General features: G+C 43.6%; 5 protein-coding genes and 2 non-coding genes across 9 annotated transcripts; 5 read left to right on the top strand and 2 right to left on the bottom strand.

The window, feature by feature from the left end:
- The first annotated feature begins 13680 nt into the window (after nucleotides 1-13680).
- Nucleotides 13681-18680, top strand: EXO84B (exocyst complex component 84B). Its single transcript, XM_078574467.1, has 7 exons — nucleotides 13681-14137; nucleotides 15051-15148; nucleotides 15292-16342; nucleotides 17039-17542; nucleotides 17610-17798; nucleotides 18060-18223; nucleotides 18296-18680. The coding sequence occupies exons 1-7, from the start codon at nucleotides 13946-13948 to the stop codon at nucleotides 18444-18446; spliced, it is 2349 nt and encodes a 782-aa protein (XP_078430593.1). The 5' UTR covers nucleotides 13681-13945; the 3' UTR covers nucleotides 18447-18680.
- A 122-nt stretch (nucleotides 18681-18802) lies between these two features.
- On the top strand, nucleotides 18803-23228 carry EX1 (UvrB/UvrC domain protein (DUF3506)). The gene is made up of 12 exons (XM_078574468.1): nucleotides 18803-19284; nucleotides 19454-19570; nucleotides 19657-19722; nucleotides 19886-19992; nucleotides 20700-20781; nucleotides 20859-21572; nucleotides 22043-22166; nucleotides 22270-22442; nucleotides 22520-22594; nucleotides 22655-22747; nucleotides 22815-22925; nucleotides 23006-23228. The coding sequence occupies exons 1-11, from the start codon at nucleotides 18835-18837 to the stop codon at nucleotides 22905-22907; spliced, it is 2094 nt and encodes a 697-aa protein (XP_078430594.1). The 5' UTR covers nucleotides 18803-18834; the 3' UTR covers nucleotides 22908-22925; nucleotides 23006-23228.
- A 730-nt stretch (nucleotides 23229-23958) lies between these two features.
- On the top strand, nucleotides 23959-25513 carry LOC144702433 (uncharacterized). Of its 3 annotated transcripts, none has more exons than XM_078574471.1 (3): nucleotides 23959-24148; nucleotides 24850-25263; nucleotides 25355-25513. In XM_078574471.1, the coding sequence occupies exons 2-3, from the start codon at nucleotides 24903-24905 to the stop codon at nucleotides 25402-25404; spliced, it is 411 nt and encodes a 136-aa protein (XP_078430597.1). In that variant the 5' UTR covers nucleotides 23959-24148; nucleotides 24850-24902; the 3' UTR covers nucleotides 25405-25513. The 3 variants fall into 3 exon arrangements, with proteins under 3 accessions (XP_078430597.1, XP_078430596.1, XP_078430598.1); XM_078574472.1 differs by having other exon boundaries at nucleotides 23964-24111; XM_078574470.1 differs by having other exon boundaries at nucleotides 23959-25263.
- Nucleotides 25514-25538: 25 nt separating this feature from the next.
- On the bottom strand, nucleotides 25539-27555 carry NIC1 (nicotinamidase 1). Its single transcript, XM_078574469.1, has 5 exons — nucleotides 27282-27555; nucleotides 27023-27206; nucleotides 26044-26177; nucleotides 25797-25949; nucleotides 25539-25690 (listed from the first exon to the last, which is right to left on the bottom strand). Exons 1-5 carry the CDS (start codon nucleotides 27441-27443, stop codon nucleotides 25610-25612), a joined length of 714 nt encoding a protein of 237 aa, XP_078430595.1. The 5' UTR covers nucleotides 27444-27555; the 3' UTR covers nucleotides 25539-25609.
- Nucleotides 27556-36473: 8918 nt separating this feature from the next.
- TRNAF-GAA (transfer RNA phenylalanine (anticodon GAA)) lies at nucleotides 36474-36547 on the top strand. The gene has a single exon. It is a non-coding gene; the product is annotated as a tRNA-Phe (tRNA).
- Nucleotides 36548-42398: 5851 nt separating this feature from the next.
- On the top strand, nucleotides 42399-45952 carry LOC144702434 (8-hydroxygeraniol dehydrogenase-like). Its single transcript, XM_078574473.1, has 5 exons — nucleotides 42399-42606; nucleotides 43139-43252; nucleotides 44787-45300; nucleotides 45376-45529; nucleotides 45603-45952. The coding sequence occupies exons 1-5, from the start codon at nucleotides 42479-42481 to the stop codon at nucleotides 45803-45805; spliced, it is 1113 nt and encodes a 370-aa protein (XP_078430599.1). The 5' UTR covers nucleotides 42399-42478; the 3' UTR covers nucleotides 45806-45952.
- A 4885-nt stretch (nucleotides 45953-50837) lies between these two features.
- Nucleotides 50838-50943, bottom strand: LOC144702846 (small nucleolar RNA R71). Its single transcript, XR_013581419.1, has one exon. It is a non-coding gene; the product is annotated as a small nucleolar RNA R71 (small nucleolar RNA).
- Nucleotides 50944-70558: the final 19615 nt, after the last annotated feature.

The following is a 70558-nucleotide window of genomic DNA, read 5'->3' on the forward strand; positions in this document are numbered from 1 at the left end:
TGAATCCAAAAGAGGATCCACATTTGGGTTTTCAAAGAGGACATTACGTGGAGAATCGCAGCATTTCTCGGCAAGGATTCACCTACATCGTCCTTAACGACGTGGGCACCCCTTAAGTGGGTGGATAGCCAGGATACATCCATGTCATCCTTAACGCGAAAGAGAGAGAGAGAGAGAGAGAGAGAGAGAGAGAGAGTCACTTAACATATAAGTGTGAGCAATCGTTGTTCAATTGTCGGGATCACCCGCGAAGAGAGAGAAAGGCAGACATCATTAGCTTTGTGATCCTTTTTTGCCCTTCATTTGTGTGTGTATCGCTACACATGCACAACATATGCGACTATCAACTGCCATTTGATTGCCTCCGCAATGTTTGAGTTGTGCGCTGCACCCGCCTCACAGACCGTTCACCACACCGCAATCTAATCTTCGCATCGTCCTCTCGTTGCACGTAACGTAGCCCGACCACTTAAGTGATCAGGTGTACACGGTCCATCCGATCCAATGGCTGCCACTAATTGCATCACAATCACCGCTCATGATTTTGCCACATCACTTGTAACCGTAAAGAAGGGACATTAGTCCCACATGGATAAAATGTAAAGAGTTTTTGTATATAAAATGTACAAACATTAAGCTCGCTTAAAAATGATCTCAAGCAGGCATTAATGTGCCACACGTGGATGCGACCTGAGCGCCCCTAGGCTCACAAACGCACTTCGTGTGGCAGAATTCATCCACCCAATTCTTCTATCCTCGAAGACCATTGAATTCAATCATCCTGCATTTTAAATATAAAAAAACATTCATGCATTCAATTTTGGTGCCGAAATAGGCACCCCGGTCTTGAAATTACGGCCCCCGCTTGACGTGCAACAACCATTAACCCTGAAATCTCTTAACTTGGCTCTTGCAATCATCAAACTCCAAACAAAATGGTTAATTCACTAAGGTTTGACCTTAAGAAAGGCCAAAACTGTAAATCTCAACATATTTATGCTAAATTTACGAAAAAGAGCAAATAGGTGATGAAATGGAATGAATGCTGAAATGATGAAAATGCAAGATAACATGCATTAAACTTGTATGAATTAGTTCATATTGGTTATAAATGACATTTGTGCATGTCATGATAGTACGCTATCAGTATGCATGTTGTAAAATTATATTAAAATCATTGGTACTTGATGAAAATCATATTTATGTAGCACGCGCCAATGCACCACGATGTCACACTCATCTTATTATTATTAATATTTTTAATATACCCTTTATTCTTATTTTCTTGTTTTTTTCCTTTAGGGATATGTGTTGTGGCAGAAGCTGTTGTTAGAGGACAACATGAGATAATCATGTCCAACCATTGCATTTAATGGAGAGAGAGAGAGAAAAAATCCTAAAAGCTTTGGTTTAAATCAAACATCTAAGAATCATCCAAGTTTATGGCTTCATATCTAAAACGCAAAAGACTGATCGAGCTGAAATTTTGAAGCCAGCTTTTTTTTCCATCATCTATCCATTTATATGGTTGGATCTATAAATTGAGCCCCGAAAATTTGTAAAATATCTTTGGTTTTAACTCACATTCTTCTAGAGAGGTTGATAGAAAGAGAGTGAAGTTTATAAAGATCCATCAAGGTTTTGTTGGTGTTTTGAGTGCTATGAGAAGGTCAACAAAGAAATGGAGAGGCTAATCTCCAGAAAAGCATATAATAAAATCACCAAAGGGATGTAATAAAATTAACGTCCTTTGAGAAGGTCAACAAATAATAAAATCACCGTGATCCCAGAAAAACATAGGGATGTAAGGTTAGTTTCCTTCCTTACATCGTAACTCTCCATTATACCCTAAAGTTAGAACATCTCATCGCCTCCATTCCAATCCATTATCACTCATCATCACCATCACACATCATCACGACGCCCATCAATCTATCACCCATAAAGCACAGAACCCTAGATCCCTAATTCCCTCACCTTTCCTTCTTACTCATCTTCTATAAGCATCATCAACCTTTACATCTCTGCCTATCTTACGCCCGCATTTCATTCATCCTACATACTTATTCTCCTATTAACTGTCAAGTCTTCATTAATTGACTAGGACCATCCCCGTCATCTCTCTAGCTTAATCACGCCACTATCTCCTACCCTATCCATACTCATTCTCATCCTACCCAAATTTGTGTTCCCTACAATGACAACTCCATACTCGCCCACTATCTAGAATGATACTCATGTATCATTTCACAAATTTTATTGATAAAACTCAAAATCAGTACCACCTAATTTAAATTGTAAGTTTGAGTTTATCAAAACTCCTAACCACCATTCTATATGAGAGGATTCATTCTCACCACTAGATAGATTTTCTTCATGGAGTAAATGTCTTACAAATTTATTGACTTAAATGAAAGCCCACAAAGATAATATTTTGAGTTTATTTGTGTGACTCTTGGTTAGTGGATACACACTAACCTAGTGATATCAGATTTATGCACCATCACCTTTGGTTGATGATGGCTCAATTACTAATATGCAACACAAGGCTCCCTTAGGAGACGCAGGGCTTCCCATTAGAGCCGTTGGATGATGATACACTGATCAATCTTGGGAGAAATATTGATTTCTTCACTTGGACCCATCACTCTAAATTATTGTTTTTTCACTTTTTCACTATAATGTTAGAGTGTTTTCAGCAAATATTTGATGTTAAACAAAACTATAAGTGTACTCCTTACCTACACATCACTCTAACCTACTTTGATGGAAATATATGTAGCTGAGAAGCCATTCACACATTTCATATCTCATTCAATGTTTATTGACATAATAAATTCATTATACTGCACGTGTAATCCTTAGAATACATTCAAAGTAATACAAGTGTAATGCTTATCCAAGTGAATTATAGAGATCACTACTCTTTAAAAATGTACCCAAAATATTCATATTTAACAAATGCTTGAGAAGGATATTTAAATATCTCAAAAGAATATCGCTATCTATTGTATTCTACACACTAAGCCTAAACCAGTGCATGATTTTTCTTCTTAAACAAACATACTTTCCATCCTTAGTATGATCTACACACAAAGGCTAAACAAATCCATGTGTGCAAGGGATTCATAGAAATAAACCTACATTCTTTGGGATGTCTAGAACATTGTATGAATGCATTAGAGATCATGAGATGAGCCAAGCAATGGCTGAGCAAAACCCATCTTCTAGTGCATGTTATTTACGAAGATCACATCACACATGTGAGTCACTATTGGCATGAGGCTCATGTAATGGCACACACAACACATGGGCTTCCTCAAGCTCAATGTCAATGGTGAAGCCTGTTGGGTTCTGTGCTTTGGTTCGTCCATGGAAAAAATGATTCCATGGATGTGGAAGCGTGTTGATGATTCATAATAGATCTTTAAAATCAAACACGGAATGTACCTTTTGGGGAACTCGTTCCACCCTTGACTTTGCCGCTCTGAGGTCATTCTGAAGTCGTTCACACGTTCGGCGTCTAGAAATATCCAAGCGAACACTCGGCTCTTGGATCTCCATGTCTTCTTCTTCAACTCTTCTTGAAAATCTAAAAGATCTTGTCACCATGAAGGCACTCTCCTTGGATGAGTGAAGTAGAAGATGGAGAAAGGGAGGTGCTCTCAAATCTGGCTGGCCTAGGTGCTTGAAATGAGAGCCCTTTCCCTCTTTATATTTCACTTTATGTTTTTCTCAAAAATCATAAAGATAAATTATATCTACCACTGCTCTTATGACCTTATGCTTGTGACCCTCTAGGCCCATGTATTGTTCTAGTTAATAACTTTAGTGGCCCAATAATCATTATTGACCAACCTTATTAATTAATTATATCAACATATAGATTAATTAAATAAGGATCGATTTAACCCAATCGATAGGCTAAGTTTCCAGTTCGTGGGGTGCCAAGCTACACCTCGTGCTCTAGAAGATACCAAGTAGTGTTGAACTCTCTCCTGGAACCTTTACTGACATTGATTATCGTATATGTATAATCCATCATCTACGCGAGATTCTCAAATCACTTAGGATATGGTTTATCGTCAAACCCTAATCCATCATTCGATTAGTATTGATGCATAATGGGGATCATTGGATAATGCCTTCTCCAATATCCTCACTACCCTGGCTAGGGATTTTTCTGCATCTTCCTTGAGTCAATCTCCTCTTATACGAAGGGTGGATGATCCCATCTTGACCACTCAATCATCTACGTAAGCTTCTTACTACATCCAAGCTATGACTTGTTTGAATCCCATGATTAGAGGCTCATAGATCATTGTTAAAATGTAGTTATCTGTTCAAGATATGTCCTTGGTGTTTCAGGTTAGTGGATCACTTATACAACCATGACATGAATCATCTTGATTGACGTTTAGGTATAATACCATTCAGGTATTTGTACGGATAAATTCAGTGAACTCTTTCTCCAAAGAGCACCCACTATTGATCCTCAGTGTTGCCGCACTAATAGCCACAAGATCAACTATACTTACATACAAGTAGGATTAGCTAGTGTTATTCTATCTGGATAATTCGATGTCTGTCTCAACTATACATCGAATAAGAATATTTAGAATATATGTTTCAAGACTAGTGATCAATATATTATGATCCATCATAATTCACTATGTCATTATATGTACTCATGGACTTCATTATAAACATCATTGCGAAATCATAATGAATGTAAATATTTTATTCAATTGACTTAAATTAACATGGTGGTGTGATTGGCTTAACGGCCACATAATATCCATCAAGGACAACATACACGACTATGATATGAATAAGCATCATCAATGTTTAGGTATAATACCTTGAAGGGATTCATATAGATCACTATGGCGAACTATTTCTCCAAAGAGTAACCATTATTTGTCATTACTATGTCCACACTAATGGCCACATAATCATCCATACTTATCATTAAAGTAGGATTAGATAGCCATTATATCCAGATAGTTGGATGTCCGTCTCAAGTATCCAACTAATACAAATATTTATAATACACACTTGAGGAAGATTGATTAGTGTATTCTGAAATCATCATATTTCACTAAGTCATTACATACATTCATGGATTTTATTATAAACATCATGCAAGAATAATAACAAATAAATATTCATTTTAATGCACTTAAATAGATAATTGATGTGTGTTTGGCTTGACGACCACATAATATCCATCTATCAATACCATGGAAATCCAGCAGACGTAGATCTGAGATGATGTTTCTACCTCCATCACAAGGTGATGGATCTCATGAGCGTAAATCAACACCATGGAAATCTCAGAACACACAGGTATGGCTGTTGCAATGCATATTTCTTTCTCGTCTGTAGGAAGAAATGGACAAAAACCAAATAATCCATGAATTGTATGAAGAGTACATGCAAATATGTAATTAAAAGAGTATGAGAAGAAGGGGATTAGAAAGTTCTAGTGGGCTAGGTAGAGAATAATGGCTGAACATAATATGCATGAAAGAAAGGGCCAGATGTGTAGACATGGTCGTTTGGTTCGTTCTGTGTGAATGTGTGCGAATTGCGCGTTCTGTTCGGTTATCCGAAAATAAAAAAATTGAATTCGCACAAAACTTCACACAGACCCGTGTGCGATTCGGATTTTGTGAATTGTGCGAATTTTTTTAAAAAGTTTTTTGAAAAACCACTCATTGTTCTCTCTCTCTTTCAGACTCTCAGTCTCTCATTGGCCCGCCGCTAGTTGCGACCTTGACTCGTAGGCAGTTAGAGGAGAGATGGATGTTCTCTTAGACTCCATCAACATGAGAGAGTTGTTGCCAGTGGTAGGACCGAGCTTGGAGCTTGGCAGGGCCAAGCTTGGAGCTTGGCAATGGCAATGGCGATCACCAGGAAGCGACTCCTCTCTTAGCGCCAGATCTCCACCTCATCAATGACCGTCCCGGCGCTCGATCTCAGCAGATCAAAGATCGAGTCCATGACTACCTAATCTCCAACCGCGCTGAGCTTTCTTTGATCTTCTCACAATGCAGCGATGTAGCTTCATGCTCGGAGTGCGTAGCCGAGGTCATCGCCGGTGCGATGAACAGTCTCTCTTATGATTGCGATGTCGATGTCCAGAACCGTGAGATTGCCAATGAGTTCGCCTTGAAAAAGTGGGAAATCGAGGAGAAGAGGATCGCGTTGATCACCATGAAGGAGATTACGGTAATTTGGGACAAGTTGGAAGCTGCGAAGGTGGATTGTAGGGTGTGAAGGTTTACGCAGGCGGCAGAAATTCTGCAGGAATTGAAGGCCGTCTTGTTGATTATGGATGAAGATGTGGGCGGTGGGAGGGAATCGGGGGAAGATCACACGGTTTACCATGTTTTGAGGAGGGAATGGTTTGTGTTCTAAGGAGGGAATGGATCCGCGACTACCTAGTTTATCTTTGAGGAAATACTATGTAGCAGCATGAACTTTCACATTTGTCAGCCAGGCAGCATAAACTGTTTGTCATGTTCAAAAATAGCACGTACCAACAAGAAGACGCCAAGTGGCGTCTTCTTATTTTTTTTGCCAGCGATGGTCAAGTTGCTGACAGGGATTCCACCGTGGTAGCCAGGTGGACTCCACGGTGGCATCCACACCTCAGGCCGCCGCTGCCGCCACCGTCGCCGCCGCGCCGCCGCCCGTCGTCGGGGGCCGCCGCCGCCCGTTGCCGGGGGCCGCCGCCACCACCCGTCTCCAGCCGCCGCCGCCGCCCGCTATCTCTCTCTCTCTATCTCTCTCTATCTATCCATCTCTCTCTATCTCTCTCTGTATCTATCCATCTCTCTCTATCTCTCTCTGTATCTATCCATCTCTCTCTATCTCTCTCTCTATCTCTCTCTCCTCACAGATATAAATAGCATGTGAACATCCCATCAAACCCTAATTGCGCCATTTTTCTCTCCCCTCAACGGCGCATGATCCTTCTCTCTCATGAAAAATCAATTTTCTCTCTCTCGTTAATGCCGCATCATCTTCTCTCTCGTGAAAAATCAATTTTCTCTCTCTCGTCAATGCCGCATCATCTTCTCTCTCGTGAAAAATCAATTTTCTCTCTCTCGTCAATGCCGCATCATCTTCTCTCTCGTGAAAAAATGATTTTCTCTCTCTTGTCAACGCTGCATCATCTTCTCTCTCGTGAAAAATTGATTTTCTCTCTCTTGTCAACGCTGCATCATCTTTCCTAGTCTCTCTTTCACATACACTCTCCACTCTCACTTGTCTCTCACTCACTTTCAACTCTCTCTCCTCTCTTACGCACTCTCTCTTCTCGCACACACTCTCTCTCCTCTCTCACTCTCGCTTCTCTCTCACACACTCTGTTTGCTCACTCCTCTCTCTCTCTCTCTCTGTATCTCTCTCTCCATGTTATGTGTGACATGTACCATCCATCTCTCTCTCTCTTACCCTCTACCGTTATTGATATCGATATTCCCCACTATCAATATTCGATATCGATATCGATATTCCCGGAAATCAATTTTTGGATATTGATATCGATATAACTTGATATCGATATTCCATATTTCAATATCCTGAAATATATAGGATATCCAATATTCCCCTGTACAACTTATAACGCACGAAACCAAACACGGGTGGCATACTAATATACAGCCAAATATCAACACTGCATGTCCTACACTTGCGACACATGTTTAGGTCCTTGCTAGCTCTTTATCTTGAGATGAGGTGAATAGATCTATGTGGGTCCTCTGGGGCATCAGTCGTGCGGCATAGGTTATTTCGGTTTTGGTACCTATAAAATATGGTGACCGATTAATATCCGAGTACTGACCAACAAATTACATAGTAGTTAATTAAAATGAAGAAACAATCAAACCTGGAACTTGGTCATGCTCTTCAACAATTTGCTGAATCCTCCTGAAGAAGACTGTGATCCCTGTATGATTTATCAAGATGTGCTTAATATTTTATGTTTAATGAAAATCGAGGCTATAAAGGAAGTTCAACAAAAAACTCAATCCATACTTCGCATGCAGGTTGTAGCCTTGTATTGTCGCATGTCTTTTTATTATGGCCGCCTTGGTTGCAGAGAGAGCAGTCCATTTGCACGCCTTTCTTGGTTAATCTTAGACCACTAGGACCTGCCTTACTAACGTCAGTTTGTCTTCTACGCTTCGGCCTTCCCAGTTGTTTCTTCGCCAATGGGGGGAAGAGGTAGCTTCCCTCATTTTCCCCCCACAGGTTTTTCCCATTCATCCGCGAGATACCATAACTATAAGCTAGCTGGTATGAATCCCTCTTCAACCATTCGTTGATGTAATTAGCAGGGTCCGCCCGGATAAAGTGAATGCAGGCAATAGAATGCGGGCATGGAATGCCCATGATATCTGCAAGTACAATGTTGGGCACGCAGGTCAACCACGAATCCTTCTCCGTGTGTGCTAACCTCAAATTTAAGATGGCCTGGATGGATAACACTGCATGTCCTACACTTGAGTCTATTATCTTCGAGTACCCGTCTTATCCGAGGGCATAAGGAATTAGCACTCTCGGAGAATAACTCCCTCTTCTTAACTATACGCTCCATGATTGCCGTTCTAATGTATTCCAACATGTCGATGATAGGTTTAGACCTACTCCGCAAGATGAAGCTATTGAAACACTCAGACATATTGTTATCAATAACCTCACATTTCGGCTTGTCAGAAATAAAAGCCCTACAAAACTTTTGTACGCCTACCTCTACAAGATCTTGCACGGCTTCTGCTTTCAATGTCTTCATTTGTCCGGTGACCCTCTAGAATCCTTCACGGGTTGTGCACTTCACTGCTTTCCAAAATAGGTTCCTCAAGATGTCAGTGGAATGTCCCTTCTTGTTCCAATTTTCATAAATATGTCTTGCGCAATTCCTATGCTCTGCATTCGGTAACAAACCTGCCACTACATTCTCGATACCCTGCGAAATGTCAAAACGTATCAAGGTTTTAGTGCACAACATTGGTTCCACCTTAACCAAGTAGGTCTTAAAATAAGTAGAATACGGCAAACGAGTCAATTAAATACCTTTTGCTGATCGCTTATAATCGTCCAACCGTAGCCATCAATAATTCTTAAATCAGTCATCAACAGGCTGATAAACCAAGTCCAAGAAGCTTGATTTTCCCCTTCTACCACCGCCCAAGCAATAGGGAACATCTGGTTATTCCCATCCCTCCCCACGGCGCTCAACAACTGCCCCTTCAATTCGGTTTTCAAAAAACAACCATCCAACCCAATCACTGGTCTATAGCCCTCAAGGAACCCCCTTGCTCGAGATTCGAAGCAAATATAGAGTCTGCTAAACCTAGGCAAAGAATTATGAATGTCATGCTCCACCTCCAACTCGAAAGTATTGTTCCTATTCACTTTCTATAACTCGGCCACATACCAGGGTAGCATGTGATAATGCTCATTCAAAGAACCTTGAAGCATCTTGCGCGCCCAAGACCTTGCATTATAACATGTGCCCCGCGGAACTATGATTCCATACTTTTCATGCAATTCTCGCACCATATCTACTACCTTATAATTCATATCCCTTCGAATAGTATCTAAGAAGTGTTTTGCGACCCAACGATAATCGTCTTGTATGTTCGTGGGAGCCCTATTGCACCTATGTTCATCATTTACTGCCTTTATGACAAAGGCCTCCCTCATAGGACCCCAACTAGCATATATCCTCCATGGACAATGTTCCTGGCATACAACTTCCACTATATTCTCTGTAGACCTTTTAAACCTAACATTGAATCCATTGCATATGGCATAGTTCTTCACGGCTGCTTTAAATTGTGAACCTGATTCAAATGTCATGCCCAATTGATCATTCTAATATTATCGATGGGCCACCCAGGATCATATCTTCTACCGCTGTGAGTGGTCAAAATAATTTCACACTCGTCATCACCATATAACTCTTCTTGACGTTCTTCTCTTCTACTTCTCTGCCCGTCACCAAATTCTTCATTCCATTCTTCGCTTGAATATCCATCGGCGTCACTTGAGCACACATCGCTTGAATCCGAACCAAAAAAAAAACTTCGGTCATCAGCCCTATTTGACAAACGGATACAAAAGAATAATTTAATTAATTATACAGAGGAAATTTAGTATCTTATATTCTCATTTGCTTTGGCTGAATATCTTATACCTGCACGACACAGGAGGATTCTTATGGCCTGCACTAAAATATCCATATCGATGTCCAAATATGGAAATCTAAAATGTCGATATCGATATCCAAATATGGAAATCTGAAAAATGGACATCGTGAAATGTCGATATCCATGTCCAAATATCCAAATCTAAATAACCGATATCGATATCCAAATATGGATATCGTGGAATATTGATATCGATGTTCAAATGTGGAAAACCAAAATATCGATATCAATATCCAAATGTCCAAATATGGATATCGGGAATATCGATATCGATATTCGCATATTGATATGGATGTCCCAATATCAATATCGATATCCAAATATGGATATTGAAGTATCGACATTGGACACCCTCTTCGGCCCCCGTACTGAGACCCTCTCCGGCCGCCGCCGACGCTCAAACATCATAAAAAAAGGCCGCTATACCTGCCTGCAAGCGGATGGAACAGAAACTCGCGGCGTTGAGGAGAGAGGGAGGGAGAAAGAGGCCGCTATACCTGCCTGCAAGTGGATGAAAACACCTCTCGATCTTCAATAGAGCGAGAGGTGAGAGAGAAATTGATCTTCAATAGAGGGAAGACGATCTTGCATTGACAAGAGAGAGAAAATTGATTTTTCACGAGAGATAAGATGATGCAGCGTTGACGAGAGAGAGAAAATCGATTTTTCACGAGAGAGAAGATGATGCGGCGTTGACCAGAGAGAGAAAATCGATTTTTCATGAGAGAGAAGGATGATGCGGCATTGAGGGGAGAGAAAAATGGCACAATTAGGGTTTGATGGGATGCTCACATGCTATTTATATCTGCAAGGAGAGAGAGATAGAGAGGAGAGAGATAGAGAGAGATGGATAGATATAGAGAGAGATAGAGAGAGATGGATAGATAGAGAGATAGAGAGAGAGAGAGATAGAGGGCGGCGGCGGCGGTGAGCCCCGGTGACGGGCGGCGAGCCTCGGTGACGGGCGGCGGCGGTGGCGGCGGCCGGAGACTGGCGGCGGCGACGGCCCCCGGCGACGGGTGGCGGCCATCGTGGAGTCCACCTGGCTACCACGGTGGAATCCACGTCAGCAAGTTGATCATCGCTGGCAAAAAAATAAGTGGCGTCTTCTTGTTGGTGCATGCTATGTTTTGAACATGACAAAAAGTTTATGTTGTCTGGCTGACAAATGTGAAAGTTCATGCTGCTACATAGTATTTCATCTTTATCTTTTCCTTTCTGCGGGTAGATTCTCTTCGTCATAATAAGATTATTCCCAATTTCAGTTGCAAGCCTCTCTGGTGACACTAGTTGGGAATGCTGTCTGATTCAAAGTAGAAGATGATGTTTTAGAAGTTAGATTGTGGGTGGAAGCAAGTAAATTGGTGCGCGTTGAGCTTCAAAGAGTGCCGAGGGAGATGGACGTGAGTACTGATTTTTGCGGAGCGTCAACTTCATTTTGGTCTGGGGTGATTTTAGTTAGCTTTGTCTTATTAGTTCAAACTGGGTTTTTTTCTCAGTATTAATTGACGAGTCTGCTCTAACCATTCTTTTGACCTATCTTCCCTTCAATATTCATAGGTACAATTTCTTATTATGGGCACATTTTATTGCTTTCTGATTGAGTCCTTACCAACTGATTAATTACTAGGGATTCTGATTTTTATTTGCTATTTTTACCTGCGGACAATCGGCAGTCTTCATTATGGATTGGCTAAGGTAGCAGACTTAATGATCAAGAATGTTGGTAGCCCGATTATATGTGAGAAATCTATGACTCTCCACACGGAAGAACTTTCTTCAGATTTTGTAGAAAGGGTGTAGCCATTCTTAAGTTGATTCCATCTGATGAATCTCAGGTGCAGTTTGACGAAGCCTCTCTGTGCTAGGTTTTTTTATTTTTGTTCTCATGAAAAAAGATTTTGAACTCCTGAGTTGTTTTGATCTTGAAATTACATCATGTATATGTTTCAAAAAAGAGATTTTGGTCTCAAAAAAGCAGAAGAGAATGAAATAAATATTTTCCCTGTTCCACGATAGATGAGAGAATGATGAATTTCCTGGAAAATTTTAACCTGTGTAAGAAGAGTTTAGACGTCTTCTTTTCTCTATCAAATAATATAAATTAACCATGGAAAAAAAAAATTTTGGCTCCTTAAAAATGGTGTTTAACTTTATTTTTGATGTCCTTAATGGTAATCATTTCATGTCAACTGTAATACTGGTCCATGGTGCACGCAAACTCTTTGAAACTCTTCACATGTTGTTGGCTGTAACTTTCCAGGAATCTGTTGACACACATTCTTTGAAACTCATCCACATAACAATTCAACTAAGGAATAGGCAATCCAGCATAGAATAACACACATTCCTTGGCTTCACAATTATGTTCACGGCTACAAAGTGCTGAGTAGAAGGATAACACGGATACCTCGACATCGTACTCATCAGGATACCCAACAGTTGAGACTTGATAACAGGATTCATAAACATGAAGTCATGAACATATGTGAACAATAACATTATTACGTAGACGTTACATGCCCATTAAAAACTTGTTATTAGGATCATTTGAATTACCAATATTGTTTATTCAATGTTAATGTTACTCGACATCCAATCTTACTAAAAAATAAATACTATAAACATTTTTACCAGAGAATTAATATTAATGATGCAAATTCAGTGCAATTTTTTACTACATGTGCGAATTTTGTTCACTTTGTGCGATTTTTGTTCGGGTTGAGCGAATTGTTCTATTTGTGCAAATTGTTCTATTTGTGTGAATTTTGTTCAGTTTGTGCGAATTGTTCTAATTTTGCAAATTTTGCTCGGTTTGTGCGAATTGTTCAAACATCTGTTCTAATTTTTGCGCAAAAAAGGAACAGAACAACGAACAGACCCCTGTGCAGTTCGTTTTTGCAAATTTTTTGTTCGTTTTAAACGAACAGAACAGAACGACCATATCAACAGATGTGCAAATTAGGGTTTGAGGCGTGGGCTGTGCTTACACACCATATAAACCTCTAATATTCTCATCTATAAAATACCTCCATGGTCGTGGACAGGAAATGGGTGGACAAGTATGAAAAACTCAAAAAATGTAAAAAGTATTAATTTTTATATTAAAGTAATTTTGTTTAATTCGATATGAAGAACCAATAGGGTAATCGCAAAGATTCTGGCACCCAAATTGAGAGAGCAATATTGATCCGGATGCCAATTTGGGATATCACTTTCTAAATACAATATATCAGATAGCGAATTTAAGAAACCTATACATGTATTTACCGGTCCAGTATCTAATACCGATATCAGATTCCAGTATTTTACGCACTATTCCCGTATTTTAGGCGCAGGATGAATATTTTAGGAAAGTTCGTGTATTTTAAATTATGTTTTTTTCTAGAACATTGTGTACGAGAAAATGAAATTTGGGCTAAGATGTAAGAAAACGCCGTTCTTATTAGACTTGCATTTGAGGAGAAAACGTCCAACTTTTGACCATCCAAGAGATCAATCGCGGTGTTGCGAGTCCCCTTACGAGGTCGTGTCTTTCTCCGCCTCGATCTCCGATCGGCTGGCTGAGCGATGCGAATCCGCCGGCGCAGCTAGAGAGGAACGCCGATAAAGAGAAGGGCAAGATCCAGATTGCGAGATTGAGGGATTGAGAGATTGAGAGAGGTCTGATTTGAAGGAGGGGCTCTTTGTCGTGGGATTTGGTCGCGGGGAGGGAAGAAATGGCTACGGCAAAGTCTTCCCGGTCTAGGGTGGGGCATTCTGGGATTCTTCAATCAAATGGTATGCCGGGGGGTGCTGTCGCTTCTACTGATACGACGGTGCAGCTGACCGATATGCTTCAGATCTTCAAGTCGGAAAGCTTCGACCCCGATGGATATGTGCAGTCCAAATGCCAGACGATGAGCGAGAAAGTAATTGGTTTTTCATATTGATTCTTGATTTTATCCCTGCGAACCCGAATTTTAATCGTTCGGTTGGGAGGGGGGGCTTCTCATTTGGTGTTTTTGTTGGGTTTTACAAAAACAGTTTAATTGTTTTCGCATCTGACTTCCCTCAATTCAAAGTTTCTAATTTGGTATTTTCATGGGACCTGGTTGCTGAATTGAAAGCAAATCTTGAACACACGCTTTTTGGCGATGAATTAAAATTTTCCTTATGGTGATTAATCCATTTGGGTCCTCGTAAGAGGCTACTTTCTCGTAGGTAGCGCATTTTTTAATGAAATTATATGATAACAATGATTCAGGTTATCAAATTCTAGGATAAGTTATACTGAAAAAATCAACATACTCTTGATCTCCAAACATATTCTTTTAAAGGTGAACGATAAATACTCAAGAATGTCCCTGTTAGACTGATGACTGGCTGATCATCACTTCTTAAAGAAACATTATATTACAGATCAATGTCCTGTTGAATAAAGGGTTGCATGAGCAGTGGCTAAATATGGGTAATCAGGGCGCTTCAGGGGGCGACCTTTGCTGTGACCATCCTAAACATATTGCCGATTTCACTAGTCTTTCAGTTTTGAAAAGAAATGAAATCGTTAAACTTTCATCCCTTTGATGGAATCTATGCGAGTAGTTTTTTTGTCCGACGATTTTTGAGTTATTCCGTTAAATTATGGCGTTTCTGCCATGGAAAGGCATCAGAAGATTGCAATAGTCCGCCCTCCATTGGTTGGAAATATGCGTCTGAGGGAACATCTTCCCCACTGACTGAAACTCATCTCTGTTTCCCCGCTTTAATGGATGGTTTTTTTTTTATTCACCCGAAACAAAATGTCCCATCAAATTTTGGATTTGAGGTTTTTTTTCTTTTCAGGAAATTAGGCACCTATGCTCGCATCTTCAGGATTTGAAGAGGGCTTCTGCCGAAGAGATGCGTAAAAGTGTTTATGCAAACTATGCTGCATTCATTAGGTTAAAGGACTGACGACATTGCAAAATGCTCTTTTCACTTACAGTGATAAAACTGTGTTTCTTTTTTAAACCCTTTCTTTTATAACATTCAGCATTGAAGTCCAATTCCTGTATTTTTCCTTCTGTTGTCTTGTTAACATTAGGACGTCGAAAGAAATATCAGACTTGGAGGGCGAGCTACTTTCCATCAGAAATCTACTTTCCACTCAGGCTGCTCTTATTCATGGCTTAGCAGAAGGAGTTCATGTAGAGTCTTTGTCTTCTGCGGATTCCAATGAAGACGAAGTATCTCATGTTGAAGACAAAGAGCCATCAGACATAGAGAGATGGGCCTTGGAATTTCCTGATATATTGGACGTTTTACTGGCTGAGAGGAGGGTCGATGAAGCTTTGGCCGCCTTTGATGAAGGAGAGAAGATAGTCTCAGCTGCCAAGGAGAAGGAATCCCTGAACCAAAGTGAGCTATCCTCATTGCAGGCAGCCATCGCCGACCGTCGTCGGAGATTGGCTGATCAGCTGGCTGATGCTGCTTCCCAGTCTTCCACACGAGGCGTTGAGCTTCGTGCCGCAGCTTCTGCCCTGAAAAGGCTTGGAGATGCTGCTCGTGCGCACCACTTGATTCTCACCGCTCATGGCCAGAGACTCCATCACAACTTGCAAACGATCCACCCGGCAAGCACTTCATACGGTGGAGCATACACAGCTGTGCTTTCGCAGCAGGTCTTCTCTGCAATTGCCCAAGCAGTGAATGATTCTCAGGAAGTGTTTGGAAGCGAGGGGCAGGCCCATGCATCGGAATTGGTTATATGGGCCACGAAGAAAACAGAAACTCTTGCCCATCTGGTGAAGAGGCATGCATTGGCTTCATCTGCTGCTGCTGGAGGGTTACGAGCTGCAGCAGAGTGCGTACAGATTGCTATGGGCCATTGCTCGCTGTTGGAATCTCAGGGTTTATTGCTTTCATCGGTTCTTGTGAAGGCATTTAGACCTAGTATTGAGCAAGCTTTGGACACTAACCTTAAACGCATAGAGGAGAGAACGGCTGCCCTGGTGGCCGCTGATGATTGGACCCTGGCCTATACACCGCTCATCGGACGCTCATCAGGCCGAGCGCCAGCCACCACTTCAGCTATTGGAAACGCCTTGCAACCAAAGCTGTCGAGTAGCGCCCAGCGTTTCCATTCAATGGTCCAGGTGAGTTCCAATGAATGTTGTTTTTCATGCTCAATGTAAAGAGTTAGAATACGGTTCTTGATATCTTAAATCTGCCCAAAATTTGCATCGAACTTGATTGGGGTGGACTTTCGGATTCACTGATACACAAACGCCGTCTAGAAACCCCCTATTTACAATCCCAAAAACCTTCCAAAGCCTCTTATCTAGTCATCATCTGTCCGACTATCTTGTAGTTGTTGTTGATATTTTCTGAAATCGAACTGAATTTGGCTTGAACACTTCTCTGGGTTTTCTATTCCCATTAGGTTTTGGTGTCAAATATGATGATGACAGTAGACTATATGCCATCAGCTTTGTCATCCTGTTTCAAAGAGCCGCCATTGTCACCATCATCCATCTGTCGATGCTGAATTACCATCGATATTGTCATCTGGTTCCCACAAGCCATCACGTAATCCCAAAGTTTCCAAGCTACGACATATTATTTACAATCCCACTGCTGCCATTTCCATCATCATCCAGTTTCCAAAGGCCATCATGGTCATCATAAATTTTAATCTATCTGTTGAATTTTTCACTGTAATTCCTTCGAGGCGCACAGGGATGATGATATTGATGACAAGATTTACAGATGATGATGACAAATTTGTCATCGCCTGTCAACCACAAATCGCATCCATCATCAGCGCTGTTGATCCATCTAAGTTATTTCAGGATTTCTTCGAGGATGTGGGCCCACTTCTGAGCATGCAATTAGGGGGGTCGACCTTGGACGGCATTCTACGGGTATTCAACTCCTACACTAATCTGCTGATCAAAGCCTTACCCGGGTCGTTGGAGGAGGAGGCCAATTTGGAAGGCGCTGCCAACAAAATCGTGAAGACCGCGGAGACTGAACCGCAGCAGCTCGCCCTATTGGCCAATGCATCCTTCTTGGCTGATGAGCTCCTGCCTCGTGGCGCCATGAAACTCTACCAGAGCGGTCAAGTTGATCCCCCGAGTCGAGCTACCGATCGGAAGGGTCGATTCGCAGAACAGAGAGAGTGGAAAGAAAAGCTTCAGCGCGAGGTTGAGCGCCTGCGGACAATCTTCTGCCGCCAGCACGCGCTTGACTTAATCTTCACCGAGGAAGGAGACTCCCTGCTCAGCGCTGACATGTATCTTAACATGGACGGGTCTGTTGACGAGTCAACCCTGACCCCGTCTCCGATATTTCAGGTGAGTTTTTTAATCATGCTTTTGATTATCTCTCTCTCGCTCTCCGTCTCACCGTTTCTCTTTCTAGGATCTGTTTGCCAAGCTGCACAGGATGGCTGGGATTGCATCAGAAATGTTCATCGGACGCGAGAGATTCGCCATGCAGCTGTTGACCAAGTTGACCGAGACTGTCATCCTCTGGCTGTCGAATGATCAGAGCTTCTGGGATGATATAGAAGAGGGACACAAGCCGCTGGGCCCTATCGGCCTTGTGCAGGTGAGAACCAGAACCCACGTCTCCATCCATGAATTTCTTGATTTAACTATGGAACAAAAATGAGGTTGCGCTTGTAAACTCACCCCTCAGAGAACTTTATGAAACAAAGAAGGTTTTCTATACAAAGTGAATAAAAGTAGGCAAATTGAGCACTCTCCGCTTTTGATTATGATTGAAGGGGAAGATTATTTACCAAAGATATTCAGATCATTTTCTAACTCCTGTTCATGGGTTCATCTCTGTTTTCTTTGATTCTTCCAGTTTTACCTGGACATGAAGTTTGTAGCCCAGTTTGCTACTCAAAATCGTTTATCTAACCGCCGGATTCAAAATCGGTTATCGTCTCGGCTGCTGAATCAAGTAATCGGCGAGGTCATCGAGAGAGCCATCGTCACCTTCTCTGCCACTGGCATTGACCCCAACACGTAAACTTCCTCTATCATCACCATCATCATCATCATCATCATCGTCATCATCTACTATGTGTGTTGTTGCAGTGTTCTTTACGAGGACACATGGTTCGAGAGCGTAGCAAACGAGACAATCCAGTCAATAAGAGGAGCTTCCGGGGAGAGAGAGATAAACAGCCCCACAGCCTCCGTCTCCGCGCAGTCCATCTCCTCCGTCAGATCCCTCGGGAGCACTTAATATCAATCAATCATTCATTCATCTCTCTTTCTTTCTCTCTCTTATCTATCGATGTATTTCTCTCTCTTCCAGCCAAGTATTGTATTATAGTAGCCTGGGCTTGTCCTATTTATTTTTTTCCTCGCCGTCTGGTTTGGGTGATGTACATACAGCCCTGTACAACAGCTCGTCCCTGTACAACAGCCCAGTTCATATCTCTCTCTCTTCACATAATATTATCTCTGTTTATCTCTCTCTCTCTTTTTCTGCCGGTGATCAGTGTCGCAAATCGTCATCGTCATCGTCATCGGTGACGGCTAACACGTCTCTCTCTCTCTCGACCGATCTCGATGTATATAAAGGAGGGCAGGCGGTCGGAGGTTGGGGAAGATCGTCATCGCTCTTCCTGATGAGTTCGGTCGGAGCTCGGCCGCCGCCGGGGATGGCGCCGCCGTCCAGGCGGCGCTCGCAGAACTCTAGATTTTTCAGCGGCGGCGCCGCCGCCGCGGCGGTGGGGCGCTCGCCGAAGCCTGCGATCAGTCGCCGGCGGATCGATAGCTTCCCCTGCCGATGTCGCCGCGGCGGAGACGATTCGCTCCCCGGGGAAGGTCGTAAGTGGGACTCTGTGCTCAAGAACGTCGTGCGAACGGCGGCGAAGCGGTGGGATGAGTACGTGAAATCCGTGGTCGATCCTCTGGTCAGGGGCTCCGCCGGCGGATCTCTCGAGGAAAAATCGCCGCTGGGATGGAAGCAGGGGGCTCTGGACTGCGCGGGTTTCGGGGCGGAGTGGGATTGGGAGAGGTGGCAGCGCCACTTCCAAGAGATGGAAGAGCAGGCCGGCGTCGTCTCCATCCTCAAGGTCAGCCTCTAATTCTTTGAATTGATCGGAATTTGCGAGCTGCATTTTCTTCTAGTTTTTCTTCTGATTGATCGAATGGGGATATCGGAATCGCGATCGTTTCTGACAAATCTGCGTGCATGAGGAAATTTCTTGGAGTTTCTATTGACGTGAGAACTTTCTCGCGCAGTCGAATTTACTTGAAGCTGTTGGCAAAGAGGACTATGAGGATGCTGCGAAACTGAAGATTGCGATTGCTGCGGCTACGGAAAATGATGCCGTTGGGAGAGCTATAGCTCTCCTTCAGGTGCACTTTTGCCTTGTGCATTTACTAGGTTTTTGCCGTTGGCTTGAACCCTTGTTCAGTCAAGCTTTTTCCATTTTATTCCGCAGAAAGCTCTGGAAGAAGAGAGATACCAGGATGCAGCCTTCATTCGTGATCATGCTGGTACAGGATTGGTCAGTATATTTTAGTTCATATTTTTCGTCGAAATTGGATTTTCTAGGTTGAAATCATTCTTGTTTTCTAATTATGGGCTTCCTTAACCCTTAAGGTTATGGAACTGTATTCGATGCTTCTTTTTAAAAAATTTCATATTTTTAATGTTGGTGCTTTTAATAGATCGGTTGGTGGGCTGGAACGTCGGATGATCCAGCGGATCCGTATGGTCGAATCATTCGTATCACTGCAGACCACGGGAAATATGTTGCCAGAAGTTTCAGTTCCAGGTTGAATTCTTGTTCTTATCTTTGATTTTAATTGTATTAAATTTATTAATTACAAATTCAGGTTATGAATGCTCCAGTTTTAATACTACTGATGCTTTTCTCCTGGCTGTTTAATTTCTTTAAAAAAAAAGTGTTTATAATTTGAGCGCTTACCACTGAGCTGAAAACCATAGAGGATAGTATGGGCGCTACTTAAATTCTCCCAATGTTAATATCCGACACTCCCTCACAACACCTGCTGCTTCCTATACACGGCCCAGATATACAATGTATTTTTTTTTGGATTTGAACCTGGAACCTCAGCGCTTATACCATGTTGGAAATTGGGAGAGAGTTCAACGGCCGTAGAGTGGCTTGAGGGCTGCACAGTCTAGGAAACAACCACCTTTTAAGCACCGTAGATTGCAGAGGGAAGACGAAGGGAGTCCAAACGCAAGAAAAAGGAAATCCAATGTTGAACTTGGCCAAAAAACCCTTTATTCTAGGTTACATCTTATTGGATCCTCCAGTAAATTGACAGACCCATACCCAATGCGATTTTCAACTGTGAAGGGAGGAAAAGATACATAGAGAATACATATAGATCCGTTCGAAATTATTTTAGGACAAACAGAAATGTCTTGTCGATTCTCAACGAAAAGCATTTTCCTTTGTAAAAAGAAGAGGCTGACTGTTTGATTCGTGGGTGTGTCTATGAACTTCTCTAGGCAACTAGCGAATGGCCGGTCGGGTTTTCCACTCTTTGAGATTTATATCGCCATGAATGAAGATGGAGAATACAAGCTGCAGGTATGCGATTCGTGTGCAACATAAATTATTATTTTAAACCGTTGATAATTTTATGTGGAATTTTAACTGCTACTTAGGCTGCGTATTTGAAGAGAAAGAATGTTCTTCCTGGCAAGTTCCCGACAAAGATCACTACTTCTGGCATTGGCTTGAATCCTTCAACAGAAATTACGGACGATTTTTCTCTGGACGATGGTGAACTTTCTGAAGATAATGACGATGGGGAGGATAGTGATGAGAATGTACCTGGTATTCATAATATCTTGGACGACATGATTCCCGGGGTCAAGGTGAAGGTCATGAAGGTGGTCTCCCCGGGAAAAGTTGACAGAGATCTGATTTCTCAAGTGATCGAACAAATCATAGAGGACGAAGATGAGGATGCAGACTCCGACATGGAAGACGTGGAATCAGACGATGAATCAAAGACAGAGAGCGATGTTGATGAGATAGATTTGGAGGGTGGAAATGTAACAAGCATGGAGGGTTTGGAGGATAGCGAAGGCGACATTGCAGAAATGTCCCTGAAATTCGTTATCGGAGGAAGAATGCCAGGGCCGATGCCGGGTTCAATGCCGCCCAATGAGCTAGTCCGAGTTCCTGCATTGATGGAAAGAAGAGGACGTCGATCCTTTATGTTTTCAGTGAACTCAGATGATGCTCCTAAGGAATCTTCAGGGACAGGCAGTTCGTTATCTGATCAGACTCCTCGAGCTCCAAAGCGAAGCCCTGATTTGATCATCGCTGACTTAGCAAAGGCTTTGGTCAACCGGGAGAAAATTTCCCTCAAGGTCTATTTCCTTTCTCATTACATTAGGTTCACATGTCCCCGTAGGCAGTATTGGAAACCATTATCCTTTACAATAATGCTAAGGTTGACGGACGGAATATGTTTTTTTTTTTCTAAGAATGACGGACGGAAAATGTAGGCATGTCCCCCCTTCACCCGATGTTTTCACAAAAAAAAACATTTTCTTTTCAAAAAAAAGCATGACTGCTATCCATTAATCTTGTTGTCAACCCCGTACCTTCGCTTTGAATAATATTGATATCATCTTTCAAAAAAAAAAGTATATTGCTATCCATTAACCTTTATCCATACCATGATCGTTATGATTTTTATATTTTCGTGATCCTAGGATATCAGATGACGGTTCCTGATATTGAAAAGAATTATCAAAAGTCACTTCCTACTCTCCACATCTCTCTATTTAATCTCTCTGACCGCTCATTTTTGTTATGTTTGCGTTATTTTCTTCAGATGCTCAAAGATTTGGGGGAATTAATTAGCCTGACGGTGAATCAGGACCGTAATCACCATATCGTCAACGGAAGAATACTGTTTCACCGTATTGACGTCGCCTCCACATCGGATCCTCTCCACGGTAAGCGTGAAAGTTTTCATACATAAACAGGGTGATCTTCCTTTTTTTTTTTCAAAAGAAAAAGTTTTCCGATTTAAACAAGGGTGTCATTTTCTACTGGCAGGACTTTACGTCAGCGCCCCGGGGATGCTGCAGACGGAAGTGGTGCAATTGAAGCGTAAATTCGGGCAGTGGGAGGGCGATGGCGTCAGCAAGGCGAAGTCGGCGGGGTTACAATTTTATGAATACGTTGAAGCTTTGAAGCTGACGGGGGATCCCTCTCTTCCCGCCGGCCAAGTACGTTCTTCCCCTCTTAAGATTCCTTCCCCTTCTCTTGTTCTTCGCTAAAACTCAGCATCTGTGCGAGTTTTCAGGTGGCTTTCCGGGCAAAGATCGGCAAACAGTACCAGCTGCCGCACAAGGGCATCATTCCCGAAGAACTCGGCATGGTAAATCTTGATTTTTGAAACTTCATCTTCATCAGCTCCCCCCTGAAACTTCTTCCGCAGATCGCCCGGTACAAGGGCCAGGGGAGGCTCGCCGACCCGGGTTTCAAGAATCCTCGCTGGGTTGATGGGGAACTTGTCATCCTCGACGGAAAGGTAATTATTTCGGAATTTTATGATACAATGATGATGGAACCATGGTTTTATTCGACATTTGATGCAGTACATCAAGGGAGGTCCTGTCATCGGGTTCGTCTACTGGGCCCCGGAATACCATTACTTGGTGTTCTTTAACCGCTTGAGGCTGCAAAGTTAGAGATCCCGGTTATACCTCGTGAGTTAAATATGGCCGTCAAAACCTCCATCTTTCTTCATCATGGGGAGGCTAAATCTTGGGTTAACTCTTAATTTCAGCAAAATAGTGTTAAATTGTCAGCCGGCAGAAGCTCAGAGCCAACCATAGAACCGAGTCTATGGCGTTGGATGAGACGGCGGTTCTTCACGAGCGCACAGAGGAGGAATCTCAGCGCTGTTCAGTTTTCATGTAAAAAATCAGACCTGAGATTCAGAGAATAAGGAAAGGTCCAGACATGGCACTTCTATTTCTATACCAGAGAAGACGTCTTCGTCTGCCTCAGCTCCCCACTTGGTTCAAAGCTTATCCTCCGTTAACGAAATTAAATCTTATCTTCTTCTTCATGGCGTCTGTGGCAGGTGTAGAGAAACAAGGGAAGAGCCAACGGTAGGTTTTTCTTCTGCAGTGCTGCGGATGTATGACCGTTGATCGGCGAGGATAAGGACAAACGCTTCTTACATGGACAGAGAAAATCAGTGATGTCTAGAGAGAGAAAGTGATGGCAAGTGGGAGGTTTTCTTGCCTCCCTCATCCACATGCTCGTAAGAAAAATCTTCCTCTCTCTCCCTCTCTCTCTATGTCTAGTCGTCTATTTCTTCGGCCTTTTTTTTTTGAAAAAAAAAAAGGCAGAGAAAGGCGAAGACGGGAGAATTAACCAGGGCCACACGTAGGCTGCTTGGCGTCCTAGTCGTGGGCCCCATCCAGATTCAAGGTGTCGTTTGCACGTGTCAGCAAAAGCGAGGATAGGCTCGCAGGCGTGACTCGGACGCCAGCGCGTCCACGTGGCGTCTTCCGGCGACGTCCGACGTGGAGGAAGAGTCGGAAGGCGGTGACGGGGACGTGACGGAACCGCGAGGGCCGTCGATGAAACAAGTGCCGTGAAAGTTAACGGAGGACGCGGCAATAAGAGCGGAATTATTTCAATTTTTTAAAATTTTCGGGTGGGGTACGTGGCTGGAGAATGGCGATCGGTAACTGCGGGGGTGATGGAGTTTATAAAACGGGGAGGGGGAGGAAGAAGACGGGGTTATCTGACCGGAGTCCCCAAAGGGGGTGAAGGGGGGGAAGCGCCGCTCCGTCGCCGGCCGTCGTCTCTCGCTGTCGAACAAGGAATCGCTGATTTTACAGCGGAAGAATCTGCTCCTGAACGAAGGCGTGCTCGGTTGTTCGTCTTCTCTCCTTTGGAATCCTCGCCATCTGAAGTAGTTACCGTGTTCCTTCAGTTCATCAGGCCAAGTCTCAATAGAGTTCTCCAGATATTCTCTGATTTGCCCCTTTTTTTTTCTCGTTTGGCGTTCGCAGACTTGACTAGGACGCAAGTGTTTTGCGGGAGTAGAAATTCCTTTTTTCCTTCTGATTTCTGAAGGTCTCTCGTTGAGTGTTTCTCGTGCTTCTCAAGAGTTTTTAGACTTTTCTTGCTGATTGGGGCAGATAGGAGGTGACGGATTTCATTAGTCTGGAGAAGTAGACGGTTTTTTTTTCATCCAGTTTCTATTTCTTGTGATTTCTTCCATTTATTTTGAGTAGCAATCGTTCTCCATTAGTCTCGACGACTAGGGTTGTCCGAAATCCCTTTGATTCCTTGATTTCTCCAGCGTTGGATCGTTTGGAAGCTCTCGAATTCTTTGTCCGATCCCCCTTCTGCCTCTGAGATCTTTCAAATCCTGCTTTCACAGCCTTTCCCGGGCTGGACCTCCGGAGAAAAAAACAAGGACAATCCTTTCCCTGCGTCCTCCTCCACTCTGCTCAACATCATAATCATCATCATCATCATCATCATCATCATCAAGTTCTTCTTCTTCTTCTTCTTCAATCTCCGCAACGGCCTCCAAGCCGCGCGAAATTGGGCATTCTAGGATGGCCGTGGCGTTCACACGCGTGTCTCTGTGGCTGTGGGGGGCAGGAGGGGGCAAAGATCACCTTCACCGCGACTCCTCCTCGTCCGCCGGATCCGCCATGAACACTTCATCCGAGTTCGGGTTCAGAGAAGTGGAACGCGGGCAGGGGAGGAAGACGAAGACGATGAGGTCAGCCAGGCCGCGTCGCAAGTGGCAGAGCCGAGAAGAGCGCTGGAGGAAGGTGGACAGGGAGTTCGACGTCGTCATCGTTCCATCCGACGGCGGAGGCTGCCTCTCCGGCTCCGAATCCGACGACTCGGACTGGTCCATCGGCTGGCTCGAGCCCCACGCGCCCGACTTCTTCGCGGACGCCGAGCCACCCGAGCCCGACGCCGAGTCCAGCTTCGCCGTTCTCGTCCCCTGCTACGCCCGCCCCCGCCGCGACCGCACCACCGACCTCCCTCCCAACCTCCTCCCCGGTCAGTTCAAAGATCGAACGAAAGAACAAACCAGCGGTTGAGTTGATTCTCCGTTTACTTGTTCTGATCTTGTGGTTGTATTTTCTCGCAGATGGAAACCTTTATGTGGAGCAGCTCCTCTCCGCTCTCAGGCAGAGCTGACACAGACCGGGGCTCAAATTCTTTATGTAAATTGATGCCGGCCTGTGGGCCTAATCTTATTGTCTCTGTAAATATTTGTTTTTTATACAAGTCTCCGTTCTCCCCTCAACCAGTCCCACTCAAAAAGAGAAAGAGACAGCAATATTTGATCTTATCAACACGCAAACATACAGAACATACAATAATTATGATGATGGTGGTAGAGCTAGTGGGAGAAGGAGACTCGGTGTGCTATCTTGGCTCCTCTTCCTTCGGCGATGTAGAGACCCACATGGTGCATCAGATCCTGAACATTCCAAAAACTACCCGTTAACCATGCTGCTGCGTGTTTATTTATCTAATCTTGGTGTTAATAAACAGGATTAGGATAGGGAGAGATGATTAGAATAGACCTGGGGATGGCCGGGGAGGCCGAAGGTGGCACAGCCTCTGGAGTAGACGACGATGTCCTCGAGCGGCCCCGCCAGGCCGACGTTGCGCGCTGCCAGCGTCGTCGAGACGAAGTCGAGCACGCAAATGTCTGTGCAGATGCCCAACACCAGAATCTGCGAAACCCAACATATAAATTAATCTCCCCTCCCGTATTAGGATAATCTAAATAAATGACACCATTATTGAGAAGAAAGATAGATATCTCACCACTTTAATCTGCTTGGTTTTCACCCATTCCGTGAATGCGTTCGAGCCGTCCTCCCTGATCGATCCGATGAACCCGTCTATGCATGATTTACGCCTCAGCGTCACGTTCTCCGCCCCTTCCAGCCACTTCAACTCTGCGCGTTTCCATGGATGTTTACTAAGATGCATGCATGGATGGATGGCTAGATTGTTACGAAGATGCGAGGATGGATGAATAGATCATTAGAAAAATGGATGGATAAATTGTTACAAATATGTTAGGAACTTAGGATGAATGGATAGATAATTACCAAGATGGATGGATAGATAATTAGAAAGATGGATGGATGGATGGATAAATCGTTACAAAAATGCAAGGAAGGATGGATAGATAGTTACAAAGATGGATGGGTTTGGATTGATGGAGAGATCATTACAAAGATGCAAGGATGGATGGATAGATAGTTATGAAGATGGATGGATAGATCGTTACAAAGATGCAAGGATGGATGGATAGATAGATACGAAGATGCATGGATGGATGGATAAATAGTTACAAAGATGCATGGATTGGTCGATAGATAGTTACAAAGACGCAAGGATGGATGGATATATAGTTACAAGGATATATGGATAGATGGATAGATAGTTACAAAGATGCATGGTTAGAGGGATTGCTAGTTACAAAGATGGATGAATGGATGGATGGATAGATAGATGAAAGATAGATCCGCGTTGATTGATGGGTTGTGAGCAACTTGGGATGTGGGAGGGACCACAGTGGTAGTTAATCGACAGAACCCCACCAGGACAAAAAAATTGAGAAAAACGATAGGTCAAATGATGTGTTAAGGCCACTCCAAATGTAAAAGTTGTGGTCGAAATGCAACATCGTCAAGGAACCCAGAAATATTTAATTAAAAGATAGGTAGAGATATGGATAGAGAGGTAGAGAGATGCATGGATGTGGAGATGAAGAGAGAGAGATGCATGGATGTACCAGGGACGAGATCCTCTTCCCCGGTTCCGATTATGCAGTGAGGGGGATAAGGAGGCTCGGGTCGGTCGGGGAAGTGGGTATCGAGCAAAGCGAAGATGGGCCAGCCCTTATCGGCGAAGATCTTGGCTACTCTATCGCATTCTTCCACCATGGCCGCGATCTGAACGTCCGCCGTCGCCGGGGCCTGCTCAATTCCATCAAAGAACGTTGTTTTATTCGAAGAAATTGGGTAATTTGTGTTCTAAATTCCGGGTCTTACCAAGTTGCCCGCGCCGACGGTGCAGAAGCCGTTCACAACGTCGACGAGGACAAGGCCAACGTTTCTCCCGTCCTCCCCCGCGACGAAGGCATCCTCTGCCGCCCCCTTCAACGGTATCTCCCGCTTTAGAATTTCCACCGCCGTTGACGACTCCGAATCCATCGCCTCTCTTTCTCGTCGTCTCTGACTCTCTATCGATCCATCTATCTATCTATCTCTCTTTGTGTATGCATATATAGAGAGGTATCTTCGCGTCTGATGTTATAGTCTTCGGTCTCCCGTCAAGGAAGCCTGCGCTTTTGCACCGACCGCTGGAACGTGTTGAGAATCTTCGCACCCGTCCCGAATTCCTTTTCCAAAATTGATATCGGTTATACGGGAAAAATGAGAGCGTTTCCGGACATTGAATGTATCGATACTGTAGCGCGCATTGGGGATATCAGATGGACCGTTGCGGATGTCGGTAGTATCTAGGATTGACACGGCATCCCCCATAATGATCATTTTCATTCAAACTCGTTTATGAAGTCCTTGTCAAACTGTGTGTGAATTCTGAATAGAGAGAGAAACATGGCGAGAAAGTACGTAGTTATACGGTTACAGATTGATAAGATGGAAATAGATAGGAAACAAGCAGTGGCAGATATGGCAGAATTTTAAATGTCTTCCAAAAGATGCTATAGCCATAGAAAATCCAGCACACTGTCCCAACAATAAATCTTACATGGATTCATCTGTGTGTTTATCTAATCAGCATCACACAGATGAAGTTGGCCATTTAATTCCTGAACAGATAAATACTTTGGGAAGTCAACATGCAGGTCAAGCTCAACGGTAACCCATGCCAAAATTTGGGAATCAGAACTGGAGCATTGGAGGAAAAAAACCTCAACCGACAGCAGCAATTTATCCCACAAATAGTTTTAAGACAGATTTAACTTAATCTAGAACCACTTTTTATGGTTCTAGATTTACAAGATGGGTTAATAAGATAATCTTATGGAAAGTTAGTAGATGTGATATTCAAAACAGAAAACTGTATGTTTCATGTTAACTTCATAGTTGTGGATTCAAAGATAACAGGAAATCTTAGCCATGCACCAATATTGGGGGATGACCTTACTTGTGATGGCCAAGGTAACAAAAGATTGGGCTAGAGGGGTGGTTGCACTTAGGGTAGTAGATGAAAATATTGAACTATCTATCCTCAAACTCATGAACTATCTTAAAGACGTCAGTGATGGTGTATGTTTTATACATTTTATAAATGTTGATAGTTTTGAACTTGATACATGCTCTTGCAATTTTTTTCTCTACAGTCCAATGATTTCATGAATGATATGCCCTAAAAACTAGCAAATTCATGTTGGCCATCTGAAATGGAACTAAAACTGTACTCATATGTATGCATTTTTGGGACCATATAATTCTTCTCCTGTGATTATTTCATCAATACTATCCTTCGAACAAGAGTCAGAATTACTTAAAGATTTGTCAACTTATAAATCTATACTTGGATGGATAATAGAGAACATAAATGGGATTTGCCCAATCCCATTTATTTCCTCTATTATTTTTTTCAAGAAAAGATTGTCAGGCCATGCTACAACTTCAAGGGAGACTAAACTTTTACATGGCAGAGGTTATTAAGAATGAGCTCATGAAATGACTCAAGTACTATTATAGTAGGTTAAAGTTGGAGAGTGTGAATCAACTACAGGAAGCTAAATTCTATCACCAAAAAGGATCATTACCCCATACCATTCATTGAGCTTATTTTACAAAAATTAGCTGGGCAAAATCGAACCTACTTTTTGAACAGGTATTCTAAGTATATAACCAAATTTAAATTCATAAATATGATCAAGAAAAAAATCATTTACTTATCCCATGGGCACTTATGATTTTAAGAGCGTACCATTTGGGATAAACAATGCAGCATCCACTTTTCAATGCTGCATGAATACAGTGTTTTCTGAATTCGTAGATGATTTTTTAGAGATCTGCATGGAAAACTTATATAATTTTGGCTCTTCATTTGATATATATTTTTATCTGATTGCCAAAAAGTCTTGAAGACATGATTATAAAATAATCTGGTATTAGGTTAGGATCCATCCCACTTTATGGCAGATGAGAGGATTTTCCTTGGGCAACATATCATAAGGATAAAATAAAAGTGGAAAGATTAAAAATAAACAATTGATTAAGAACCTCCAAATTCCCGCAACAATTGCAAAACTTTTGTGCCTTTTAGGGCATCGTGTCATCATCAGATTGGAAAGGATTTTGCAAAAAAACTAAACCCTCAACTCACTTACTTTCAAGATATCTAGATTCATTTTTTGATGATATACCTAAAGAGTACTTTTCTCAGATCCAAAGAAGCTTAAGTTCAAACACCTTTATTGCAAGCCCCTGATCATACCATTCCTATTTAAATCATGCTTGCTATAATATTTCCCTTGATTTTTGTGTTCATACTTTTATCTAGTAAAATATTTGTATTTCCAGACCATTCTTCACGTAATTTTTTTTCAAAAGAACAAATAAAAGGAGAGTTTGGTACTCTCCAGGCAATAAGAGCTTAAGCCCAGTCAAAGGAGATGCCCATTTTTAGGGACAAATTCAAGTGGGTGTTGAGAATCTAGGATCCTTATTTATATCCGTTTTCTCCCACATTGCAACTATTCCTGAACTTCTATCCCAAACAATGTTTTGGCAGTCGTGAGTGTAGTAGTATTTCTTGGATCCGCTCTGTTTGAGTGTCAGATTGAGTGAAGAAGGGAATCATAACATCAGGTTTAGATGAAACTTAAGAAGAATGCATCCTTGGCCAAAAAGAAAGTGAGACCAGAGCTTCAGCATTCTCTCAGGTTCCTGCCTTCCACACTCAATTTTTTCTGGCTTGATTATTATAGGGCGTGATAGCCAAGACCCAATACTTTATAAAGCCTTATATTGTGCTAAACAATTCGTCCTACAGCTCAAGTTATTGCATTTTTATTGAACAAAAACCCGAAGATCTGCAACATGTTTTTTGGCGCCGACACATCAACTTTGAGGTGCTCCTATGGGAACCCTGGCGCTCCCTGGCAAAAAAAATACTGTAAGCTCTTTTTAGTAGTTATTATATTATTTTTTAATATCAAAACATTGAAATAAAGTTTTTCTTTGAAGTTATTCTCAACATTATTTAGGTTTTCCTTCATTGCATTTGTTTAAAAAATAAGAAAATTATTGCCTCTCTTAGAGTTAATTATTATTTTTATCTAAGAAACTATAAATATTTAACCACATGGAAAAATATTCAAATCGATTTCTGGCTCTCTGTGGTTTATCCCTCACTCAAATCTATAATCATTAAGGAAACATTATAAATTTGTTGTTTAATCCAAGAATTAGTGTATCTCTTTATGGGCTATCACATGGATGATGTCTTTATATAGGAATGGCGATAACACACTAATTAATAGAATAATATCATGAAATTTATTTTTCTCAATGAAATAAAATTATTTGGTATGAATGTTATTAAGCTGAAAATGATTAAATCTATTTTTAGATAGGTATTTTGATTTTTTTGAATTTTCGGGAACTTTAATGGATTTTTTAGACATGTTCAAAAAACAAATTTCCAAGTTGTAATTTTTTTTGACATTATATTTGAAGATATATTACTTTTAAGTCAAAATATAATTTTAAAAAATTAGAAAAATATTTAAAAGAACTAATTAATGCATCTTGTGACTTTTCCAAACTTTTGTGACATATAGTCATACTGCCATATGAATGAAAGTGGAGAGAAAATTATTCTGCATGAATCCAGTTAGTGAACAACCCCTAGGCAGCATCAACCTATAGGAAGACACGAATTACACCATCATAAAAAGGTTATTCTTAGCAGTTGATATGAGATTTCATATTTGATAACTATTCATATTGCTCTCTATTTACTTTAATTTGCGTTTTAAAACTGAAATATTTTTTATACATGTTTTATAATAAGCATCCAAGTTAAAGTATTTCTTACTACGTTAATTTTTATAAAAATACATTAGTTATCACTAAATGATGAGTATAATAAATTAAATAGTATAATGATTAGTTTTAAATTGATAATCACTTTCATGCATTAGTGTATTAGTTTTCTGCCCTGTCAAATAAAGTTGGCCAGAAAAACAATGCTCGTGTATATATATTCACCTTTATAGAAGTTATTTATAAATCCTCTTAGTTATTTTTATATAAATATTATTTATATATTGACCCAAGATTCTACTAAATAATAAAAGGAGAAAAGCATGTATCAAAAATAGAGGGTTTGCTTGGTCATATATTGAAGTTTTTCATGGTCACACATTCCCCAACTAAATCTCCAATGAAAAGGCCCAGGAAATGAAGAATGGTATGTAAAATAAATGGAGACCTTGGATACCTAATCACATATATAAATTCATATTTTCTGCTCCATGTCCTAATGTAAGACCCCAAAGATACTGACTGAGATTGGTTCGGTTCATTTTATGAACCAATCTTTCTATGCAAAGTTTGGTTCATTCTGTGACTGATCTTGACCAACCATGGTAATTAATGGATTATCATGCGTGTTTCAAAAATCAATCTGGGATTTCGGTTCCAAAGTTCTTGCAGAACCTGCAAGAACAAAAGCAAAGTGGTCAATCAAATTTGAAATGTAGATGAAAACGGGCTAAGCATAGCCAAAGCCCGGGTTGGAACTTCTTCAGGAATGGGTGCAGCAGTTTTTGGCTCGAAGTACCACGCATCAGGATGCATCTGGACGACTTGATGATGGAAGCTTGTCATGGTGTTCTATCATGCTCTAAAGTGCAGGTTCTGTAAGAACTTTGCGGGCTATGCCCACTTTCTCACTATCCGAACCTCTCAGCATATGTCTCAAATTAGAGGTTATGTTAATAAGGTCACTCTTCACTTATGTAAACATAACCTCTAGGGGCGCATGGCACATATGGAATAAGGTGTTTTTTACGAATGATCGGCGGACTTCGATGATTGCATTTTTTTAGCACTGATGGAAGTGAATGCTGTCTAGGAGAAGACTCTAAATCCTGGGGGGAACAGGAAACCCCATAGGTGGATGGTCTATGGCCCAACAGATACTGACTGAGACTGATTCAGCCACGATGTGGAAGGCGATGGTTTTGAAAGAACTTTGATCCGACGGGTTTTTTCTCCTGTGGAATGGCAGGATGGGAGTCGTTGTTTGGGGATTAACTACCAGGAGGAAGCTTTCTATCACTTTACAAATAAAACAACAGTCACCCGGGCAGCCGAAGCTGTAGGTGACTGGAAGTTAAACCAGCGCGATCCAGCTGCCCTTTTCCTTCACCCATTTTTATCTTTCATCCCCTCGGAGCTTTTCATTTGTCTTTTTTTATTGACTTCTTTTCTTCTTTTGCTCCATCGCTTCTTCCCTCCTAAAGTCCGCTCGCTCACTCGCGTATTCATGTTAATCTTCATGCTCCTCGTTCCTAAAGTCGCTTCTTCGTTCCGCTCCCACTCGTAAACTTCGCACCTTCGGAACCTTTTTTTTAATGATCAAAGTGCTTTCCCCAGACCAACAACTCGGTTGATCAGTACTGTTAACTATTATAGGAGGATGCCATTCCCCTGGGATGGGACAACCGGTAGCTTCGTTCGGTTGTTGAATATCATGCAAGTTAGGTTGTGGTTGTATTGTTTGCAAGAAGAACTATGGTGCTGTAGGTGTGTGTTTGTTGACCATGCACTTGTCGTGTAATTAAATATTACTAATAGAGCTGGTGATTGATCTCAATGCTAATGGAACAAGGCTTTGGGCCTTCAGTGATAGCTGAACTAACCATATGGGCCGCCCAAAACCTGGAGCTTTCAATCAGAAATCAATGTCGGATCTCGGTTATCTGAGCGGATTGAAGGGGAGGATCATGAAACAAGGTATTGAAAATATGCTTGCGCGAAGGTGCGACTATAGGAGCGATGAATATGAAGATGAAGGCGCGCAGCGAATCAATCAGAATGGAGACAAGGTGCGGAAGCGGTGAATATATGAGGATGAAGATGAGCGTTCAGATGAAGATGAAGACGCGATGATCAGGGATGAAGCGAAGACTGAAAGAACATTTCATTTTATTTATTTAATCAGAAGAAGGCGCGAGGAGCATGAAGATTAAGATGAAGACGCGATGGATCGAAGAAGCGACGGAGCAGCAAGAAACACAGAAAAGAATAATAACAGAACCGAAAGATTTGAGCGCATCGCAGTGCCGCATAAACAATTAATCCGCGGATGAGCAACCTTTTATTGAAAGGAATAATGAAAATCCATGTAACTTGGAACGGAATAGTAAGCTTACTTACGTTGTTTAGTAAGACCACTTTACTTTGGTAATAAAAATTATATTATAATATAGGCATGGTTCCAAAATAAAAGGTTTCTTTTGTTCTGCAAGAAAGAAGCCAACTTTTCGTCGTTTCTTTGACTTCGTAACATTCATCTTCGCTCCTAAGCGCTAAGCGCTGTAGCGCTTTCTTTGACTTCGTAACGTTTCTTGCAGAACGTTGATGAATCGTTGATGAATCTGAATCTGAATCTTCATCGCTCCCGCTCGTAAAAGCTCCTAACTAAGCGCCTAAAGGTGCCCCCTCTCGTGAACTCCCGCCTTTGGTTATCATAAGGCGCAAGGAGCGTGAAGATTAAGATGAAGACGCGAGTGAGCGAGCGGAAAAGTTATGAAAAAAAGAAGCAAGTTTATGAGTGGGAGCATAAGGGAGTGCTTATGAGCAGAAGCGACGGAGCGATAAATTAAATAAACGTTATGTTTACATAAATTCAAAGTAAAGTAAATCATTACGAAGAATGACATATGTTGTCCCCTCCTCTCTGCTCTGGTAACCCGCCGCCAGTCATATAGAGCGCTCTGCCCGCCACCACATATGTAGAAAAAGAGGGAGGGGGGAAGGATGCCATTTCACTTTGGCACATGAGTGGCGGGTTTGGCTAGGTAACATAATGGAAATGTATGGGACTGCAAATCCTGGAATGAAGGTTCGACCCCATCCTTGGCCTCGGAGAGTGGCGAGCAGCACTCCACTTTCCTCTTTTATAGAAATAAAAAGATCTTCGAAGGAGCTGAAAAACTCCCCTATCTCTTAGGTAGCATACTTTACTAGTGACCAGGCTCGGGTTGTTGATTCTGGACTGGAACAACAAACCATGTTATACGGAGTTCTTGCAGAACCTTCCTCGCACGGTACTTAAATGGAGACGGTTCGAGCTTACCCATTATGGTCAGCCCTTCTCTATGGAAGCCATTATGTAAACATAACCTAACATTCTAACGAATGCCTCTTATCTGTTTCTCGTCATATGTTTACATTATTAAGCTTTTCATTCTTACCGGTTTCGCTGTCCAGGTTACGAAGTAACTGCAAGAACTTGCGGAGCAGGGGACTTTATACACTAAAAGATTCATTCATTCTGAACTGATCATTGCTGCTTTTCAACTTTGTTTGATTTTAAACCAGTTCACTCGACTTAGCAGCCACCTTACTAACAATTAGTTGTTTATAATGGACAACAAATTCAGCTGCGTTCCTTCGGGCTCTGTTTACTGCGGGATGGCGTTCTGTAAAGTTTAATCTTCTTCTGAATCTTCATTGACTTATTAACATGAAGATGAATTGACTTCATAACATTAAGATGAATCTTGACTCTGCTTCCGCTCACTTGCGCCTTCATTTACTACGTAACCCGCTCACTCGCCCCTTCTGCTCGTTGCGCCTTCATTGACTTTGTAACATGAAGATGAATTTCTTGCTCCCGCTCATAAGTTCAAAAATTCGTTATCCGCTGGATAACGTTGATTAGCGCTTATGCGCCTTCGCTCCGTCGCTTCTGCTCCGCTCCCTCGCGCCTTATCTTCAAGATAATTTTCTTTCATTTATCTGATTTCTGCTCTAGCTCCCCCTCGCTCACTTGCGTCTTCATCTTAATCTTCACGCTCATCTTCATCTTAATCTGAACTCCCGTCATCATCCTCCACTTCCGCGCCTTTACTTCTTTCTTCAAGAATTGGAAAACCTCAGAACCTGTACAAAAACTCAATTATTTTCTATCATTTAGCTTAAGCTGATTGCTTATGTAGCTTAATCATGACTTTAGAACCAACTAGCAGTTGATTTGATGGAAGCGGCTAAATCAGAGCAGTGGGATGGCAACATGGAGGCTTCACCAGATCCAGTGGATCACTATAGAAGATTCTAGAAGCAAGCTACCTTCTGGCTGTGCAATCTTATCCCAATTCCTTCGTGCTAGCTTAGTAAGCTAGCTTGGTAAGCTAAGCAAGCCTGGTTCTCCGGGCATTATAGTAGGACGTGGATCGATCATGACGAGAATGGACTTCTCCGTAATGTAATGGTTTAGTCTGGGTCTCGACCAACCAGATGAAAGAGATATTCATTCCATGAAGGTTCTAAAGGCGTGACTCTAGGAGCGAAGTCACTGTTTTCTTTCGCAACGTGTGTTCTCTCTCTCCTGGTCGAGTCGGATGTGAAGACTGGCAAAGTGAATCATTCAGCGTTAGTTCATAGAAAGGAAGGCGTCGCCTAGTGGCGCTGATGGACTTGGATGCTGGGGAGATCCAAAGATTTGGATAGAGTCTCGCTCATAGAAGAAGAATACGCGCTCTAGCTCTGGCTTTTCCGCGCGCATGGAGGCTTTTCAGTGCATGCGGAGGCATCCGCAGTGAATCAGATCAGTTCGGGTCCCTATCCCTACCAATTCCGATCAACAACTTGGAGGTATGGCTGAGTGGCTTAAGGCATTAGTTTGCAAAATCGACATAGAAGAAGATTGTATGATGGGTTCGAATCCCATTTCCTCCGGCACGGAAGTTGAACGGGCGGGTGAAACGAAATGACATGAGATAAAACTTGGAACCCGGAGGATTACTTGACTTAGTGATTGAGAGGAGATCCACTTTTTTATTCCAGAACGTCTATTTTTTTTTCCAATTACGAAGTGACTTTACTCGCTACGCACCTTTATTGATTAGCTTCTGAGAAATCAGAAGCTTTGGAACCTGGCCTGGCCGGCTCTCAGTTCTTGAGCAAGCTCCTCGCGGGTAGGGTACTATTTTATGTATGAAGAATATATACTTTAGGAAAGTGGTTCAGGTAGCTCAGCTGGTTAGAGCAAAGGACTGAAAATCCTTGTGTTAGTGGTTCGAATCCACTTCTAAGCAGGAAACGTAGCTGAGAGCAAGCCTAGTTGTTTTTAAATGAAAGTGAATGGAGGGGTGACAGAGAGGAGAAGAGCGGGTCACGAAGAAGAAAACATAAGGATAACTTCTCGCGTCCCAACTTCATATTGAGCGCCTCGCACGCTCCGGTTTTTCAGCCTCCGCAGGGTGAGACGAGGTGTAGCGCAGTCTGGTCAGTGCACCTATTTTGGGTACGGAGGGCCATAGGTTTGAATCCTGTCACCTTGATGTTCAGTCAGCTAATCAAAAATGAATTATGACTAAGTAATGTTCGCCCGTCCCGATACCGGTACCGGATGCCGGTATCGGGACGGATGCTGTATCGGATACCGGAAAGGCATTTTCCGGTATCCATTTTTTTTGATATCCGAGTACCGGATATCGGTATCGGATATCAGTTTCTACAGTGCCGATATCCAATACCGATATCCGTCTCGATGTCGGCATCCGTCCCCTTCTCAACGGGGCAGATGATGATATCGGATATCGGATGCAGATATCGAAAACCGATATCCACATCAAATTATAATAAAAATAATTTAATCAATAAATTTTCAACATTTCTAATTAGTCACACATCTCGTTTAATATATACAGTCGAGTATTTTTAATTTCTTCCATATGGGATAACAGGATTCGGGTTTTGTGTTAAACTTGGAATCCCTTTATCCCATATGGAAGGAAATAGAACTCTTTGTTTCTACTTATTGGACGGTGTCCTCATATATTAAATGATAAATTTATATACGGGTCCTAAAATATAGCGATAATTGATATAAATATTATTTTAATATTAAATGTAATGTCAGACTCATTTAATATATACAGAGAAACTTTTTTGATATCTTCCATGTGGGATAAAGGGATTCTGAGTTTACACTAAACTTCGAATCCTGTTATCCCATATGGAAGAAAAAAATAATTTTGCACTCTATATATTAACCAAGATTGAATATAAATCAAAACCAAACAACGCTTATTAAACTAACTCGTCTAACATGATACAAAAGTTATTTTTTTCAGTCGATACCGGATATCGATATCCGGATATCTGTTCCGATATCCGGATATCGAAATCCGATATCCGGTGTCCGATACCCTGATATCGGACGGATATCGGTTGGGCAAACCCTACGACTAAGTAAACATACTAGCCTAAAAACTCTTTTATCATTATTTTTATTAATCATATTCTTAAAATTTTAACCAGGGTAAAGCGAAGTGTTAGGTAAAGAACGATAAATGATGTTCAACTAACAAAACTCTTTCAAGAAATGAAATACTTTTATTAAGGGATGAGGCGCGAGGAGCGTCAAGATTAAGATGAAGATGATCGTGAAGATTAAGATGAAGACGCAAGTGAGCGATTGTGGAGTTATCTTTATCCGGCTGGGAGTTTACTGTTTACAATACCCTGCATGTGGGACTGCTGCCTTCCATGCTTCCCAGGCATCTACTTATTATGCACTAAGGAGAGAAAACCAGCAATTTGATAATGTTCTATCAATGAATGATAAGCATCAGCAAATTTAATTGAACTGAGCTGTGAGTTTAAGAGCGGGTTCGACGGCGCGACTTTAGGAGCTGCATATCTATATAACATTTCTGCTTGAAAAAGATCAGGAGTTAACAAGACACAGTTCTTGCAGTTCTTTCAGAACCAAAAATCTTGTTCTTCAATCATTCTAGGAAGCTCAATTAATCTTTAAATATCTTAGAAATTCTCTTATAAACAAAGAGAGGTGATGCTAATCACTAAGGTTATCTAGCAGATAAACGAAGGTGATGCTAATCTCCTAGGTTATCCAGCGGATAAACGAAGGTGATGCTAATCACTGATTTATCAGAAGAACAGTTCTTAATTTTAATCAGAAGAACAGATCCAGAAAACCATGGAGAAAGAAAGAGAGTATCGCATCTATAATAGATATAGAGACCGTCTCCAGGTAGAGAATAAGATGCCAGTAAATCCATCTAGTCCCGGGACGCTATCTTCCGACAAGTTCGCAAAGTGAATTGATCAGATAGATGGAAAGCAACATGTTGTTATCCTCCTCAGTCACCTATGATGGAATATAAGCCATTCAGTTCTTTCTTCATTCGCATATTGTGAATTGACTTCTTTTCTTCTCCCGCTCGTAAACTGGCCCCTCATAACCTGCTAGAAAAGAGTTGAATAGTAAGAAGAGCATGTCCGGATCAGTCACTTTGCTGCACCTTGCTCATCATTAATCATTACTTCGTAACCTTCGTAACCTTTGGAACCTTTGGATAACCTTCGTAACCTCTTTCTATTATGTGCGTTGTCACCAGAAATTTTCTTTCTTTAAGATGTCTAAGTGTTTTCTTGCCAAGGGAAGGGTACAGTTCATGATTGTGCTTGCACTTGCACTTGAGGACTTCATCCTCACCTCAGCTTGATACATCTTTTTTTTAACTCCATTATTTAATTTCTTCACCCGTAAACTAGCCCCCGCTTGCTTGTCTTCATCTTAATCTGAATGCTCGTCTTCATCTTCATCTTCACACTCGTCACGCCTTTATTTCTTTTTTTCTTTTTTTTATTTCTTTTTCTCCGGCTTCGCCGCTTCGCTCCGTCATTCGCGTCTTCATCTTAATCTTCACACTCGTCTGAATCTTAATATATTCACCGCTTCCACGCCTTTGGTTAGGAAATAAAGAACAGAAGAAGAAATTGAACCAGAAGAAGAAAGAAGATTAAAATGAATGAAAGAAAATAATAAAACATAAAAAGAGGCTAAGCACCGGCCGAGCATGGACTGGAATAGATCAGCTATTACCAATCAGGATGTCGAGTCCACATCTCCTCAAACCGGAAAGGCCAAGGTTTTGAGGTTATCCAGCGGATAAAGAGTAGCTGAGGGGTGAGTGAGCGGGTTATGAAGTGAAGATTCATCTTAATATTACGAAGTCAATTCAGATGAATGTTACAAAGTCAATTCATCTTCAGATTCAGAAGGCGGGCAGCGACTCAGATGCTCAACTTTGGTAATAGGGAAGACATGGCGCCCATTAGTGGAGTAGAGGATGCGATCCAGTCTTGCCCATTTACATGATCCTCCTTCGCTCGGTCAGTCGCATCTTCATCTTAATATTCACCGCTTACTCGCCTGGTATATTTGCTATGTGACCTTGATATCCCGCATCAAAACAATTAATTGTTTATTAAAAAAGAAATGTGAGGTATCAAGTCTTTCTCAGAGAAGAGCACTGAGTTGAAGTCTCCACAGCAGGTTAAGAATGAATGATGTAGAAAAAGAATATAAACTACAGAGAGCATCGAAGCAAGTAATCACACTTGACATATAAAAATGTAAGGTATACATCTGAAAAACCTTCAATTACCTAGTGAACATGTAAGAAACGCTTCGCCCCTTTTGCTCATCGCTTTGCCTCCCGCTCCGTCGTGCCATCGCGCCAAATGCAACTTCAGAACCATTAGCGATGTCATTTTGCACCCCCACATTTCAGAGGAGTCAATCATCAGCTCTTGAATAGCAAAAATAGAAATGGAATGGGAATGGATAAACTAGCTCCACTGGATACTTTTGGTCCCCTGTTGTTCCAGATCAGGTTCTACAATCACTAAGTTAAGTTCGGAAGTGGAAGTTTCAGTTCAGGAATTTACTTTACCTAACACTTCGCATTACCCTGGGAGGGCTGTTTTGTTGATGCTTTCCTTGAATGAAGAAGAACAAAGATAGCAGGAGGTCACGTAGATCTTCTATTTCGCCGCTTTGATTACTCGTGACTTCATGGTCTTGGAGAGTTTGCTTCTACATAGAAACGAAAACCTCCGAAAACATTAGACAGGGAAGAAAGGGGAGAAAGTCAAGTCTAAGCGCCATATGGCACAAAAAGGAAATCCTATTTCGGTAAGACTTGATCTGAATCGTAGTTCAGATCCAAGTCAGTTCAATGAGGGCGACCATGAAAGTCACCAAATGGGTCCGTCTTTTCCCATCCTGACTAAATAAAGTGGGAATCCGGGATGAACACGACTTCTTCTAACACTAGAAGACCACAGGAAGACACCCTGGACAAGAGCATGTTGCGAAAGAAGCACACTGGTTTGCTTTGACTGTGTCTCTGGGGCACAGTTGAATGTAGATATCATGAACAAACAGGATACCAGGCCAAGAAACCCGGGCAACCACTCCCCTAATGTGCCAATCGCTAGGGCATCTAGGGCCCCGGCGCCCAGCTCCGCTGGAGAGGCCATCATTGATCTGGGTTTTTTCTTCTAGGATAGACTGACTAATGTCGCGAACGCCTAGCCCCAGGTTATGAAGTCAAGAATTAATCAGGAGCGAGTGAGCGGACGCGAGTTTACAAGCGGACTTTAGGCGTGAGTGAGCAGGAGCAAAAAGTGGATAAGAATAACATAAAAAATTGCTAAGTTCAGATCAATGAATAAACCAAAAGAAGAGACATTTCTTGTTCGGTGCCGCACTATGCTCCGCTTATAAAAATGATTCGATGGAACCGGTGAACAGATTGCCTAGGAGCGAGGGAATCTGGGACAGAGGGCTCGTAGTACCCGCTAGCGCAGCTATTCAGTGGAAGGGAAGGAGCCTAAACCCTTATTTTTTTAAGAAACAAAAGCAGTACAACTCGGATGAAACTAAGCAGCTACCATTCCGACGCGCCCCTGATGATTAAGACCGAACTCTAAAATGGAGCCTAGTTGAATTGAAGCTGTCATTAAAATCATAGAATGGAAAAAAAGAAAATGGGCGGGATATGGATGCAAATATGGATGGGGAGTCTCGCTTAGTAAAGAGACTTTTAGGTTCTGATTTCTCAGAATGAATTTACTCCGTTCTCTAAAAATAACAACCTGCTCATAATCTCGCCCCTCAGCTGTCTATTTCTTATTCATTCAGGGCACCCTTAGTGGACTTGGCAGTGCTCCTTTCTCAAACCAGAACAACTCTGAACGTTAGGTGCTTAGGAGCGGGAGCGGGAGCGAAGCGATGCGTGACTCTAGGCGCTTAGGAGCAGAAGCGAGTTAACCAGCGGGAGGGGATAAAAATGTGATAGGCTTAAGCTAAGCCTATCACAAGCAGCTTCTCTGCTTGATTGGCGGGGAGGAGCATCTCTATGGGGCAAGGTTGTTTTCAAGTGCTTTTACTTCGTAACCACCGGGTTTGGGAAAAGCCAAAATATAAAATGTGACATTATGTTACGTGAAAACCTTTTGCTCGAGAGCCTGTGTAAAAAATAAAGTTCCAGAGAGAGAACATAAATACTTATTGTAATGCCTTTGTCTTGTCTTTATTGTCAGGCCTAGATCTGAACATTATAATAATATCTTTGACTTGGGTCCCCATGAATTAAAGAAAGTCCTATTGATTTCTTGCTCTCCAAGAAGCGTGATACCCTCATGAATCTTGCGGAATACTCTGCCTGGAGGAAAATTTTCCTGTGTTCCCTTTTGTGGTGCCAGGGTAAGTATATTCTTCTTTTCATTTTCTCCAGATCCACGTTCATGTAAGATCACCTCGATCCAACATATATCTTGGAGCGGGAAGAGAATTTTAAACTGTGAAATAGTATCATCTCCCCTCTTACCCCTATTTCCAAATAAAAATAAAAAAACTTTGCCTTGGAGTTAACTTAACACACCCCCAATCATTCTCAAACTCCCCAGATGCATCCTTTCCTTTTGACCAAGGAGAAATTCATGCGTAGGGGCTTACGTCTGAATGGGAACGACGCAAGGATCCACAACCAAGTTTATCGTTTCATATCTGCCGTCCTCGTCGTCCCTGCTGTCAACGTTGACATCGAGCAATTTATTAAGGCCGACGGCAGAGGAAGAAGCTCCAAGAAAGGCAAGACTCAGCTGAGAGGACAAGAAGGAAGAGAGAATCGCAGAGAAAGGAAAGGATGGCGGACTCCGTGGTTTCAGAGAAGAAGATCGCCGCGTCGCCGGAGGAGGTGCACCCCCACAAAGCCTACGGCTGGGCCGCTAGAGACACTTCTGGTCACCTCTCTCCTTTTCGCTTCTCCAGAAGGTTGGGTTCTCTAACATCGCCTCTTTTCATGGATTCTCCGTCTTGCTCTTCTCGGAACTGCGTGGATTTCCGGAACCGTTCGCGCGCTTATGCCATTTGATGATCCTTTCGCGCTCAGCAACTATTGTGCTTCTCTGCAAACGTATTTTTTAGCTTGTTCTCCCGGGGAGATAGGAATTTTCAGTCTCTTTGTTCTCCGAGAAGAAGACAGTATTTAGTCTGCTTAATCTCTGCTAGTTATTTACACTGGAACGTCTAAGTTCCCTTAGCGTCTTTGAATGAGTAGAGACAGAGAGAGAGAGCGAGAGAGACAACCGAATATCTCTTTGCTCTCTCGGACCAGTATAGAGAGTCTTCTGCTTTCCGTTTTCGAAAATTTTACGGCTACTGCTCCTCTCTCTATTGCACCAATTATACTTCACAGATGACGCCAAATCCTTGATGTTTAATTTTTCGATTTCTTTGGAGCGGTATTAGATCCCGGAGATGTTTATGCCCAGTTTTGCTGTTTTTCTTTCTCTACCTCTTACAGAGCCACCGGAGAAGACGATGTCAGGTTGAAGGTCCTTTACTGCGGCGTGTGCCACTCCGACCTCCACAACATCAAGAACGAGTGGGGAATGACAATCTACCCAGTTGTGCCAGGGTAAAATAATCCCCCCCACGATACTTTCTTTCATCATTTAGTGCATAGAATCTGGGGCTTACTCCAGCAGGGCCACTTCCCTCTATCTCACGGATCTGGTGAGATTGGCTCAGCGTGGAATATCTCCGTTCTCTCTGTTTCTACTTACTCATCTGATCTATACTATCTGCTCTCTCTCCCTCTTCCCTTTCTTTAGATCTAGAGCAGTTTACAAGCTCTCATCTTAACTTGTATCCCTGAAGCATGCAAAAACACCTCTTTCATGTTCCATCGGGGATGAAGAAGTTGAAGTTGTATTGTGAGAGGTGGGAGTGCTGAGGAAGTTAGTCGGGGGGGGGGGGGGGGGGGGCCCTGCCAGTGGATAGAAGTGCTGGAACGAGGATATGTAGTTGAAGGCTGTATCTTCAGAAATTGAGTTGCAAAAATCGCGGAAGAGTCTGAGAGAGAAGAAGTGAGAGAGGGAGAAGTGGCTTGCGACTGATATGGCGAGGAAGATAGCGCAGATAGAAAGTAAGATATATTGATAGCGAGATGAGTAGATATATGGTTGGAGAGAGGAAGAGAAGGAGGGAGGGTGGAAGAGGAAAGGAGGGCGAAAGAGAAGGAGAAAGGCAGGGAGAGAGGAAGATGAAGGGAGGACGGAAGAGAGGGAGAGAGAGAGGAGGAAGAGAGAACGGAGAGAGGGAGAGAGAGAGGAAGAGGAAGGGGGGGGGAGGAAGGGAGGGAGAAAGAAAGGGAGGGCGGAAGAGATGGAGAGAAAGAGGGAGGGAGGGAGGACGAGGAAAGGAGGGCGGAAGCGAGGGGAGAGAGGAAAACGAAAGGACGGTGGAATAGAGGAAGAGCGGAAAACGTAAGGACGGTGGAATAGAGGAAGAGCGGAAAACGTAAGGACGGTGGAAGAGAGGGAGAGAAAGAGGAAGGGGAAGGAGGGCGGAAGAGATGGAGAGAGAGAGGGAGAGAGGAGGAAAAGGAAGGCAGGGCTGAAGAGAGAGGGAGAGAGGGAGAGAGAGAGAGAGCTAGAGAGAGAGAGAGGAAAACGGAAGGACGGTGGAAGAGAGGGAGAGAGAAAAAAGAAAGGACGGTGGAAGAGAGGCAGAAGAGGGAGAGGACGGGAGTGCGGAAGAGAGGGAGAGCGAGAGGGAGAAAGGGAGGAAGAGGAAGGGAGGGCGGAAGAGATAGAGAGAGGGAGGGAAGGGAGGGAGGAAGAGAGGGAGAGAGAGTGGGAGGGAGGGAGGAAGGAAGACGAAGGGAGGGCGGAAGAGAAGGAGAAAGACAGAGAGGGAGGATGAGGAGGGGAGGGCGGAAGAGATGGAGAGAGTGAGGGAGCGAGGGAGGGAGGAGGATGAAGGGAGGAAGAGGAAGGGAGGCCGGAAGACATGGAGAGAGTGAGGGAGCGAGGGGGGGAGGAAGAGGAAGGGAGCGAGGAAGAAAGGGAGAGATCGGGAGAAAGGGAAGGAGAGAGAGGAAGATAGAGGGCCCTCGGAGAAAGAGATTGGGAGTCAAATCTCACCATTGGCCGTTTGTTCTCATTTAGGCACGAGATAGTGGGCGTAGTGACGGAAGTCGGGAGCCGAGTGGAGAAGTTCAAGCTGGGCGATAAAGTCGGCGTGGGCTGCCTAGTGGATAGCTGCGGCAGCTGCAACTCGTGCGAGGATGGGTTCGAGAACGACTGCGCCGGCTGGGTTCTCACCTACGGTGTCATCGCCAGCGACGGGACGATGACCTACGGCGGCTACTCCGACTTCATCGTCGCACCGCAGCGCTTCGTAGTGCGCTTCCCCGACAGCATCCCACTGGAGAAAGGTGCACCGCTGCTTTGCGCGGGTATTACCGTATACAGCCCCATGAAATACTTCGGCCTCAACCAACCCGGGAAGCACCTCGGCATCGTTGGCCTCGGAGGTCTGGGTCACGTCGCAATCCGCTTCGCCAAGGCCTTTGGCGCCAAGGTCACGGTCATCAGCTCCTCCCCCGCTAAGGAGAGAGAAGCCATTGACAAGTTCGGCGCCGATGCTTTCCTCATCAGCCGCGAAACAAATCAAATGGAGGTCTCGTCTCTCTCCCACGCATAAACAACAGCTAGTTTGGAGTCTCTGAGATCTATGAATGTTCTTTTGTTTCAGGCCGCGGCGGGCACTATGGACGGTATTATCGATACGGTGTCAGCGGTGCACCCTCTAAACCCCTTGTTGTCTCTGCTGAAGAACCAGGGGGAGCTCATCTTGATTGGAGTGCCGGAGAAGCCGCTGGAGATCGCTCCATACAGCTTGATCAGAGGTAGGATAAAACGATAAGACTCAGGCCCTCTTCCTTAACCCTGACTGTATGGATTACTCTGTGACACGCCCAGGCAGGAAAAAACTAGCAGGAAGCGCTATCGGAGGGATGAAGGACACTCAGGAGATGCTGGACTTCGCAGGCAAACACGGGATCACGGCGGACGTGGAGGTCATCCCCATCGACTACCTCAACACCGCCATGGAGCGCCTCGCGAGGAACGACGTCAAGTACCGCTTCGTTATCGACGTTGCAAACACCCTTACCCACCCTTAGGAGAGGCCCGTCTGCCTTCTTCAGCGAGTCTCTGCAAATAAGGGAGTGATATAGGGAAGCTCAAATTTCTATCACATTACGTTTTCGTTTCCCCTCCCTTTTTAAGCTTGGTCACTCTTGATGGAATTAGGCGCCACGTTCTTTGCACCTTTATCACTTAAAGATATCATAAACTCTGACCTTATCGCGAAAGGACACACTCGGGAAGACGCTTGTTCGCTGACAACCTCGTAGTCATCGCACGACCGGGAGTGATATCCGTTACCCAAAAAGGAAGAGCAATTGACGCACTTCGCAGTGGGGATAGGCATTCATCATCGGTTACGTCACACGTCACCGTGACAGTCACGTGGTGGATGACGTGACGTATCGGAGAGTCCGTGACGATGATGGTGACGGATAGCCCTTGACGGCGACGGTGATGGTGACGGGTAGCCCATGACGGTGACATGACGATTAATCCGTCACGGATGACGTCCGTGATGGAATTTTTCATACAATTATAATTTAATAGTAATTATGTGCTAATTATCCAATTGTTTAAAATGAGATGTATGTTTTAAAATTTTATGATAATAAAATTATGGCCTTAAAATTTCGAATGTAGGTAGTTTATAATTTAAGGTATTGATTGAAAATTTAAAGAATTTAATGAATTATTTATTCACAGAAAAATGGGACATTTAGATATTTTTTAAATGCAGGTTGACAACTAATTTGTTGAGGCTTGACAGGGGCTGTAAGAATTTGTTTGTACCAATTAGTTTATTGGCCAAGAAATTATGGACTCATAAACGCAAAGTCCACCGAAAATCAAAGTTTTGTTTTTACATTTTGTAAAATTTTATTTACATTTGGAAAATAATTAAAGAATTATCCTACTAGAGGAATTTAATAAATTTATATAATGTTGGAACAATGTAGTATTTAATGTCTTATAGTTAAATATGTTAGGATACCAAAATTGTTGACATCATATAAGTAACATTAAATTTAATTGCTTGGTTGGGAATTTAATTTTTTTACCGAAAATAGTTTGATTAAATCTGAATTTTTCTAAGGGTTTGAAATAACTACTGTAACAATTAACCTGGCAACGCAGTCTTCAAGAAGTTATATCAATAAATTAATTTATTAATTTATTGAGCCATTTATTAACTCACCACTGATAGATAGAGTATATAATAAATTTTTATAACGATTGAGAAAATGCCAAAATTTTAAAAATGATTATGAAGAAGGAATCTGTTTTGAAGTTTTGTTGTTCTTATAAACTGATTGAAACAGATTGAGAGAGAGTCAGAAAGACAAGTTAGTAAATTCGACCGAGTGAACACAATATTCTTGTTTTTATGGGGAGTTGGCGGCGCTATCAAAGAATCGCGGTTGCCAGTCTTGAAAGACAAAAATATCATCTTTGAATAGACTCCGGCGATCAGGTCCTTTCCGAGGGGCATGATGCTGGAAAGAAATACGTGTCCATTTGACGTCGACCCACCTGAAAACGCATGCAGAACGTTGGCATTGATTCCTTAAAGATAGACGGCGTTATACAGAGAGATTAAAAAGAAAGAGAGAAAAAACAGTCTCCATTCTTCTCAGTATCTCCTAGGTCGAAGCTAACACGGTGAGTTTTTTATAGACTTATTCAAGCCGTAAAACAGAGACGCACGGTAAATAGAAAACAAAAAAATTCACTACGTTCCGATCAAATTTCCGTTCATATTGACTTAGGAATGCTTGGATCATGCATTAGTCTACGAGTAATTAACAATTTCATTTTTCACTATTATAAATTTAACGTAAATGCTTGATATCAATTTCGACAAGAATACGTAATCGGCTAGAAGTAACTTACGGTGTCAATTTTGAAATGACCGTTGCTGAAAAATTGACGATGCTACAAAAAAAATGACCACCAAGACCAACGATCCTGCAAAAAAAACTGACCATTGGTTACGTTCGAAAAAAATTGACCACTGTTGGAAGGAAATAAGACCAAAGACTTACACTAGGCGTCATTGTCAGGAAAATCTTCCCCTCTATCTCCATCGCACAACTGACTATTCTCGGCATGTAACCAGCACTTCACTGGAACCAGGAGCTCGATGCTTTCAGCACTAAGACGTGCGCGCTTGAAAGTGACAACTGCACGTCCGGCCGAGAATAAACTTTCTGCTGGCACACTGGTTGCACAGACTAAGAGGAATTCTTGCGCTAGTGTAGAAAGCCATGGGTAGGATCGTGCACCAATACGTGCCCACCATCCCAATGCTGTCTCATTGTCCTTCCTCTCCGCTGATTGCAGATACGCCTCCAATTCCTCCGCTGGCGTTGGTACTCATCGTTCCTTCTCTCTAGCTGGTAGTACGCCATCAATAAGTTCGGCGAGCTAGTCTTCATCCTTGGGGTCGTTACAGATAAGGTCTTGCTCACCGTGTTTGGGCATAAGTTGGCGGACGAATGCAAGTGATTCCTGAATGTCACTGGAGTCAAGCGACGCTCCCTTGTTGAAAGGGTCCAGAATTGCATCTGTCGTCGTTGCACGGTTCTTCGAAATCATCCTCTCATATTTTAACATCTTCGACTTCATGCTCTCACAAGCTCTGCAAATGCACGCAATCTGTGCGGCAGTCATCCTCCTTCCCAGTGCAAAAATCGTGGCCATATCGAAATTCAACAGGATCGTGTCGACATGTCGCAACAGGGGCTTTAGGATGCGGATCACTTCCACGACTCTCACTGTCTTCGAGCCACTCACATACTTTGTCGTTCGATAAAATGGCCCTAAAATGTCGCGGAAGTCTGCCAACATGTCCCCCTCCTCCCTTGAGATTCTGATGTCCTTGTCGGTCACCGACATAATCTGTAACGCCATCAAATCGACGACTTCTCTCTTCTCCAATGCAGCATGCAACATGTCATGCGTACTATTCCACCGCGTCGGGCAATCTAACGGCAGTTGGTTGTGATTCTTCCCCATGTCGTTGCATGTCTTCACGTACTGCTGTCGTCGTTGTGTCAATGCTGGGATACTCGTCACTAATTGCCGAACACGGGCAATCGCATCTCTGATGACTCTAAAATATGTCATCAAATAATCAAGTTCTCAAGTTTAAATTCATTACAATTATCTTGTGAATTCATGTTAAGTTCATGCATATGTATTGTTTTATGAAATCACTAACCCCACTTGATTCTTTGAATCAAGTGGAATATATTTAACGTTTTATGGCTAGTGAACATTCAGAAACAGGTTAAGAAGATCAAGGAAGAGAGGAGGATCAACAGAAGTGGGCAAAAAATTCAAGTGGCAAAATTACGAAAATGCCCCTGGGCATGACTTAAGAGAAAACCTATAAATACTCTCTTGAGAGAGGAGTTTAGGTGTTCAGAATTTTCTCTAAGGAAACTAGGGCTTGGAGAAGAGGATTTCTGCACCCTCCAGGAGCTGATGAGCTTTTGGAGTTGGAGAGGAAGAACAGATGAAGATAGCTTGGATTGAAGAACCACGCCGCCGCAAGGACGTGACACCCGACGTGGGAAATCGCAAGCTTCAGCCCTGTAATCCCTCTCTTCTCAGATAATTTTGGTTGGGTTGGAAGAGTCACAAGATCTTCCAATGTTTTCCAACCGAGGATTGTTTCGTTTAGATTTGATTTCAGTTTAAACTTTGTTCCTTTGTTGTTCAAATCGTCTTCCCCAAATCTTCCAAAAGAACAGAACTCCTCCGCATCTCCACCACGGCGTGTGCAGCAAAGCCGCCGCGCTCAGCCGTGCACAGCCGCACGCAGCACGCAGCGCGTGCACCCGCGTGCAATCACAGACACACAGCGCGCGCAGCCGCGCTGCAGCCGCCGCAGCAAGGCCGCAGCGCGGCAGCAGCGCGCGCAGACAGCTGCGCACAGCCGCCGCACGCAGCGCAGCACGCAGCAACGCGCAGCGCGCAACACGCAGCACGCAGCCGCGCGCAGCACGCTGTTGCGTGCAGGCATTCCGTGCATAGGCAGCCGCCGCGCGCTGCATAGTCAGCACGCAGGAGGCCGCTAAGCACGCAACACCTTGCGCGCAGGTTATCCCTGCACGCAAGGTGTTCGATCCTTTGCCCCAAAGGGCAAAGGATCTGTCTACAGAGAAATTCTCTGTAGACGGCTTGATTAAGTTGCACTTTAACGCATCAAAGGAATTTCCTGCTGTTTTCTTTTGCTCCCTGTGGATCGACCCTCACTCGCCCTAACTTGTGAGGTTTATAAATTCGTTGAATAAGCTTAATCCTCACACATGTTACTGATAAGTAACCAGTAAAAAACACAGTAAAATTAAGCTTATCAACTGGCACCGTTGCCGGGGAGCACGGTATAACAGTAGGAATTTTTATTTTCTTTAAATCTACAGTCAATTCTCTGAATCTACAGTCATTTTTTTTGCAAATCTATAGTCATTTTCCTGAATCTACAGTCATTTTTGTTGATTCTCCTAGAGCTGAAGGACTTAACAATCCTCAGCCTATTGTTATTCTAACCGTTTGCTGAAGATTTATGGTAGTAACACGTTCAGGAGCTGGTGAAAAATCTGCAGAGAAGGACATTAGAGACACCTCTCCAGATTCTACAGTTACAGAACCTGAAATTCAGCAGGAGAATATGGCTGAAGAGATTCATCAGCATCATGAGAGGAGAAGGACCATGCTTGACAGGTCGACACCGTCGGGAAGCCTACGTCAAACTGATGTAAATCTTAACATCGGTGACGGTATCTCCTTCCGCTATGACAATGCATTAATTCATTCCTTACCTGAATTTAATGGACTGCCTGCTCAAAATCCTTAGAATTGCTTGATGACTTCCATATTAGGTGTTCATCTCAAAACGTTCCAGGAATTTCTACAGAAATTTTAAAAATGAAATATTTTCCTCTAACTTTGAAAGACAAAGCATTTTCTTGGTATCGTAATTTAGGAATCACCTTTAACTCATGGGATGAGATGCAAGGAAAATTTCTGCAAAAATTCTACCCTCTCTCCAAAACGAATTTCTATAGAAGGGAAATTCACAATTTCCATCCTCATGATGGAGAAGCTTTTAGTGAGTCATGGGAGAGATTCAATGATTTGTTGAGGAAATGTCCTCACCATGGCATTGAACAATGTCAATTAGCCCAAATATTTTATGAGTCTCTCTCTGATTTTATGAAAAACAAAGTAAATCTCGCTACCGGTGGAACGTTCTATACTGCATATGAGGATGAAGTTTTTGATATTTTGGAGAGAGTTGCAGAAACTGATTTGCAGGAGATTGGAGCCAATCAGAATGGGAGGAATGTGCAGCCCAAGAGAGCAGGAATTCTGCAGGTCAACGCCAAGGAGGGAGAGCTACAAGCGGGCCTAAGGGAGACCAACCAGAAATTGGAGGAGCTCACCTCTACCTTGAAGAATGTCTTCCTAGGTAACTCTCCCATCATCAAAGCTAAGATCTGCTCTCTCTGTTTTAGCAGGGAACATGAAGATGGAGCCTGCCAAGCCATGGAAGAAGAGGTGAAGGCCTCCAATCAGCCGCAACAACCGTGGGCAGGTCAAAAGCGGCCAAATTTCCAAAACAGAGAGGCCTTCCACCAAGGAAACAAGCCGGCAGCTCAGCCCCCGTTCCAGCAGAGACAACAATTCCAGCACAGGCCTCCACAACAGTATCAGGTTTCATCTCAAACTCAACCTGATTTCTCTACATTAACCCCCGTCATTTCAGATATGATCGAAAAGCAAAACCAAAAGTTGCGGACGGAGATGGAGATGCGAATGCAGGTGATGATGGAGTTCCAGACTAAACAAATGCTGGAGTCACAAGAGCAAATGAGGAAGCTGCTGGAGAGTTTCAGGCCACCCTCTGAGTCCCAAGGTATCCTTGCAGAAAACACTTGCACTTCTCAACGTTTTCCTACGAAACCCGTCATCAATCCATGCAATTTGCATCATATTCAGCATTCTAGCCATGAAGAAATGGATGAATTGGATCCTGAAGTTCTGGCAGCCTCAAGATTGAGGAATGGAAAAGAACTTCAGGATCCCTATAGGTATTCTGTAGAGAACACTAGGAAGAAAGAGGAGTCAAGGGAGCACGAAGGAGAGGATCTTCCCGACGGCGATGAACCCTTACCTTCCACAAGTGGGCAACACATACCTTACCCATCTGCCCTAACGAGAAAGAAACCTGTCTTTGATTATGAAAACAGGTTGCTAGAGAACTTTAGGAAGGCCACAATGACAGTCACTATGGAAGACATGCTTAGGTGTGCACCATCACTTAAGAAATATCTTAAGGACTCTTGCACAAATAGAAAGAATAGGGAAGTTGTTAAACTTTCCGAAAATGCCTCTAGCATTTTAAATGACATACCTATAAAAAAGAGGGATCCTGGTGCCCCTTTTATCACATGTGACATAGGAGGAAAGACTTTTTCAAAAGTCTTGTTAGACACAGGAGCAAGCATCAGCATCATTCCGACGGCATTGTATGAGGAATACAGCTTCGGGGAGCTTGAAGAGATCCATATGGACCTACTCTTAGCCGACGGAACGGTCAGGCAACATGAGGGACGATTGACTGATGTCACTATCACTGTAGAAAATTGTGAAATTCCTGTAGATTTCATAGTAACTGATGTAAAAATTTCAGGAGACTTTAGCTTGGCTCCTGTCATTCTAAGAAGACCGTTTTTAGTGACGGCTAGGACTATCATGGACTGGGAAAAGGGGATTGTCGAGTTTAAGATAGGGAAGGAAAGAGTTCAACTTGAAATTTCTAGGATGATGAAGTGCCCCTTAGGGAGCAATGAAGAGCTCAGATTCTGCACAGAAAATGAAGGAGAAGAGGGAAGAGTGAAGGAGTACCTATCCAACATAGAAAGTAGAGAGCTAGATGATGAACTCTTAGACTCTACAGAAGTAAAAGCTCACCCAGAACTTAAACCACTTCCCTCTACCCTCAAGTATGCCTATTTAGACTGTACAGAAAGTTTACCTGTGATTATATCTTCATCCCTCACTCCAACACAAGAAGAGAGCTTACTCAAAGTGCTTAAAGAGCATAAATCGGCCATAGGGTGGACTTTTGATGACATCAAAGGAATTCCATCTTCAATTTGTGAGCACAGGATATTTCTAGAAGATGAAGCTAGACCCTTTAGAGAACATCAGAGGAGGTTGAATCCCCACATGAGAGAAGTCCTCGAAAAGGAAATTCTCAAGTGGCTTAATGCCGGCGTCATCTATGCGATTTCCGATAGTAGATGGGTAAGCCCAGTACATATGGTTCCTAAGAAGTCAGGAGTGACTGTTGAGCTGAATGATAAAGGAGAAGAAGTGCAGAAGAGGCTAACCACTGGGTGGAGGGTGTGCATTGACTATCGGAAATTGAACAAGGCTACCAAGAAGGATCATTACCCATTACCCTTCATGGATCAAATACTAGAAAAATTATCGGGGCAGCATTATTTCTGTTTTCTTGATGGTTATTCAGGATATAACCAAGTGAATATTATCCATCCTGAGGACCAAGAGAAGACGACCTTCACGAGTCCTGTAGGGACATATGCCTTTAGGCGTATGCCTTTCGGGCTATGTAATGCACCCGCCACATTCCAACGATGCATGAATGCACTCTTCTCCGATCTAGTGGGGGAGTGCTTAGAAATATTTATGGATGATTTTTCTGTATTTGGATCCACATTTGAAAACTGCCTCCTTAGCCTCACCAAAGTATTGAAGAGGTGCATTGAGTCGAACCTCGTACTAAGTTGGGAAAAATCTCATTTCATGGTGCAGGAGGGAGTAGTGCTGGGCCACATGGTAAGCAGCCGTGGCTTGGAAGTGGACAAGGCCAAGATCGAGGTCATCCAGGGCCTTCCACCTCCAACCAACCTAAAAACCCTTAGGGTTTCTCGGCCACGCCGTGTCTCTATAGACGTTTTATCCTTGATTTTGCTAAAATTTCTAAACCGCTTACAAACCTTTTATCGTCTAAAAATAATGATTTTGAACTAACACTAGAGGCTAAGAATGCATTTGATAAATTAAAAGAAGCTTTAGTAAATGCACCTATCTTGCAAGGGCCCGATTGGACCCTTCCTTTTGAACTAATGTGTGATGCTTCTGATTTTGCAGTAGGTGCAGTGTTAGGCCAGCGAATTGACAAGAAACCCGTGGTCATCTACTACGCCAGTAGAACTTTAGTGGATGCACAGCTGAATTATTCTACGACCGAAAAGGAACTACTGGCTATTATTTTTGCATTAGAAAAATTTAGGTCTTATTTGTTAGGAAGTAAAATTACTGTTTTTTCTGATCATGCAGCTATTAGATATTTATTAGCAAAGGAGGCAAAACCTAGGTTGATTAGATGGGTGTTACTATTACAAGAATTTGATTTGGAGATTAAGGACAAGCGAGCATGTGAAAATGTAGTAGCAGATCACCTCTCTCGAGCATGTGAAAATGAGTCAGAAAGACAAGTTAGTAAATTCGACCGAGTGAACACAATATTCTTGTTTTTATGGGGAGTTGGCGGCGCTATCAAAGAATCGCGGTTGCCAGTCTTGAAAGACAAAAATATCATCTTTGAATAGACTCCGGCGATCAGGTCCTTTCCGAGGGGCATGATGCTGGAAAGAAATACGTGTCCATTTGACGTCGACCCACCTGAAAACGCATGCAGAACGTTGGCATTGATTCCTTAAAGATAGACGGCGTTATACAGAGAGATTAAAAAGAAAGAGAGAAAAAACAGTCTCCATTCTTCTCAGTATCTCCTAGGTCGAAGCTAACACGGTGAGTGTTTTATAGACTTATTCAAGCCAGAAACAGAGACGCACGGTAAATAGAAAACAAAAAAATTCACTACGTTCCGATCAAATTTCCGTTCATATTGACTTAGGAATGCTTGGATCATGCATTAGTCTACGAGTAATTAACAATTTCATTTTTCACTATTATAAATTTAACGTAAATGCTTGATATCAATTTCGACAAGAATACGTAATCGGCTAGAAGTAACTTACGGTGTCAATTTTGAAATGACCGTTGCTGAAAAATTGACGATGCTACAAAAAAAATGACCACCAAGACCAACGATCCTGCAAAAAAAACTGACCATTGGTTACGTTCGAAAAAAATTGACCACTGTTGGAAGGAAATAAGACCAAAGACTTACACTAGGCGTCATTGTCAGGAAAATCTTCCCCTCTATCTCCATCGCACAACTGACTATTCTCGGCATGTAACCAGCACTTCACTGGAACCAGGAGCTCGATGCTTTCAGCACTAAGACGTGCGCGCTTGAAAGTGACAACTGCACGTCCGGCCGAGAATAAACTTTCTGCTGGCACACTGGTTGCACAGACTAAGAGGAATTCTTGCGCTAGTGTAGAAAGCCATGGGTAGGATCGTGCACCAATACGTGCCCACCATCCCAATGCTGTCTCATTGTCCTTCCTCTCCGCTGATTGCAGATACGCCTCCAATTCCTCCGCTGGCGTTGGTACTCATCGTTCCTTCTCTCTAGCTGGTAGTACGCCATCAATAAGTTCGGCGAGCTAGTCTTCATCCTTGGGGTCGTTACAGATAAGGTCTTGCTCACCGTGTTTGGGCATAAGTTGGCGGACGAATGCAAGTGATTCCTGAATGTCACTGGAGTCAAGCGACGCTCCCTTGTTGAAAGGGTCCAGAATTGCATCTGTCGTCGTTGCACGGTTCTTCGAAATCATCCTCTCATATTTTAACATCTTCGACTTCATGCTCTCACAAGCTCTGCAAATGCACGCAATCTGTGCGGCAGTCATCCTCCTTCCCAGTGCAAAAATCGTGGCCATATCGAAATTCAACAGGATCGTGTCGACATGTCGCAACAGGGGCTTTAGGATGCGGATCACTTCCACGACTCTCACTGTCTTCGAGCCACTCACATACTTTGTCGTTCGATAAAATGGCCCTAAAATGTCGCGGAAGTCTGCCAACATGTCCCCCTCCTCCCTTGAGATTCTGATGTCCTTGTCGGTCACCGACATAATCTGTAACGCCATCAAATCGACGACTTCTCTCTTCTCCAATGCAGCATGCAACATGTCATGCGTACTATTCCACCGCGTCGGGCAATCTAACGGCAGTTGGTTGTGATTCTTCCCCATGTCGTTGCATGTCTTCACGTACTGCTGTCGTCGTTGTGTCAATGCTGGGATACTCGTCACTAATTGCCGAACACGGGCAATCGCATCTCTGATGACTCTAAAATATGTCATCAAATAATCAAGTTCTCAAGTTTAAATTCATTACAATTATCTTGTGAATTCATGTTAAGTTCATGCATATGTATTGTTTTATGAAATCACTAACCCCACTTGATTCTTTGAATCAAGTGGAATATATTTAACGTTTTATGGCTAGTGAACATTCAGAAACAGGTTAAGAAGATCAAGGAAGAGAGGAGGATCAACAGAAGTGGGCAAAAAAATTCGAAGTGGCAAAAATTACGAAAATGCCCCTGGGCATGACTTAAGAGAAAACCTATAAATACTCTCTTGAGAGAGGAGTTTAGGTGTTCAGAATTTTCTCTAAGGAAACTAGGGCTTGGAGAAGAGGATTTCTGCACCCTCCAGGAGCTGATGAGCTTTTGGAGTTGGAGAGGAAGAACAGACTGAAGATAGCTTGGATTGAAGAACCACGCCTCGCCGCAAGGACGTGACACCCGACGTGGGGAAATCGCAAGCTTCAGCCCTGTAATCCCTCTCTTCTCAGATAATTTTGGTTGGGTTGGAAGAGTCACAAGATCTTCCAATGTTTTCCAACTGAGGATTGTTTCGTTTTAGATTTGATTTCAGTTTAAACTTTGTTCCTTTGTTGTTCAAATCGTCTTCCCCAAATCTTCCAAAAGAACAGAACTCCTCCGCATCTCCACCACGGCGTGTGCAGCAAAGCCGCCGCTCAGCCGTGCACAGCCGCACGCAGCACGCAGCCGCGTGCACCAGCGTACGCACGCAGCACACCGCACAGCCGCGCAGCGCGCGTCGCTGGCAGCGCCGCAGCGCAGCCGCAGCCGCGCAGCACGCGCGCCGCGCAGCACGCAGCAGCGCATCGCTGCGCAGCCGCACGCAGCACGCAAACGCTGCGCAGCACGCGCAGCACGCAGCCGCGCGCCGCAGCGCACGCTGTTGCGCGCAGGCATTCCGTGCAGCGCGCGCGCCGCATAGTCAGCACGCGCCAGGAGGCCAGCACGCAACACCTTGGCGCCGCGTTATCCCGCCACGCAAGGTGTTCGATCCTTTGCCCCAAAGGGCAAAGGATCTGTCTACAGAGAAATTCTCTGTAGACGGCTTGATTAAGTTGCACTTTAACGTACTGAAAAGGAATTTCCTGCTGTTTTCTTTTGCTCCCTGTGGATCGACCCTCACTCGCCCTAACTTGTGAGGTTTATAAATTCGTTGAATAAGCTTAATCCTCACACATGTTACTGATAAGTAACCAGTAAAAAACACAGTAAAATTAAGCTTATCAATCTCCCAGGATGAGGCCACCATCATGTCTGACCATTTCTGCATGACTTGCCGCAGCCTCCTGCATGGCGTCCAAGTCATCTGTATCAGCATCATAATCCAGTTCATACACTGCGTCCGATGTGCTGCTATCGGTAGTCTTTCGAGGACTTGTGGTCACCGATACACGTAATGACTATAGTGTAGCCTGGACGATGATGTTCAACACGTGGGCAGCGCAGGGGACATGTCGGTCCTGAGTGAACCGGTTGTTAATCGGGTTCAATTCCTTTGCGAGCATCCCTACCATCCGCTCGTTGCTTGATGCATTGTCAGTAGTGATTGAACTAACCAGCATGTCAAAATTGTTAGTTTTTCAATACGGACGTACGAGCCAAAATTGAAGCCAGTTTACGAGCTGTCGACCTTCGTCTTCAAGCCGAAGTCTTCCAACGCTTGGAGGACTATTGTGCTCATATTCTCGCCATTGTGTTTGCCGACTAGCTCACGTATAGCAAGTACACGTTCGCATAGTTCCCACCGGTTGCTCACCCAGTGAACCGTGATGCCGAGAAGACCACAGGAATTCTCGGTGGGCCATGCGTCAACTGTAAGGGACACACTAGGGACATCTGCTAATAATGACACGAGCTTCCCCTTCATGTTCCCATATAGCTTACACGTCGAATCTTTGATTGCCTTCGACCCTGGCGGGTCAAGTGTCGCCTCCGCGGCGTACTTCCACACAATCTTGAACCCCATGTTGTCCATTACAGCCCACGGAGAGTCCGTGAGACAGACGACTTGCGCTATGATTTCCTTAGTTTTTTCCAGCTTCTTCTTGACGACATCGCCCTTCCGTACGCCTTGGTTATTGTACGTTGATCTAGATTAATGCCCTTCATCTCGTTGTACACTCTGCTATGGGTGCACTCCATATGCCTCCAAAAGATGTTCGTAGAACCGTCTTTTTGCCGCTTCAGCCTATTCCGCAATGGATCCACTCTTTGGTCGCGGCATAGTGGGCACACCCACACGCCTGCGCCGACCTCGGTGAAGTACCGCAGTATTTCGGCCTTCCCTTTATGTTTGGGACGTGACGCCCCTACCACCGGTAGGGTCGTTTCTTGTACGTCCTCATTCAAGGACTCTATGGCCAGGTCAACGCACTCATCGTCACTTGGAGTGCCCATTGCCGACTAGGTCCTATGGAAACAGGTGAATGAACGAAACAGAAAATTGTAAGGCATTCATTTTTATCATCCTTTCTAAGTATGCTATAAATCAATGAAACGAAAAATTATAAGGCAGTTGCTAGAATTTCCCATAAAAAATGAAAACTATGTACACAAGCACATTTCAAAACCTCCACTTAAAATAAAATATGGCCATTTCAATCGTCAATTTCAATCAAAAAATAAAATTGTAAGGGCATTCCAATCGTCAATAAAATGTGCACAATTCATGGTGCTCTGCTTAGGATGACGAAAGAGTTAAAATTGAGTGATAGAGAGAGGTTGAGAGAGCAAGAGAGGTAGTGTGGAGGAGAAGAGAGGGTGAGAGTTAAAATTGAGTGAGAGAGAGGGTGAGAGTTAAAATTGAGTGATAGAGAGGTTGAGAGAGCAAGATATAGAGTAGTGGGGAGGAGAAGAGAGGGTGAGAGTTAAAATTGAGTGAGAGAGATGGTGGGAGAGCAAGAGAGAGTAGTGGGGAGGAGAAGAGAGGGTGAAAGCTAAAATTGAGTGCGAGAGAGGGTGGGAGTTAACATTGAATGAGAGAAAGGTTGAGAGAGCAAGATAGAGTAGTGGGGAGGAGAAGAGAGGGTGAAAGCTAAAATTGAGTGCGAGAGAGGGTGGGAGTTAACATTGAATGAGAGAAAGGTTGAGAGAGCAAGATAGAGTAGTGGGGAGGAAAGAGAGGGTGAGAGTTAAAATTGAGTGAGAGAGAGGGTGGGAGAGCAAGAGAGGGTAGTGTGGAGGAGAAGAGAGGGTGAGAGTTAAAATTGAGTGGGCGAGAGGGTTAGAGTTAACATTGAATGAGAGAGAGGTTGAGAGAGCAAGAGATAGTAGTGTGGAGGAGAAGAGAGTGAGAGTTAACATTGAATGAGAGAGAGGTTGAGAGAGCAAGAGAGAGTAGGGTGGATGAAACATACCTCTACAACAGTGTTTATTGACAATATCCCCCCTATTAGATTTGCTCTGAATCAACTATGTGCGAAAGTATGTGGACCTTTTTCTTAGATTTCCAACCTTCATGAAATAAGGCAAAGAAAAAATTTTAATTGACAGTTATTGGAGAAGTCCGGAAAGAATAAAACTTATTTCTTTTGGAAATACACTTACAACATTTGACGAACTTGTTTTTCTCTAAATCAGCAATATATTAAACCAAACGAGCTCTTGCAATGGAAGTATTTAGAAGAAGATAAATGAAATTCATTTTAATTGGGATTCTCTAAGAGACAACATCTTGCCTGGTCTATGAGACGGTATAAGCATTGGCCTGATCTATGGGCTCATCGAGGTCTTCATCTTGCTCTCATATTCTCATACACTTAGGCCCATTAGATTTATACAGATCAACTTCTGATCTTCAAATTAGTCCCAAAGCCTAGTAACATCATTGAAATTAAAATAAAATTATAGATACCAACTGGCCTCTATGAAACCAAGTGACGTTTGCAAGATACACATTTAAATTAATCAATAAATCTGGACAAATGAAAAATAATGAACCAAATGATGAGAAGTATAAAAACAAAACACACATTTTCATGTTTCTATGTTAACGGCCAAGTCAGTTGTTCAAATTCAAATTTTAGATATTAGATATTCTCTTATCAAACACTTAATTTCAACATAGATATTAGGTTCCCCCTTCATCACAAGTAAACCTGATCGGTAAATATTGCCACTTCCATGCCAGATAAAATGGAGAACCCCGACTGTAGAGAGTGGGAGAGGGAGATAGAGAGGGAGGGACAGAAATAAATGGAGAATCCCGATGAAGAAACGAGAAACGTGCAATAATTCAATCTACTTTCAAACTCGTTTTTCAGTAATCATCACAATTGAGCAAACAAATACAAACGGCGAAGAATGAAATTCAAACAAAATTACCTGATTGATCTCTAGGGGTAGATCAGCAGGCTGATCGCAACCCCCAATCTGGTATCCAGCCCTCCGTGGAAATCCCCGTCCGCGCGAGAGAAGAAAAAAATTTCTTCCACAGATAGAGAGGGAGAACAGGAGAAGGAGTGGCAACGATCCAAATAGAGACGGGGAGAGGGACCGAGGGAGAGATCCACAAAGGGAGAGGGAGAAGGAGACGGAGCGATCTAGAGAGAAGAGGAAGAGGGAGCGATCCGGCGAGAGACAGAGAGAGGGAAAGAGATCGTTAGGGGACAAGGAGAGGGATGGATCGTTAGGGGAGAATCGGAGGAGTTGAGAGAGAGAGGGAGAGGGCCGGTGACATAACACAATAACAATAAGAATAAAAATACATAATATATAAAAATGAAAATATTTTCCGTCATGGTGACGGTGACGTCGTCACCGTGACGGTGCCGTGACGGTGATGAGGATTTGTGGATGAGTGACGGGTTGGTGACAATTTTTTTGAAAATCCTTGGACGAGTGACGTGACGGTGACCTGACGAACATTTTGTCACGTTACCGTCAGTCACAACTCGTCATCCATCTCGTCAGCTTTGGGGCGTCACGTCCCGGACGTGCCGTTCCCTACTTCGCACAGATGGCAGCTTCCCGCCCCACAGTTTTGGGGACCGGGAATTATGTTACGTAGAGCACATACAGATAGCCAAATCTCTGGGCAAGGGATGCCATATGCGCCACCTTTGTGCAAGTCCACGGGTACTTTTGCCCATAAATTCTTGGGGGCAAGGTTTTAACCTCTTTTCCCAGTCCGGAGCGACGGACAGATGACTGAACGGAGGGGTATCCGTCATACGTCATTTGTCATCCGTCAACGAATGGAAGATGACAAAAATGACGGACAAAAAGTGGCGGATGACGGATGACTTCTTCTGATGACGAATTTATATAATATATTAATTAAAAACTCTAAAATGGCGAGAAGGTTAGCCCGGGGCTAGATCGATGCCAGGAGAAGTGTTGGAACTCGTTGAAGAAAACAACAACCCAAGATGCTATGGTAGAAATGCAGAATCAACTCAGACAAGATAATTAAGTCGCCGAATAGAGACAGATGTAAGAACCTCTTACGTCACCAGTGTGACGTCAACATCCAAGTCTCTTGGCGTAGGGCACTAGCTTCTCGTGTGGTGCCGCAGAGCAACTCCTTCAACTCCCAAGCCAAGGGAGTGACCAAAAAGGAGTGATGAAGACAAACCAAGGGAGAGAGAGAGGAGAAGAGAGGAAGAGACAAGAAGAATGAACAGAAAACACATATGCATATCCCTTGAGAACAGATTTGCCCTCTATTTATAGAGGGCTAGTTACATGTTCAGGGAATATGAAAGGTCTGGAATATGAAAAGCCTTGAGCCTTTTCATATTCCCCAAAACAAGCCTTTTCATATTCCCCACAAAGAGACAAGAGGGAAGGGTTCAGCCTTTTCATATTCCCCTCCCTTATTGAGGCTTGACTAGTCAAGCCCTCCCCTCTCCACATTCCCGTAGTGGGGGGGCTGACAAACCCCAACAAGAAGAATGTAAGTCAATGGCGGAGATCAGGTTCTCCCCGGCGAGCTAGCTATCTCCACCGCTAGATCGACACCGTGGCCAGGGTGGCGCCGTCGGCGCGTCCAGACAATGGTGCTGGCAGATAGCCCTCTGTTCAGTCATCTGGAGGTGTAGTCGCATTCTTCTCTGCACATTCAACTGAACGGGTAGCCCTCCATTCAGTCATCCCTCCATGATAGCGATCTCCCGGACGGATGACTGGACAGAGGGCTTTCTGTCATACATCAGTTGTAGTCGAAAGTGCAGTCATGGCGATCGGAGTAGCGGTGAAGAGAGCAGAAGAGGAGGCCGCAGCGGCAGCGGAAGCCAGCGAGGCGATGCTTACGAGTTCAGCAAGAACAGCGCTTCTCGGAGGAGGTTTGTACTTTGTCTCGGGAGCGCTTTGCTGGAGGAGGAGAGATGAGAAAAGGCTGCGGGGGTCTTCGGAAGGAGGAAGAGAGGATGGAGGAGAGGAGGGAGAGGGGGAGGAAGGCTTGAGAGGCTCGACGTTGTCTTTGCCAAGATTGCAGCTTTCTTGGGTCATCCTTTGGATCTGGGTAGAGAGGTCACTGGCACAGAGAGGAGAGCAAGAAAGAAGATAGAGAGAGAGATGAAGAGAGAGGAGAAGGTAGAGAGAGAGAGATGAAGAGAAAGGAGAGAGAGAGAGAGAGAGAGAGAGAGGATAGAGAGGGGGGGACGGGGAGAGCAAGAGAGAAGATGAAGAGAGAGACAGTACTGGAGGAGAGGAAGGGAGAAGATGAAGAGAGAGACAGTACTGGAGGAGAGGAAGAGAGAAGATGAAGAGAGAGTACTAGAGGAGAAGAAGATAGAAGATGAAGAGAGAAAGATAGGGGACAAGAGGAGAGCAAGAGAGAAGATGGAGAGAAAAAGGTGGTGAGGAAGAAGGCATTGCCAGTGGCCACTCCAGCCACCAACCCAGCTTCTACCGGCAGAGCTCGTTCCTGGTGCAGGCCATGGCGGATATGGCCCACCGCCTGGCTGGCAGAGGAGAAGGTACATTAGTGGATGTCGTGGGCCTCGGTGCTGGCCTGGTTGGCAGCGGAGAAGCTGACAAACATGAAGTCATTAGCGAAGGGAAGAGTCAATGGGGAACATTAAAAAAAGCCCCCGGTCTGGCATCTGTTATCCGCTCCATTTTTTTACAATGGACGAATGACAGAACATGACTGATGACGGATTTGTGACGATGACGAAACTGTGACGAATGCCGAAACAAACAAAAAAATTCCCTAGAAGTACAACGGAACAAAAGTCTGTTCAGTCCCGTTTCATCTGTTCAAAAACATCATCTGTTTTTGTCCAACAGCTTTGCCCAGGACAGAGAGGAGAAGAAAAGAAGAGGAGACGATGGGAGTGTTAATGTACTGACAGGCGAATGTCGTCGCCCTGCTATGCAGACGCCGCCAGTAGCTTAGCTGGAGACTTGCTCTGCCACATGCCGCCACCACGCCGTATAGTATACATTGCCATCCCCTCTCGACTTCCATTCTTCTGCCAACTGCACTTTCTCAATGTCTTGTCATCTGATGACGTCAAGCCGTATGAACGCAAAAATACAAAAATATGAATAAAATTTTTCTTTAATAAATTCATATGATACATAATTTACATTCATTCTTGTATGGCCAATACAAGACACGTATATTGCTGAAATTATTGATAAGCATTTGTATAGCACAATGAAGCAATAGACATAATTCATGTCTACTGATTCATACTTTTGTGTATCTTTGACATTAGGTGTCACATGGTCAAATCCCAAGCTACGAACAATGCTCGAATCTGATACCTCAAGGCCTAAGTTCTTGGAGTAGAACACTGATGAGCCTTGCTTTGTTGCAGCAAATCGCAATAGCTTAAGATTGCATAGAAGGGGTTAGAGGAGAAGGTGGGGACACAACCCCGTACATGAATAGGGTAATTGCATTCATATCATAAAGAGGTTACATCATAGTCTTGGACATTACACGGGGGACGATGAGGGAAGACACTAAAGTTGCAGGACGAGGCATTGCGCGCCTTGGGAGTGTCGCTCCTGCACCTTGAGGCCCACTGCTACATGCTCCATGCACCACCAGCACCCGCACTGACACCTATTGCACGTGGTCTGCCCAAGCACCGCCGTGCTCAGTGCCTTAAGCTGGGTACTACCCACCCAACACTACCTGGGGTACGTCTGGCGCTTGCGCTATCTTGGCGCTCACTATGCACCAATGCCTTAGCGTCCTGGCGGAATGTCTCCCTCCCTACGCTGTGCATACGCAACACGTGCGGCACGTGCACACATGTGCGGTATGCCCACATGAGCCTGTGCACAACTACTGGACTGTCGTCCATCCTGTGCGTCTCGCACATGCGCGTGCTCTCAGCGGCCAGCATGTCCAGCACACATGGGCCTCCACTAATCCGTCATACTTGAGCACTGACGAGCACACATATCATAAGGGCATTGGCCTAAAAGATCAGGGTTGGGCGTCATAACCTGCAGTGCGTGTTGTAGCAGTCACACTTAAGGATTCAATCTCCAAATTGTGAGTCCAACACATATACATGTCCCAACATTTAGCACGAATGATGTAACATGACATGCCCTAATCGGGCGGCTTGTGTCACACCACAAGGAATGGGAGAGAAAAGCGAAATGTAATGAAGTCAAACCCAATTAAAAATTCAATGAGAAGTACATGAGCCGATCGTCTGGTCCAAACGTATGTGCAGATAATGACATAGGAAGAGGTCCAACACAAACGACTCCCAATGATCCGAGTAATCAGTTTGAAGGCGAACAAAGAGGGGGGACGTTCACCGTCTGTGAGCGTCCACTTCTGTTACTGTGAATGATATTGATCCAACACTAAAGATAAAAGTTCTTAACACAAATTCGATGACTATCTGTATGACTCGAAAACACTTGGCAGCGGAGCAGTCGAAGATGACACTGATGAAGATAATAATACTGCAAAGTAAAGGGGGGAGAAGAGGAGACCTGCAGGCTGGGTTCCCTTGTCGTGGCGGGCACAATCGTCTAGTAAAGACAGGTGTCCAGGGTGAGAATTCTCCGATCGAGGGTGACACTAATGATAGTTGTGTGCGAGACCGGTTAAGTGTGGTCTTCATGCTGAGTCGAAGGGAAAGAAAAGAGAACCAGTGGTATCCGATGGTGGTCAGGCAACCCCGTAGGATGACCAGTAATACACAAGAGAACCCGTGGGTGCACCCAAGGTCAATTGGTCTCAAATAGCAGGGAATTCCATCTTGGCCACGTCGAACTCTGTGGGGAATCGTCAACATTCGTCGAGTGGTCAACGTTGAGAGAAGATCTCCCACGAACGGTAAACCTCGCACGATCGTCTGCCAATAGTAGCTTGGATTGATTCGTTGTCAATAGCGGTCACCGTAATGTATACAAACCCGATCCGTGCAAAGTTGACCACGAGAGAGGAGTCGAGCAGCGGCTTGACAAGTCCGCGGAAGTGTCCTCTAACTGCGGAGGAAGAGTGTAGGAGATGTGTAGCCTTTACGTGAGCGTTGAATAATCGTGGCGGCATCAATCCTAGGATGGTTGGGAACAGTAATAGGGACCCATAATGAGTTAGTCGATAATGGTCTCAACAGTCATTGAGTAGAGACTATAGGCGCATGGCACACTGAGGTGGCCTGGGTGGTGCGACCATTGATGATGGCGACACTCGGTGGCAAGGCGTCATTCTGCAACGATGGTTACAAAAATGGTGAGTAGAAGAACCCGTGGAGGCAGAGATGTCGCTGTCTTCTCCAACTTCGTGGCATGGCAGTAGAGAAGTTGCCCCCGTGGAGCGTTGGAGAATATGGAGATCCTATAAACTTGGAGTACACCGGCGAGCGTTTGGCTAGGTTAACCTAAACGGGAAACATGCGCAAGTTCCTCTATGGGATAGAGGGTATGCAAGGGTTCCACCACGAAAGAAGAATTCTTCTTCTTTTCTTTTCAAAAACAAAAAACAACATCAATAAATGCATTACCACCCACCGTCGCTAGGTAGTGTTTGTCCAACCGATATCCGTCCGATATCCGGTATCAGACAATCGATATCCGATATCCATAAAAAAACCAGGACGGTGTCTGATATCAGATATTGGATGACATCCGTCCATTAGGTGTAGACGGATATCGAAGACAGATACCGAAAGGGTAAGGATGATCCGGATATCGGATACTGGATATCGGCTTTCTATATCCGGATATCGGAACCCGTATCCAGATGTTGGAATCGGTATCCAGATGTCGATATCCGGTATCGACATAAAAAAATATACTATTCATCACCTTCAATGATTTATTTTAAATCCAATGGCATAAGTTTTTGATACGTTATCAACCTCGGTTAATATATACAGTGCAAGATCTTTATTTTCTTCAATATGGGATAACAAGATTCGGAGTTTACATTAAACTTCGAATCCTGTTATCCCATATGTAAGAAAGTAGAAATCGTGCGCTGTATACATTAAACAAGGTATAATATTTATTAAACAATTTAGTAACATATCAATAAAAATTCAGTATATTTTAAGCTGGTTATATATATAATATTTAAGATATTAATAATTCGTCCAATAAATAGAGCCCAAAATTTCTATTTTCTTCCATATGGGATAATGGATTCGCAGTTTGATGTTAAACTCAGAATCCTGCTGTTATCCCATATGGGAGAAAAAAAAGTTCGAGCTCTATATATTAAACGCGCCACTTAATGATTAAAAAACTCCTAACTACCCTCTTCTGCATGATGATTCGTCTAACTTCTGCTTAATAATTGATTAAATTATATTTTTATACAACCCTTCTAAGTTGGATATCAGAATCCGATATCCAACACCGATATCCGATGACGTCATCCTCCCCCTTGAAACGTAGGCGGATAACGACATCGAGATGGATATCGATATCGGATATCGTCATTGTAGCAATTGATATCCGATACCGATATCCGATATCTGGATATCAAAAAAAATGGATACCTGAAATTCCCTTTCCGGTATCCAATACAACATCTGGCCCAATACCGTCATCTGGTACCGGTATCGGGACGGGTGAACACTATCGCCAGGAATGGATTTCCCCCCCTTAAGGTGCAAACTAAATCACCCAAACATGTAAAAAAATACGGGGGAGGCTCGTACACATGTAAGAGAGGGCCTCCCCACTGATGGATTGCGCCAGTCCCTCCATCAAAGACGTCCTCGGAGCCGCCATCATCATCATTGACGGCCCCGCCAGTTCACGTCCATCCTGATTGACACACCAAGGCAAAGGTGAAAACACCTGGGTTCAAATACCCCGGGTGAAAGCACATCCGCGACTTCTAATGTTTTGATTTTTTCCGGCACATGCTCGTCATGTTTGTTGTTTTACTATATTTTTCATGTTCATGTTCGTGTCACTATTTGTCGTGTGATTTTTGTACCGTATGATTTTCATGTCTTGTCAATTTTTTTTGTTTTAAAAGAGGGCTCCTTTGTATAAGGACCACCATGTTGGACCCTTTTAAAGAGAAAATGGACCCTTTGTAAGGACCCATCATGCCCTCCCTATATAAGGGCATGATGGGCACCCTATCGTGTTAGCTACGTTTGTTTTGTGAAAGAATTTTTTCTTAGGTAAAATGCTGTTCATTGAGAGGTAGAAGAAGAGGTAGAGGAAGAAGAAGGGAAGAGAAGGGGAGAGGGAAAGGAAAGTGGATGCACCGCCAGGCTCTGTCATGCCTCACCAATTTTCTCCACCCCCTTCCCATTGCCCTTGCATGCATTTGAGCCACGGCAGCGAGCCACCACTTTGCGCGGTCCCCATCACTTGATCAACCTCCCCGTGTGACCTGGCGCAACGTCACAGTCGCCCATCATTGCGCCAACCCACTCACAGTCAATGCGACCTGCATTGCCTCAGATCATGTGCACCGATGGGACCTTGTTGTGGCGTCAATCCAGCCACTGTGACTCGTGCGGATCCGATTGGTCATGCCCCAGCTTTGCACTCAATCCACTCTGTTCGTGGTTGCACCTTCAGCATGCGCGCTTCACGTCGCCAAGCCGTCCATCGGTTTACGCGGCCCACAGTCATACTCGTCGTCAGCGCACGGTATCGCACTCTTACTTTTTCCGCGACGCACTACGTTGCACCGACCGCAGCCATATACACCGGCCTGTGCGTGTTGCTGTTCACCTTCAAGCGTGCATGAATGCCGCACCGGTCGTGGTCGCTTGCCTCGTCCATGCGCGCAAGCGCACGCTTGCTTCCGTGATATGCCACACTGCCAAGCTATACGAGCCATCCGCACATGTCAAGCCGTGCCTGGTGCCATCTATTGTAGCTGCTGCCGTTGCCCTGCTGCGCTGGACACAACATCCACGTATCATCCCACGGACACCGCTTGATGAGCCTTCCTCCCGCCGACCCATTGTCTCGGTCGCGCCATCAGGCTACGTCTATCGATCGTGCCGTCTTGTCACTGCAACCCTCGCTTCTTCATCCTCAGCCTGCTCTGCACCTCGCTTCAGCCCCGCGTCTACACGCCCACTGTCAAGCTATACCGTGACATCTCTCGGCACGCCTCGCCAACCCAGCCCATACCAGTCTGCACTAACGAAGATGCCGACGACGAGTGACAACAACCGACGAGGTATGCCATTCCCCATTGCTTGTCATTTACATTATTTTCTTTAGTATATCTTCAGCTGCACTCCACCGCACTCGGGTTAGATTAGGGGAGAGTCTATATTGTTAAAAACTCCGAATTGAGTGAGTCCTTTGGTATGGGTCAAGCTTGACCGTTATGTGTGAGCGCCAACAGAATCATTTTGTTCGACACTATAGTCGCCATCGTCGCTATGACGAGGGTCAGAAGGTCACCATCATCATCACCGTTCGCCTGCCATGGAGCTTGGAGCTCGGCGAAACCCAACGAGTCAGGGCCTGCAAGTACTTCCCACCTAGGACATTGCACTCACGTAGTTACATTCCCTTAGGGAATTATCCGTTGAACGACGTCGACGATGATCGACATCACTAATAGTTCAAGGACGACGAGAAAAGACTAAAACGACACAAAGATGAGGCCCGTACACAAGGAATGGGCCGTCATAAAACCACCAAGAGACAGTACACATAAACAAATACTACGAATGCAGTTTCTCAAACCTGGTACCAGAAATTCAGGTTCTTCACATCGGATCGGGCTCCGTGACATGGCTGATGATGAGTCTGGACGTGCTCGACTGGATGGTCCTCCATCAACGTAGGCCTCGGTGTGGGAATGACACGTACTTCATCTTCATTGACTTCGTAACATGAATCAGAATCTTCATTGACTTCGTAACATTCAGATGCATCTTAATTATCTTCGTAACATTCATCTTCATTGACTTCTTCGTAACATGAATCTTCATCTGAATTGCTCTCGCTTACTCGCTCCTGCTCCTGCTCATAAACTCACGCCTTCGTCGCTTCTGCTCATAAACGCTATCGCTCGCTCACTTGGGTCTTCATCTTCATCTGAACGCTCGTCTTCATCCTCATATATGAACCGCTTCTGCGCCTTATTAAACGTTATAAAGTTAAAGTCATTAAAAATAAGGTTTTTTTAACATAAAATGTTATCTTTAGATTATTATCCGCTGGATAACGTTATGTTATATTTTCACATAAAACAAACGCGCTACTGATTGATGGATTTATTACTGGTATAGTAGTACAACAGAATGTTACCCGGGGCCCCCTTCGGGGTCATTTGGCAAGCCCCTTATGTAAACATAATCTACTAAAGAAGCTAAGTTACACAAGTAGTGAGTTTTAGAGTGACCAGCAGGTTCTGATTTACAAGAAGAGTTGGCGACCTAAAGTATTGTTACGCAAGACGGCCTTGATTCAGTATTTCAATAGAACAAACAAACAAGCCCACTAATAACTTAGATAGTGGCCCTTACACTTTGGTGTAGTTGACCCTACCTATTGATTGACTCAAGGCTTGTCTGACTCAAGTTCGGAAACTTAGAACCCTTCCGTAGTGGGATGTAGGCTTCAGTGGTTTTGGTACTTTTTCACCACTAGTTATGATTTAGTAACCTACACCGGCAGGTCAGTAGTATAAGCAAACACTAGAAAGAACTCAGCGAGCGCTCATGCTATGTTGTTAGCCTTTTCAACTGAAGTCGAGTAGCGCCAATTGATAGCTGATAGAGCAGATAGAGCGCGGAGCCCCGAGTCTAAGCAAGCAAAGCAATTAGTTTCTACCGTCATACTCACAGTACCAAAGGTTCTGATTTCTCAGAACAGAAACTTTGTTATAGTTACAACGGGTGGGTTACTTTTGAATCGACAGTAGCTACGAAAGGAGGAAATAGCTCAGTTGGTTAGAGTGCTGGTCTGTCATGCCACAAATCGCGGGTTTGAACCCCGTTTTCCCCACCCAACCCATTTGGTCTTCACTGGAAGTTTGGCATTCAATACAAGTATCTTTATCCTCACCTAAGTAAAATTC

The sequence above is a fragment of the Wolffia australiana genome, chromosome 4 (assembly GCF_029677425.1).
Source record: "Wolffia australiana isolate 7733 chromosome 4, ASM2967742v1".
Lineage (NCBI taxonomy): Eukaryota > Viridiplantae > Streptophyta > Magnoliopsida > Alismatales > Araceae > Wolffia > Wolffia australiana.

Bases quoted from the DNA above. Each gene is read 5' to 3' on its own strand.
- EXO84B (XM_078574467.1), top strand. From the start codon at position 13,946: ATGGCTACGGCAAAGTCTTCCCGGTCTAGGGTGGGGCATTCTGGGATT. The intron at 16,343-17,038 runs GTGAGTTCCAAT...AAGTTATTTCAG, and splicing joins GTTTCCATTCAATGGTCCAG to GATTTCTTCGAGGATGTGGG. The intron at 18,224-18,295 runs GTAAACTTCCTC...GTGTTGTTGCAG, and splicing joins ACTGGCATTGACCCCAACAC to TGTTCTTTACGAGGACACAT.
- EX1 (XM_078574468.1), top strand. From the start codon at position 18,835: ATGAGTTCGGTCGGAGCTCGGCCGCCGCCGGGGATGGCGCCGCCGTCC. The intron at 21,573-22,042 runs GTCTATTTCCTT...TATTTTCTTCAG, and splicing joins GGGAGAAAATTTCCCTCAAG to ATGCTCAAAGATTTGGGGGA. The intron at 22,748-22,814 runs GTAATTATTTCG...CATTTGATGCAG, and splicing joins TTGTCATCCTCGACGGAAAG to TACATCAAGGGAGGTCCTGT.
- LOC144702433 (XM_078574470.1), top strand. From the start codon at position 24,804: ATGGCCGTGGCGTTCACACGCGTGTCTCTGTGGCTGTGGGGGGCAGGA. The intron at 25,264-25,354 runs GTCAGTTCAAAG...ATTTTCTCGCAG, and splicing joins CCCTCCCAACCTCCTCCCCG to ATGGAAACCTTTATGTGGAG.
- NIC1 (XM_078574469.1), bottom strand. From the start codon at position 27,443: ATGGATTCGGAGTCGTCAACGGCGGTGGAAATTCTAAAGCGGGAGATA. The intron at 27,207-27,281 runs GTAAGACCCGGA...GGAATTGAGCAG, and splicing joins CCGTCGGCGCGGGCAACTTG to GCCCCGGCGACGGCGGACGT. The intron at 26,178-27,022 runs GTACATCCATGC...GGAAACGCGCAG, and splicing joins GGAAGAGGATCTCGTCCCTG to AGTTGAAGTGGCTGGAAGGG.
- LOC144702434 (XM_078574473.1), top strand. From the start codon at position 42,479: ATGGCGGACTCCGTGGTTTCAGAGAAGAAGATCGCCGCGTCGCCGGAG. The intron at 42,607-43,138 runs GTTGGGTTCTCT...TACCTCTTACAG, and splicing joins CCTTTTCGCTTCTCCAGAAG to AGCCACCGGAGAAGACGATG. The intron at 43,253-44,786 runs GTAAAATAATCC...GTTCTCATTTAG, and splicing joins ATCTACCCAGTTGTGCCAGG to GCACGAGATAGTGGGCGTAG.